Consider the following 72,089-nt stretch of genomic DNA (forward strand, 5'->3'; position numbering starts at 1 on the left):
ATTCTTAAGTACATTTTTCTAGTGAGCGAGACAATATGTTTTTAGCACGGCGATGGAGTTTTTGTTGTTTTTTAAATATGGTACCAAGAGTAAATGGTGCCGTTTCCAGTTTAGGTTAAATCTGCCTACACTTTTTAGCCACGTGATACATAAATCACTTTTACTAATATCACATGACATTTTCTCGTACACATAGCGCCTCAAACTCAATCTAAGCCATATCGCAACTGACGGAAGGGCTTGTTATGTTCAAGAAAGCGAAGAAAGAAAGGGTATGTAATGAACCCTTTCTTATTCTCACTCACACCTAAGCCTAGCTAGCATAAAACTACTGACTGAGCTGGAATAATAATAGAACTTAAATAGCTAGCTAGAGCTACTTGAATTGAAGAGCTAGCTAGCTAATAGCATAAAAAAGATCAAGCAATATCATAATGGCTAGTATAAAACTAGCTAGCTACAAAGAAATAGATTTTCTGGCTATAGCTAGCTATAGCTCTACATATACTACACAGTGAGTGAGATAATACACTCAATCATAGTGCCGTGTTTAATTTTTAATCTTTAACAGAAACTTTTTCCATTAAATATTGCGGGGTTTTTTTGCTTAGAGAAGGTAAAAACAGGTTATAAACTGTATTTTTATTTTTAAATGTTACAAAATTTTCCACAAAGTATATAAAATTGTTTTAGCTGCGTAGGATAGGAACAGGTTGTTAACTGTCTGTTTGTTTGAACTGAAGTTAGGATAGTTTTTTAGAAATGGGTATTGTGCCGAAACGTATGTGCGAAACAGTATAGCTACCTGTACAAATCACTCAGCCCTGTGTTAACAACAAGCTGTTACCTGTGTTTCTACTTAACAGAAGTTTAAGCTAATCTGGTTTAGTCACAAGTAACTATAACACCTGGGGCGATTTATACGTTTTGTAAACTGTGCCACATTGAATGTTGATTATGTCTGGTTTGAAATGGTATTAAACCTATATGGATGTGCAACATACCTGTTTTATTATTTAATTTTTCAACATCTGCATTTGTTATTACCCAGGCGTTTTAAATTCTAACTTTAACATCAACGTCTACGTTTTCTGTTAAGAGGCTTTTTAAATTCTGACAAGCTGTTCTCGTGCAATCATCAACATGTATTGAAACATGTATTTCTTATTAATTTATCAATAGTCTAATTAATTGCTATTATTTTAAAGTTCTGCTTAGTTGGAAATAAGAATTTTTTATTGTCATGCAGGGTAACCGAAGTTGCAGTAAGTTTTTTGGAAAAATGTATTACGGCTATCCGATTTCACGATTAATGTTTGATCTTGCACAAGAACTTTTCCCATAAACTATTGCAGGATTCTTTTTGCTTTAGGAGTGTAATAACAGGTTTTAAACTGTGTTTTTATTTTTAAATGTTACAAAAACTTTTCCGCAAAATAAAATTGCTGAATGACTGTTTTAGCTGTGTAGGATAACAACAGGGTGTTTACTGTCTGTTTATTTGAACCAAAGTTAGGATATTTTTCGGAAAGGGATATTATGTCGAAACGTATATGTGCGCCACAGTATATCTGTACTAATCACTCAGCCTAGTGTTACGACAAGCTATTACCTGTGTTTCTATTTAACAGAAGTTGTGCTAAAGTTTTCTTGAAAGGGTTTTTTTTACCTATATATACTAATGGCGCACCACAGATTAAAGTACATATATTTTAAGTTTTACTGGGAACATTTTGTGAAAAATAAAAAAGGTTTGCTGACTGTTTTAGCTATGACATGGCACAATATGTAAATTGTGTTTTTATTCAAGCTAAAGGATAAATATAATTACACCCGAAAAACCTTAAATGTTGTGTGTTTCACTCGATTTACGATATACTGCACATTTGTACTAAGGCGCTCCACCTGAATGTGTGGTACAGTTTTCAATTTGTATTAACTGTTCCACCAAGCGTTTTACGCCAGGTAACACAGTTACTTGTGGCTTAACCAGCATTTCTCAAAAGGTTAATTAACTAGGCTGTGTGCTGTAAATTCCTAAGTGTATATAATGTTCACCTGTAAAGTTTTGTATATATATATATATTTATGCCCTGCTGGTCTAATGGCTATGACACTCATGCAAATGAGAAATCCAGGTTCGAATCCTGGACAGGGCTAGGAAAAACATAATTATCTTGCACCTACAACAACCAGGCTTTCATATAATAGGTAATCTTTGAGTTGTAGAGGGGGGGGAGTTGCATACATTTATCACTTTCATTTATAGAGCCCAAAAGTGCTTTGTTTTTTGTAATAGATCTATCACTTTATGGTAAAAAGTTTTGTGTTGACATACCTGGTAGGCACAAGAAACTAAAAAAGGCGTTTTTTAAATTTTTTTTGCCTTTCTCGTGGACTTCTCTGATTATTTCCATATCTTGACTTTTTAATGTTGTTGTCATTGGAATCAAGTTAATCTCAGATTTATCAAAAAATCATATGGCGTTATGACCGATTGTTTAAATACTTGTAATGGCACATAATTCTGCTAACATGATTCACTGTATATTGACCTGAGATAAATTTGAGACTTTTTTTGAGATATTGAATTTGAAATATTTGCACCTCAATACTTTCTATACTCCTGGACTAATATGATACTTATCTTAGATATATTGAGTATACACAATCTTTGAGTTGTAAGGGGGATATTTTCTATTAAAGTCATGCACCCCTGCCTTGCCGTTCCATTTTCTTGCCAGCACTGACCGTGCCTTTCTTTGCCTACCCTTCCTATGCCTTTTCTGGTGCCTGCCTACTATGTCCTTGCCTGTGCCTCCCATGCCTGTGCCTACCATGCCTTACCCAACCCTGCCTTCCTGATTCCTCATCCTGTTTCCTTGCCTGCCTTTGCCCTTTCCTTGCCGTGCTTAATGCCTTTGCCTTGGCAACCTCTCCGCAACTCTTTCTATATTGATTGATGAGGCGCTGAATAAAAGAAGTTTAATCGCCCTCAAACGAAAATCCGCGATTTCCCGTAAACCCCGGACTCGGCCCGTATAGTCCAAAGTATACAAAGAAAGTACCCAGGGAGTAAACTCATTTCCCGAACGATTTTTTTAATTATTTTTTCACCATTAAAACGCATGAGACTTGTAGTTTTCAAAAATGTTTTCATTTTTGATGAGACGCTTAATGAAAGAAGTTTAATTGCCGGCAAACGAGAACCCCCGATTTCCCGTAAATCCCGGGCTTGGCCCGTATAGTCGAATGTATACAAAGAAAGTACCCTGTGAGTAAACTCATTTCCCGAACGATTTTTTAAATTATTTTTTCACCAATAAAAAGCATGAGACTTGTAGTTTTCAGAAATGTTTCTATTTTTGATGAGACGCTTAATGAAAGTGGTTTAATCGCCGGCAAACGAAAACCCGCGATTTCCCGTAAATCCCGGGCTTGGCCCGTATAGTCGAATGTATACAAAGAAAGTACCCTGTGAGTAAACTCATTTCCAAATCGATTTTTTAAATTATCTTTTCACCACTAAAACGCATGAGACTTGTAGTTTTCAAAAATGTTTTCATTTTTGATGAGACGCTGAATAAAAGAAGTTTAATTGCCGGCAAACGAAAACCCGCCATTTCCCGTAAACCCCGGACTTGGCCCGTATAGTCAAAAGTATACAAAGAAAGTACCCAGGGAGTAAACTCATTTTCCGAACGATTTTTTAAATTATTTTTTCACCACTACAACGCATGAGACTTGTAGTTTTCAAAAATGTTTTCATTTTTGATGAGGCGCTGAATAAAAGAAGTTTAATCGCCCTCAAACGAAAATCCGCGATTTCCCGTAAACCCCGGACTCGGCCCGTATAGTCCAAAGTATACAAAGAAAGTACCCAGGGAGTAAACTCATTTCCCGAACGATTTTTTAAATTATTTTTTCACCACTAAAACGCATGAGACTTGTCGTTATCAAAAATGGTTTCATTTTTGATGAGACGCTTAATGAAAGAAGTTTAATCGCCAGCAAACGAGAACCCCCGATTTCCCGTAAATCCCGGGCTTGGCCCGTATAGTTGAATGTATACAAAGAAAGTACCCTGTGAGTAAACTCATTTCCCGAACGATTTTTTAAATTATTTTTTCACCACTAAAACGCATGAGACTTGTAGTTTTCAGAAATGTTTTCATTTTTGTTGAGACGCTTAATGAAAGTGGTTTAATCGCCCGCAAGCGAAAACCCGGGATTTCCCGTAAATCCCGGGCTTGGCCCGTATAGTCGAATGTATACAAAGAAAGTACCCAGGGAGTAAACTCATTTCCCGAACGATTTTTTAATTTTTTTTTTCATCACTAAAACGCATGAGACTTGTAGTTTTCAAAAATGTTTTCATTTTTGATGAGACGCTTAATGAAAGTGGTTTAATCGCCGGCAAACGAAAACCCGCGATTTCCCGTAAATCCCGGGCTTGGCCCGTATAGTCGAATGTATAGAAAGAAAGTACCCTGTGAGTAAACTCATTTCCAAAACGATTTTTTAATTTATCTTTTCACCACTAAAACGCATGAGACTTGTAGTTTTCAAATATGTTTTCATTTTTGATGAGACGCTTAATGAAAGTGGTTTAATCGCCGGCAAACGAAAACCCGCAATTTCCCGTAAATCACGGGCTTGGCCCGTATAGTAGAATGTATACAAAGAAAGTACCCTGTGAGTAAACTCATTTCCCGAACGATTTTTTAAATTATTTTTTCACCAATAAAACGCATGAGACTTGTAGTTTTCAGAAATGTTTTCATTTTTGATGAGACGCTTAATGAGAGTGGTTTAATCGCCGGCAAACGAAAACCCGCGATTTCCCGTCAATCCCGGGCTTGGCCCGTATAGTCGAATGTATACAAAGAAAGTACCCTGTGAGTAATCTTATTTCCAAAACGATTTTTTAAATTACCTTTTCACCACTAAAACGCATGAGACTTGTAGTTTTCAAAAATGTTTTCATTTTTGATGAGACGCTGAATAAAAGAAGTTTAATCGCCGGCAAACGAAAACCCGCCATTTCCCGTATACCCGGACTCGGCCCGTATAGTCAAAAGTATACAAAAAAAGTACCCAGGGAGTAAACTCATTTTCCGAACGATTTTTTAAATTATTTTTTCACCACTACAACGCATGAGACTTGTAGTTTTCAAAAATGTTTTCGTTTTTGATGAGGCGCTGAATAAAAGAAGTTTAATCGCCCTCAAACGAAAATCCGCGATTTCCCGTAAACCCCGGACTCGGCCCGTATAGTCCAAAATATACAAAGAAAGTACCCAGGGAGTAAACTCATTTCCCGAACGATTTTTTAAATTATTTTTTCACCATTAAAACGCATGAGACTTGTAGTTTTCAAAAATGTTTTCATTTTTGATGAGACGCCTAATGAAAGTGGTTTAATCGCCGGCAAACGAAAACCCGCGATTTCCCGTAAATCCCGGGCTTGGCCCGTATAGTCGAATGTATACAAAGAAAGTACCCTGTGAGTAAACTCATTTTCCGAACGATTTTTTAAATTATTTTTTCACCACTAAAACGCATGAGACTTGTAGTTTTCAGAAATGTTTTCATTTTTGATGAGACGCTTAATGAAAGTGGTTTAATCGCCGGCAAGCGAAAACCCGGGATTTCCCGTAAATCCCGGGCTTGGCCCGTATAGTCGAATGTATACAAAGAAAGTACCCAGGGAGTAAACTCATTTCCCGAACGATTTTTTAATTTTTTTTTCATCACTAAAACGCATGAGACTTGTAGTTTTCAAAAATGTTTTCATTTTTGATAAGACGCTTAATGAAAGAAGTTTAATCGCCGGCAAACGAGAACCCCCGATTTCCCGTAAATCCCGGGCTTGGCCCGTATAGTTGAATGTATACAAAGAAAGTACCCCGTGTGTAAACTCATTTGCCGAACGATTTTTTAAATTATTTTTTCACCACTAAAACGCATGAGACTTGTAGTTTTCAAAAATGTTTTCATTTTTGATGAGACGCTTAATGAAAGAGGTTTAATCGCCGGCAAATGAAAACCCGCGATTTCCGGTAAATCCCGGGCTTAGCCCGTATAGTCGAATGTATACAAAGAAAGTACCCTGTGAGTAAACTCATTTCCCGAACGATTTTTTAAATTATTTTTTCACTACTAAAACGCATGAGACTTGTAGTTTTCAGAAATGTTTTCATTTTTGATGAGACGCTTAATGAAAGTGGTTTAATCGCCGGCAAACGAAAACCCGCGATTTCCCGTAAATACCGGGCTTGGCCCGTATTGTCGAATGTATACAAAGAAAGTACCCTGTGAGTAAACTCAGTTTCCGAACGATTTTTTAAATTATTTTTTCACCAATAAAACGCATGAGACTTGTAGTTTTCAAAAATGTTTTCATTTTTGATGAGGCGCTGAATAAAAGAAGTTTAATCGCCCTCAAACGAAAATCCGCGATTTCCCGTAAACCCCGGACTCGGCCCGCATAGTCCAAAGTATACAAAGAAAGTACCCAGGGAGTAAACTCATTTCCCGAACGATTTTTTAAATTATTTTTTCACCATTAAAACGCATGAGACTTGTAGTTTTCAAAAATGTTTTCATTTTTGATGAGACGCTTAATGAAAGAAGTTTAATCGCCGGCAAACGAGAACCCCCGATTTCCCGTAAATCCCGGGCTTGGCCCGTATAGTCGAATGTATACAAAGAAAGTACCCTGTGAGTAAACTCATTTCCCGAACGATTTTTTAAATTATTTTTTCACCACTACAACGCATGAGACTTGTAGTTTTTAGAAATGTTTTCATTTTTGATGAGACGCTTAATGAAAGTGGTTTAATCGCCGGCAAACGAAAACCCGCGATTTCCCGTAAATCCCGGGCTTGGCCCGTATAGTCGAATGTATACAAAGAAAGTACCCTGTGAGTAAACTCATTTCCAAAACGATTTTTTAAATTATCTTTTCACCACTAAAACGCATGAGACTTGTAGTTTTCAAAAATGTCTTCATTTTTGATGAGACGCTGAATAAAAGAAGTTTAATCGCCGGCAAACGAAAACCCGCCATTTCACGTAAACCTCGAACTCGGCCCGTATAGTCAAAAGTATACAAAGAAAGTACCCAGGGAGTAAACTCATTTCCCGAACGTTTTTTTATATTATTTTTTTACCACTAAACACATGAGACTTGTAGTTTTCAAAAATGTTTTCATTTTTTATGAGCCGCTGAATAAAAGAAGTTTAATCGCCCTCAAACGAAAATCCGCGATTTCCCGTAAATCCCGGACTCGGACCGTATAGTCCAAAGTATACAAAGCAAGTACCCAGGGAGTAAACTCATTTCCCGAACGATTTTTTAAATTACTTTTTCACCACTAAAACGCATGAGACTTGTAGTTTTCAAAAATGTTTTCATTTTTGATGAGACGCTTAATGAAAGAAGTTTAATCGCCGGCAAACAAAAACCCGCGATTTCCCGTAAAACCCGGGCTTGGCCCGTATAGTCGAATGTATACAAAGAAAGTACCGTGTGAGTAAACTCATTTCCCGAACGATTTTTTATATTATTTTTTTACCACTAAACGCATGAGACTTGTAGTTTTCAAAAATGTTTTCATTTTTGATGAGGCGCTGAATAAAAGAAGTTTAATCGCCCTCAAACGAAAACCCGCCATTTCACGTAAATCCCGGGCTTGGCCCGTATAGTCGAATGTATACAAAGAAAGTACCCAGGGAGTAAACTCATTTTCCGAACGATTTTTTAAATTATTTTTTCACCACTACAACGCATGAGACTTGTAGTTTTCAAAAATGTTTTCGTTTTTGATGAGGCGCTGAATAAAAGAAGTTTAATCGCCCTCAAACGAAAATCCGCGATTTCCCGTAAACCCCGGACTCGGCCCGTATAGTCCAAAATATACAAAGAAAGTACCCAGGGAGTAAACTCATTTCCCGAACGATTTTTTAAATTATTTTTTCACCACTAAAGCGCATGAGACTTGTAGTTTTCAAAAATGTTTTCATTTTTGATGAGACGCCTAATGAAAGTGGTTTAATCGCCGGCAAACGAAAACCCGCGATTTCCCGTAAATCCCGGGCTTGGCCCGTATAGTCGAATGTATACAAAGAAAGTACCCTGTGAGTAAACTCATTTCCCGAACGATTTTTTAAATTATTTTTTCACCACTAAAACGCATGAGACTTGTAGTTTTCAGAAATGTTTTCATTTTTGATGAGACGCTTAATGAAAGTGGTTTAATCGCCGGCAAGCGAAAACCCGGGATTTCCCGTAAATCCCGGGCTTGGCCCGTATAGTCGAATGTATACAAAGAAAGTACCCAGGGAGTAAACTCATTTCCCGAACGATTTTTTAATTTTTTTTTCATCACTAAAACGCATGAGACTTGTAGTTTTCAAAAATGTTTTCATTTTTGATAAGACGCTTAATGAAAGAAGTTTAATCGCCGGCAAACGAGAACCCCCGATTTCCCGTAAATCCCGGGCTTGGCCCGTATAGTTGAATGTATACAAAGAAAGTACCCTGTGTGTAAACTCATTTCCCGAACGATTTTTTAAATTATTTTTTCACCACTAAAACGCATGAGACTTGTAGTTTTCAAAAATGTTTTCATTTTTGATGAGACGCTTAATGAAAGAGGTTTAATCGCCGGCAAATGAAAACCCGCGATTTCCGGTAAATCCCGGGCTTAGCCCGTATAGTCGAATGTATACAAAGAAAGTACCCTGTGAGTAAACTCATTTCCCGAACGATTTTTTAAATTATTTTTTCACTACTAAAACGCATGAGACTTGTAGTTTTTAGAAATGTTTTCATTTTTGATGAGACGCTTAATGAAAGTGGTTTAATCGCCGGCAAACGAAAACCCGCGATTTCCCGTAAATCCCGGGCTTGGCCCGTATAGTCGAATGTATACAAAGAAAGTACCCTGTGAGTAAACTCATTTTCCGAACGATTTTTTAAATTATTTTTTCACCAATAAAACGCATGAGACTTGTAGTTTTCAAAAATGTTTTCATTTTTGCGGAGAGTAGCGGAGCCCATTTCCTCATTAAATAAGCCAAATATAAAAGAAAAAGTAAGTACGGGGGAGAGTATATAGGATTTCTATACGATTTCCGCGCCCCGTTCCCTATACATCAAAAATATCAAAAATCCGTCGTTTTGGGGCCCAGTCTCCCAGCGATTTCATATGGTCATTCTTAAGTACATTTTTCTAGTGAGCGAGACAATATGTTTTTAGCACGGCGATGGAGTTTTTGTTGTTTTTTAAATATGGTACCAAGAGTAAATGGTGCCGTTTCCAGTTTAGGTTAAATCTGCCTACACTTTTTAGCCACGTGATACATAAATCACTTTTACTAATATCACATGACATTTTCTCGGACACATAGCGCCTCAAACTCAATCTAAGCCATATCGCAACTGACGGAAGGGCTTGTTATGTTCAAGAAAGCGAAGAAAGAAAGGGTATGTAATGAACCCTTTCTTATTCTCACTCACACCTAAGCCTAGCTAGCATAAAACTACTGACTGAGCTGGAATAATAATAGAACTTAAATAGCTAGCTAGAGCTACTTGAATTGAAGAGCTAGCTAGCTAATAGCATAAAAAAGATCAAGCAATATCATAATGGCTAGTATAAAACTAGCTAGCTACAAAGAAATAGATTTTCTGGCTATAGCTAGCTATAGCTCTACATATACTACACAGTGAGTGAGATAATACACTCAATCATAGTGCCGTGTTTAATTTTTAATCTTTAACAGAAACTTTTTCCATTAAATATTGCGGGGTTTTTTTGCTTAGAGAAGGTAAAAACAGGTTATAAACTGTATTTTTATTTTTAAATGTTACAAAATTTTCCACAAAGTATATAAAATTGTTTTAGCTGCGTAGGATAGGAACAGGTTGTTAACTGTCTGTTTGTTTGAACTGAAGTTAGGATAGTTTTTTAGAAATGGGTATTGTGCCGAAACGTATGTGCGAAACAGTATAGCTACCTGTACAAATCACTCAGCCCTGTGTTAACAACAAGCTGTTACCTGTGTTTCTATTTAACAGAAGTTTAAGCTAATCTGGTTTAGTCACAAGTAACTATAACACCTGGGGCGATTTATACGTTTTGTAAACTGTGCCACATTGAATGTTGATTATGTCTGGTTTGAAATGGTATTAAACCTATATGGATGTGCAACATACCTGTTTTATTATTTAATTTTTCAACATCTGCATTTGTTATTACCCAGGCGTTTTGAATTCTAACTTTAACATCAACGTCTACGTTTTCTGTTAAGAGGCTTTTTAAATTCTGACAAGCTGTTCTCGTGCAATCATCAACATGTATTGAAACATGTATTTCTTATTAATTTATCAATAGTCTAATTAATTGCTATTATTTTAAAGTTCTGCTTAGTTGGAAATAAGAATTTTTTATTGTCATGCAGGGTAACCGAAGTTGCAGTAAGTTTTTTGGAAAAATGTATTACGGCTATCCGATTTCACGATTAATGTTTGATCTTGCACAAGAACTTTTCCCATAAACTATTGCAGGATTCTTTTTGCTTTAGGAGTGTAATAACAGGTTTTAAACTGTGTTTTTATTTTTAAATGTTACAAAAACTTTTCCGCAAAATAAAATTGCTGAATGACTGTTTTAGCTGTGTAGGATAACAACAGGGTGTTTACTGTCTGTTTATTTGAACCAAAGTTAGGATATTTTTCGGAAAGGGATATTATGTCGAAACGTATATGTGCGCCACAGTATATCTGTACTAATCACTCAGCCTAGTGTTACGACAAGCTATTACCTGTGTTTCTATTTAACAGAAGTTGTGCTAAAGTTTTCTTGAAAGGGTTTTTTTTACCTATATATACTAATGGCGCACCACAGATTAAAGTACATATATTTTAAGTTTTACTGGGAACATTTTGTGAAAAATAAAAAAGGTTTGCTGACTGTTTTAGCTATGACATGGCACAATATGTAAATTGTGTTTTTATTCAAGCTAAAGGATAAATATAATTACACCCGAAAAACCTTAAATGTTGTGTGTTTCACTCGATTTACGATATACTGCACATTTGTACTAAGGCGCTCCACCTGAATGTGTGGTACAGTTTTCAATTTGTATTAACTGTTCCACCAAGCGTTTTACGCCAGGTAACACAGTTACTTGTGGCTTAACCAGCATTTCTCAAAAGGTTAATTAACTAGGCTGTGTGCTGTAAATTCCTAAGTGTATATAATGTTCACCTGTAAAGTTTTGTATATATATATATTTATGCCCTGCTGGTCTAATGGCTATGACACTCATGCAAATGAGAAATCCAGGTTCGAATCCTGGACAGGGCTAGGAAAAACATAATTATCTTGCACCTACAACAACCAGGCTTTCATATAATAGGTAATCTTTGAGTTGTAGAGGGGGGGGAGTTGCATACATTTATCACTTTCATTTATAGAGCCCAAAAGTGCTTTGTTTTTTGTAATAGATCTATTACTTTATGGTAAAAAGTTTTGTGTTGACATACCTGGTAGGCACAAGAAACTAAAAAAGGCGTTTTTTAAATTTTTTTTGCCTTTCTCGTGGACTTCTCTGATTATTTCCATATCTTGACTTTTTAATGTTGTTGTCATTGGAATCAAGTTAATCTCAGATTTATCAAAAAATCATATGGCGTTATGACCGATTGTTTAAATACTTGTAATGGCACATAATTCTGCTAACATGATTCACTGTATATTGACCTGAGATAAATTTGAGACTTTTTTTGAGATATTGAATTTGAAATATTTGCACCTCAATACTTTCTATACTCCTGGACTAATATGATACTTATCTTAGATATATTGAGTATACACAATCTTTGAGTTGTAAGGGGGATATTTTCTATTAAAGTCATGCACCCCTGCCTTGCCGTTCCATTTTCTTGCCAGCACTGACCGTGCCTTTCTTTGCCTACCCTTCCTATGCCTTTTCTGGTGCCTGCCTACTATGTCCTTGCCTGTGCCTCCCATGCCTGTGCCTACCATGCCTTACCCAACCCTGCCTTCCTGATTCCTCATCCTGTTTCCTTGCCTGCCTTTGCCCTTTCCTTGCCGTGCTTAATGCCTTTGCCTTGGCAACCTCTCCGCAACTCTTTCTATATTGATTGATGAGGCGCTGAATAAAAGAAGTTTAATCGCCCTCAAACGAAAATCCGCGATTTCCCGTAAACCCCGGACTCGGCCCGTATAGTCCAAAGTATACAAAGAAAGTACCCAGGGAGTAAACTCATTTCCCGAACGATTTTTTAAATTATTTTTTCACCATTAAAACGCATGAGACTTGTAGTTTTCAAAAATGTTTTCATTTTTGATGAGACGCTTAATGAAAGAAGTTTAATCGCCGGCAAACAAAAACCCGCGATTTCCCGTAAAACCCGGGCTTGGCCCGTATAGTCGAATGTATACAAAGAAAGTACCCTGTGAGTAAACTCATTTCCCGAACGATTTTTTATATTATTTTTTTACCACTAAACGCATGAGACTTGTAGTTTTCAAAAATGTTTTCATTTTTGATGAGGCGCTGAATAAAAGAAGTTTAATCGCCCTCAAACGAAATCCCGCGATTTCCCGTAAATCCCGGGCTTGGCCCGTATAGTCGAATGTATACAAAGAAAGTACCCAGGGAGTAAACTCATTTCCCGAACGATTTTTTAAATTTTTTTTTCACCACTAAAACGCATTAGACTTGTAGTTTTCAAAAATGTTTTCATTTTTGATAAGACGCTTAATGAAAGAAGTTTAATCGCCGGCAAACGAAAACCCGCGATTTCCCGTAAATCCCGGGCTTGGCCCGTATAGTCGAATGTATACAAAGAAAGTACCCTGTGAGTAAACTCATTTCCAGAACGATTTTTTAAATTATTTTTTCACCACTAAAACGCATGAGACTTGTAGTTTTCGAAATGTTTTCATTTTTGATGAGACGCTGAATAAAAGAAGTTTAATCGCCGGCAAACGAAAATCCGCGATTTCCCGTAAATCCCGGACTCGGCCCGTATAGTCAAAAGTATACAAAGAAAGTACCCAGGGAGTAAACTCATTTCCCGAACGATTTTTTAAATTATATTTTTACCACTAAAACGCATGAGACTTGTAGTTTTCAAAAATGTTTTCATTTTTGATGAGACGCTTAATGAAAGAGGTTTAATCGTCGGCAAACGAAATACCGCGATTTCCCGTTAATCCGGGGCTTGGCCCGTATAGTCGAATGTATACAAAGAAAGTACCCAGGGAGTAAACTCATTTCCCGAACGATTTTTTAAAAAATTTTTCACCACTAAAACGCATGAGACTTGTAGTTTTCAAAAATGTTTTTATTTTTGATGAGCCGCTGAATAAAAGAAGTTTAATCGCCCTCAAACGAAAATCCGCGATTTCCCGTAAATCCCAGACTCGGCCCGTATAGTCCAAAGTATACAAAGCAAGTACCCAGGGAGTAAACTCTTCCCGAACGATTTTTTAAATTATTTTTTCACCACTAAAACGCATGAGACTTGTTGTTTTCAAAAATGTTTTCATTTTTGATGAGACGCTTAATGAAAGAAGTTTAATCGCCGGCAAACGAAAACCCGCGATTTCCCGTAAATCCCGGGCTTGGCCCGTATAGTCGAATGTATACAAAGAAAGTACCCTGTGAGTAAACTCATTTCCCGAACGATTTTTTATATTATTTTTTTACCACTAAACGCATGAGACTTGTAGTTTTCAAAAATGTTTTCATTTTTGATGAGGCGCTGAATAAAAGAAGTTTAATCGCCCTCAAACGAAATCCCGCGATTTCCCGTAAATCCCGGGCTTGGCCCGTATAGTCGAATGTATAAAAACAAATTACCCAGTGAGTAAACTCATTTCCCGAACGATTTTTTAAATTTTTTTTTCACCACTAAAACGCATGAGACTTTTAGTTTTCAAAAATGTTTTCATTTTTGATGAGACGCTTAATGAAAGAAGTTTAATCGCCGGCAAACGAAAACCCGCGATTTCCCGTAAATCCCGGGCTTGGCCCGTATAGTCGAATGTATACAAAGAAAGTACCCTGTGAGTAAACTCATTTCCAGAACGATTTTTTAAATTATTTTTTCACCACTAAAACGCATGAGACTTGTAGTTTTCAAAAATGTTTTCATTTTTGATGAGACGCTTAATGAAAGAGGTTTAATCGCCGGCAAACGAAAACCCGCCATTTCCCGTAAATCCCGGGCTTGGCCCGTATAGTCGAATGTATACAAAGAAAGTACCCAGGGAGTAAACTCATTTCCCGAACAATTTTTTATATTATTTTTTTACCACTAAACGCATGAGACTTGTAGTTTTCAAAAATGTTTTCATATTTGATGGGACCCTGAATAAAAAAAGTTTAATCGCCGGCAAACGAAAATCCGCGATTTCCCGTAAATCCCGGACTCGGCCCGTATAGTCAAAAGTATACAAAGAAAGTACCCAGGGAGTAAACTCATTTCCCGAACGATTTTTTAAATTATATTTTTACCACTAAAACGCATGAGACTTGTAGTTTTCAAAAATGTTTTTATTTTTGATGAGACGCTTAATGAAAGAGGTTTAATCGTCGGCAAACGAAAATCCGCGATTTCCCGTAAATCCCGGGCTTGGCCCGTATAGTCGAATGTATACAAAGAAAGTACCCTGTGAGTAAACTCATTTCCCGAACGATTTTTTATATTATTTTTTTACCACTAAACGCATGAGACTTGTAGTTTTCAAAAATGTTTTCATTTTTGATGAGGCGCTGAATAAAAGAAGTTTAATCGCCCTCAAACGAAATCCCGCGATTTCCCGTAAATCCCGGGCTTGGCCCGTATAGTCGAATGTATACAAACAAATTACCCAGGGAGTAAACTCATTTCCCGAACGATTTTTTATATTATTTTTTTACCACTAAACGCCTGAGACTTGTAGTTTTCAAAAATGTTTTCATATTTGATGGGACCCTGAATAAAAGAAGTTTAATCGCCGGCAAACGAAAACCCGCGATTTCCCGTAAATCCCGGGCTTGGCCCGTATAGTCGAATGTATACAAAGAAAGTACCCAGGGAGTAAACTCATTTCCCGAACAATTTTTTATATTATTTTTTTACCACTAAACGCATGAGACTTGTAGTTTTCAAAAATGTTTTCATATTTGATGGGACCCTGAATAAAAGAAGTTTAATCGCCGGCAAACGAAAATCCGCGATTTCCCGTAAATCCCGGACTCGGCCCGTATAGTCAAAAGTATACAAAGAAAGTACCCAGGGAGTAAACTCATTTCCCGAACGATTTTTTAAATTATATTTTTACCACTAAAACGCATGAGACTTGTAGTTTTCAAAAATGTTTTTATTTTTGATGAGACGCTTAATGAAAGAGGTTTAATCGTCGGCAAACGAAAATCCGCGATTTCCCGTAAATCCCGGGCTTGGCCCGTATAGTCGAATGTATACAAAGAAAGTACCCTGTGAGTAAACTCATTTCCCGAACGATTTTTTATATTATTTTTTTACCACTAAACGCATGAGACTTGTAGTTTTCAAAAATGTTTTCATTTTTGATGAGGCGCTGAATAAAAGAAGTTTAATCGCCCTCAAACGAAATCCCGCGATTTCCCGTAAATCCCGGGCTTGGCCCGTATAGTCGAATGTATACAAACAAATTACCCAGGGAGTAAACTCATTTTCCGAACGATTTTTTAAATTTTTTTTTCACCACCAAAACGCATGAGACTTGTAGTTTTCAAAAATGTTTTCATTTTTGATGAGACGCTTAATGAAAGAAGTTTAATCGCCGGCAAACGAAAACCCGCACTTTCCCGTAAATCCCGGGCTTGGCCCGTATAGTCGAATGTATACAAAGAAAGTACCCTGTGAGTAAACTCATTTCCAGAACGATTTCTTAAATTATTTTTTCACCACTAAAACGCATGAGACTTGTAGTTTTCAGAAATGTTTTCATTTTTGATGAGACGCTTAATGAAAGAGGTTTATTCGCCGGCAAACGAAAACCCGCGATTTCCCGTAAATCCCGGGCTTGGCCCGTATAGTCGAATGTATACAAAGAAAGTACCCAGGGAGTAAACTCATTTCCCGAACGATTTTTTATATTATTTTTTTACCACTAAACGCATGAGACTTGTAGTTTTTAAAAATGTTTTCATATTTGATGGGACCCTGAATAAAAGAAGTTTAATCGCCGGCAAACGAAAATCCGCGATTTCCCGTAAATCCCGGACTCGGCCCGTATAGTCAAAAGTATACAAAGAAAGTACCCAGGGAGTAAACTCATTTCTTGAACGATTTTTTAAATTATATTTTTACCACTAAAACGCATGAGACTTGTAGTTTTCAAAAATGTTTTCATTTTTGATGAGACGCCTAATGAAAGAGGTTTAATCGTCGGCAAACGAATTACCGCGATTTCCCGTTAATCCGGGGCTTGGCCCGTGTAGTCAAAAGTATACAAAGAAAGTACCCAGGGAGTAAACTCATTTCCCGAACGATTTTTTAAATTATTTTTTCACCACTAAAACGCATGAGACTTGTAGTTTTTAGAAATGTTTTCATTTTTGATGAAACGCTTAATGAAAGTGGTTTAATCGCCGGCAAACAAAAACCCGCGAATTCCCGTAAATCCCGGGCTTGGCCTGTATAGTCGAATGTATACAAAGAAAGTACCCTGTGAGTAAACTCATTTCCCGAACGATTTTTTAAATTATCTTTTCACCACTAAAACGCATGAGACTTGTAGTTTTCAAAAATGTTTTCATTTTTGATGAGACGCTGAATAAAAGAAGATTATTCGCCGGCAAACGAAAACCCGCCATTTCCTGTAAATCCTGGGGTCGGCCCGTATAGTCAAAAGTATACAAAGAAAGTACCCAGGGTGTAAACTCATTTCCACTATTCCATTTTTTCACCACTACAGCGCATGAGACTTGTAGTTTTCAAAAATGTTTTCATTTTTGATGAGACGCTGAATAAAAGAAGTTTAATCGCCCTCAAACGAAAACCCGCGACTTCCCGTAAATCCCGGACTCGGCCCGTATAGTCAAAAGTATACAAAGAAAGTACCCAGGGAGTAAACTCATTTCCCGAACGATTTTTTAAATTATTTTTGCACCACTAAAACGCATGAGACTTGTAGTTTTCAGAAATGTTTTCATTTTTGATGAGACGCTTAATGAAAGTGGTTTAATCGCCGGCAAACGAAAATCCGCGATTTCCCGTAAATCCCGGGCTTGGCCTGTATAGTCGAATGTATACAAAGAAAGTACCCTGTGTGTAAACTCATTTCCAAAACGATTTTTTGAATTATCTTTTCTCCACTAAAACGCATGAGACTTGTAGTTTTCAAAAATGTTTTCATTTTTGATGAGACGCTGAATAAAAGAAGTTTAATTGCCGGCAAACGAAAACCCGCCATTTTCCGTAAACCCCGGACTCGGCCCGTATAGTCAAAAGTATACAAAGAAAGTACCCAGGGAGTAAACTCATTTTCCGAACGATTTTTTAAATTATTTTTTCACCACTACAACGCATGAGACTTGTAGTTTTCAAAAATGTATTCATTTTTGATGAGACGCTGAATAACAGAAGTTTAATCGCCCTCAAACGAAAATCCGCGATTTGCCGTAAATCCCAGACTCGGCCCGTATAGTCAAAAGTATACAAAGAAAGTACCCTGTGAGTAAACTCATTTCCCGAACAATTTTTTAAATTATCTTTTCACCACTAAAACGCATGAGACTTGTAGTTTTCAAAAATGTTTTCATTTTTGATGAGACGCTGAATAAAAGAAGTTTATTCGCCGGCAAACGAAAACCCGCCATTTCCTGTAAATCCTGGGGTCGGCCCGTATAGTCAAAAGTATACAAAGAAGGTACCCAGGGAGTAAACTCATTTTCCGAACGATTTTTTAAATTATTTTTTCACCACTACAATGCATGAGACTTGTAGTTTTCAAAAATGTTTTCATTTTTGATGAGACGCTGAATAACAGAAGTTTAATCGCCCTCAAACGAAAATCCGCGTTTTCCCGTAAATCCCAGACTCGGCCCGTATAGTCAAAAGTATACAAAGAAAGTACCCAGGGAGTAAACTTATTTCCCGAACGATTTTTGAATTATTTTTTCACCACTAAAACGCATAAGACTTGTAATTTTCAAAAATGTTTTCATTTTTGATGAGACGCTTAATGAAAGAGGTTTAATCGCCGGCAAACGAAATACCGCGATTTCCAGTAAACCCCGGACTCGGCCCGTATAGTCAAAAGTATACAAAGAAAGTACCCAGGGAGTAAACTCATTTTCCGAACGATTTTTTAAGTAATTTTTTCACCACTACAACGCATGAGACTTGTAGTTCTCAAAAATGTTTTCATTTTTGATGAGACGCTGAATAAAAGAAGTTTAATCGCCGGCAAACGAAAACCCGAGATTTCCCGTAAATCCCGGGCTTGGCCCGTATAGTCGAATGTATGCAAAGAAAGTACCCAGGGAGTAAACTCATTTCCCGAACGATTTTTTAAATTATCTTTTCACCACTAAAACGCATGAGACTTGTAGTTTTCAAAAATGTTTTCATTTTTGATGAGACGCTGAATAAAAGAAGATTATTCGCCGGCAAACGAAAACCCGCCATTTCCTGTAAATCCTGGGGTCGGCCCGTATAGTCAAAAGTATACAAAGAAAGTACCCAGGGTGTAAACTCATTTCCACTATTCCATTTTTTCACCACTACAGCGCATGAGACTTGTAGTTTTCAAAAATGTTTTCATTTTTGATGAGACGCTGAATAAAAGAAGTTTAATCGCCCTCAAACGAAAACCCGCGACTTCCCGTAAATCCCGGACTCGGCCCGTATAGTCAAAAGTATACAAAGAAAGTACCCAGGGAGTAAACTCATTTCCCGAACGATTTTTTAAATTATTTTTGCACCACTAAAACGCATGAGACTTGTAGTTTTCAGAAATGTTTTCATTTTTGATGAGACGCTTAATGAAAGTGGTTTAATCGCCGGCAAACGAAAATCCGCGATTTCCCGTAAATCCCGGGCTTGGCCTGTATAGTCGAATGTATACAAAGAAAGTACCCTGTGTGTAAACTCATTTCCAAAACGATTTTTTAAATTATCTTTTCTCCACTAAAACGCATGAGACTTGTAGTTTTCAAAAATGTTTTCATTTTTGATGAGACGCTGAATAAAAGAAGTTTAATTGCCGGCAAACGAAAACCCGCCATTTTCCGTAAACCCCGGACTCGGCCCGTATAGTCAAAAGTATACAAAGAAAGTACCCAGGGAGTAAACTCATTTTCCGAACGATTTTTTAAATTATTTTTTCACCACTACAACGCATGAGACTTGTAGTTTTCAAAAATGTATTCATTTTTGATGAGACGCTGAATAACAGAAGTTTAATCGCCCTCAAACGAAAATCCGCGATTTGCCGTAAATCCCAGACTCGGCCCGTATAGTCAAAAGTATACAAAGAAAGTACCCTGTGAGTAAACTCATTTCCCGAACAATTTTTTAAATTATCTTTTCACCACTAAAACGCATGAGACTTGTAGTTTTCAAAAATGTTTTCATTTTTGATGAGACGCTGAATAAAAGAAGTTTATTCGCCGGCAAACGAAAACCCGCCATTTCCTGTAAATCCTGGGGTCGGCCCGTATAGTCAAAAGTATACAAAGAAGGTACCCAGGGAGTAAACTCATTTTCCGAACGATTTTTTAAATTATTTTTTCACCACTACAATGCATGAGACTTGTAGTTTTCAAAAATGTTTTCATTTTTGATGAGACGCTGAATAACAGAAGTTTAATCGCCCTCAAACGAAAATCCGCGTTTTCCCGTAAATCCCAGACTCGGCCCGTATAGTCAAAAGTATACAAAGAAAGTACCCAGGGAGTAAACTTATTTCCCGAACGATTTTTGAATTATTTTTTCACCACTAAAACGCATAAGACTTGTAATTTTCAAAAATGTTTTCATTTTTGATGAGACGCTTAATGAAAGAGGTTTAATCGCCGGCAAACGAAATACCGCGATTTCCAGTAAACCCCGGACTCGGCCCGTATAGTCAAAAGTATACAAAGAAAGTACCCAGGGAGTAAACTCATTTTCCGAACGATTTTTTAAGTAATTTTTTCACCACTACAACGCATGAGACTTGTAGTTCTCAAAAATGTTTTCATTTTTGATGAGACGCTGAATAAAAGAAGTTTAATCGCCGGCAAACGAAAACCCGAGATTTCCCGTAAATCCCGGGCTTGGCCCGTATAGTCGAATGTATGCAAAGAAAGTACCCAGGGAGTAAACTCATTTCCCGAACGATTTTTGAAAATATTTTTTCACCACTAAAACGCATGAGACTTGTAGTTTTCAAAAATGTTTTCATTTTTGATGAGACGCTTAATGAAAGTGGTTTAATCCCGGGCAAACGAAAATCCGCGATTTCCCGTAAATCCCGGGCTTGGCCCGTATAGTCAAAAGTATACAAAGAAAGTACCCAGGGAGTAAACTTATTTCCAAAACGATTTTTTAAATTATCTTTTCACCACTAAAACGCATGAGACTTGTAGTTTTCAAAAATGTTTTCATTTTTGATGAGACGCTGAATAACAGAAGTTTAATCGCCCTCAAACGAAAATCCGCGATTTCCCGTAAATCCCGGACTCGGCCCGTATAGTCAAAAGTATACAAAGAAAGTACCCAGGGAGTAAACTTATTATCCGAACGATTTTTGAATTATTTTTTCACCACTAAAACGCATAAGACTTGTAGTTTTCAAAAATGTTTTCATTTTTGATGAGACGCTTAATGAAAGAGGTTTAATCGCCGGCAAACGAAATACCGCGATTTCCAGTAAACCCCGGACTCGGCCCGTATAGTCAAAAGTATACAAAGAAAGTACCCAGGGAGTAAACTCATTTTCCGAACGATTTTTTAAGTAATTTTTTCACCACTACAACGCATGAGACTTGTAGTTCTCAAAAATGTTTTCATTTTTGATGAGACGCTGTATAAAAGAAGTTTAATCGCCGGCAAACGAAAACCCGCGATTTCCCGTAAATCCCGGGCTTGGCCTGTATAGTCGAATGTATACAAAGAAAGTACCCTGTGTGTAAACTCATTTCCAAAACGATTTTTTAAATTATTTTTTCACCACTAAAACGCATGAGACTTGTAGTTTTCAGAAATGTTTTCATTTTTGATGAGACGCTTAATGAAAGTGGTTTAATCGCCGGCAAACGAAAACCCGCGATTTCCCGTAAATCCCGGGCTTGGCCCGTATAGTCGAATGTATGCAAAGAAAGTACCCAGGGAGTAAACTCATTTCCCGAACGATTTTTTAAAATATTTTTTCACCACTAAAACGCATGAGACTTGTAGTTTTCAAAAATGTTTTCATTTTTGATGAGACGCTTAATGAAAGTGGTTTAATCGCCGGCAAACGAAAATCCGCGATTTCCCGTAAATCCCGGGCTTGGCCTGTATAGTCGAATGTATACAAAGAAAGTACCCTGTGTGTAAACTCATTTCCAAAACGATTTTTTAAATTATCTTTTCACCACTAAAACGCATGAGACTTGTAGTTTTCAAAAATGTTTTCATTTTTGATGAGACGCTTAATGAAAGAGGTTTAATCGCCGGCAAACAAAATACCGCGATTTCCAGTAAACCCCGGACTCGGCCCGTATAGTCAAAAGTATACAAAGAAAGTACCCAGTCAAAAGTATACGAAGAAAGTACCCAGGGAGTAAACTCATTTCCCGAACGATTTTTTAAATTATTTTTTCACCAATAAGACGCATGAGACTTGTAGTTTTCAGAAATGTTTTCATTTTTGATGAGACGCTTAATGAAAGTGGTTTCATCGCCGGCAAACGAAAACCCGCGATTTCCTGTAAATCCCGGGCTTGGCCCGTATAGTCGAATGTATACAAAGAAAGTACCCTGTGAGTAAACTCATTTCCAAAACGATTTTTTAAATTACCTGTTCACCACTAAAACGCATGGGACTTGTAGTTTTCAAAAATGATTTCATTTTTGATGAGACGCTTAATGAAAGAAGTTTAATCGCCGGCAAACGAGAACCCCCGATTTCCCGTAAATCCCGGGCTTGGCCCGTATAGTCGAATGTATACAAAGAAAGTACCCTGTGAGTAAACTCATTTCCAAAACGATTTTTTAAATTATCTTTTTACCACTAAAACGCATGAGACTTGTAGTTCTCAAAAATGTTTTCATTTTTGATGAGACGTGGTATAAAAGAAGTTTAATCGCCGGCAAACGAAAACCCGCGATTTCCCGTAAATCCCGGGCTTGGCCTGTATAGTCGAATGTATACAAAGAAAGTACCCTGTGTGTAAACTCATTTCCAAAACGATTTTTTAAATTATTTTTTCACCACTAAAACGCATGAGACTTGTAGTTTTCAGAAATGTTTTCATTTTTGATGAGACGCTTAATGAAAGTGGTTTAATCGCCGGCAAACGAAAACCCGCGATTTCCCGTAAATCCCGGGCTTGGCCCGTATAGTCGAATGTATGCAAAGAAAGTACCCAGGGAGTAAACTCATTTCCCGAACGATTTTTTAAAATATTTTTTCACCACTAAAACGCATGAGACTTGTAGTTTTCAAAAATGTTTTCATTTTTGATGAGACGCTTAATGAAAGTGGTTTAATCGCCGGCAAACGAAAATCCGCGATTTCCCGTAAATCCCGGGCTTGGCCTGTATAGTCGAATGTATACAAAGAAAGTACCCTGTGTGTAAACTCATTTCCAAAACGATTTTTTAAATTATCTTTTCACCACTAAAACGCATGAGACTTGTAGTTTTCAAAAATGTTTTCATTTTTGATGAGACGCTTAATGAAAGAGGTTTAATCGCCGGCAAACAAAATACCGCGATTTCCAGTAAACCCCGGACTCGGCCCGTATAGTCAAAAGTATACAAAGAAAGTACCCAGTCAAAAGTATACGAAGAAAGTACCCAGGGAGTAAACTCATTTCCCGAACGATTTTTTAAATTATTTTTTCACCAATAAGACGCATGAGACTTGTAGTTTTCAGAAATGTTTTCACTTTTGATGAGACGCTTAATGAAAGTGGTTTCATCGCCGGCAAACGAAAACCCGCGATTTCCTGTAAATCCCGGGCTTGGCCCGTATAGTCGAATGTATACAAAGAACGTACCCTGTGAGTAAACTCATTTCCAAAACGATTTTTTAAATTACCTGTTCACCACTAAAACGCATGGGACTTGTAGTTTTCAAAAATGATTTCATTTTTGATGAGACGCTTAATGAAAGAAGTTTAATCGCCGGCAAACGAGAACCCCCGATTTCCCGTAAATCCCGGGCTTGGCCCGTATAGTCGAATGTATACAAAGAAAGTACCCTGTGAGTAAACTCATTTCCAAAACGATTTTTTAAATTATCTTTTTACCACTAAAACGCATGAGACTTGTAGTTTTCAAAAATGTTTTCATTTTTGATGAGACGCTGAATAAAAGAAGTTTAATCGCCGGCAAACGAAAACCCGCCATTTCCCGTAAACCCCGGACTCGGCCCGTATAGTCAAAAGTATACAAAGAAAGTACCCAGGGAGTAAACTCATTTTCCGAACGATTTTTTTAATTATTTTTTCACCACTACAACGCATGAGACTTGTAGTTTTCAAAAAGGTTTTCATTTTTGATGAGACGCTTAATGAAAGTGGTTTCATCGCCGGCAAACGAAAACCCGCGATTTCCTGTAAATCCCGGGCTTGGCCCGTATAGTCGAATGTATACAAAGAAAGTACCCTGTGAGTAAACTCATTTCCAAAACGATTTTTTAAATTACCTGTTCACCACTAAAACGCATGGGACTTGTAGTTTTCAAAAATGATTTCATTTTTGATGAGACGCTTAATGAAAGAAGTTTAATCGCCGGCAAACGAGAACCCCCGATTTCCCGTAAATCCCGGGCTTGGCCCGTATAGTCGAATGTATACAAAGAAAGTACCCTGTGAGTAAACTCATTTCCAAAACGATTTTTTAAATTATCTTTTTACCACTAAAACGCATGAGACTTGTAGTTCTCAAAAATGTTTTCATTTTTGATGAGACGTGGTATAAAAGAAGTTTAATCGCCGGCAAACGAAAACCCGCGATTTCCCGTAAATCCCGGGCTTGGCCTGTATAGTCGAATGTATACAAAGAAAGTACCCTGTGTGTAAACTCATTTCCAAAACGATTTTTTAAATTATTTTTTCACCACTAAAACGCATGAGACTTGTAGTTTTCAGAAATGTTTTCATTTTTGATGAGACGCTTAATGAAAGTGGTTTAATCGCCGGCAAACGAAAACCCGCGATTTCCCGTAAATCCCGGGCTTGGCCCGTATAGTCGAATGTATGCAAAGAAAGTACCCAGGGAGTAAACTCATTTCCCGAACGATTTTTTAAAATATTTTTTCACCACTAAAACGCATGAGACTTGTAGTTTTCAAAAATGTTTTCATTTTTGATGAGACGCTTAATGAAAGTGGTTTAATCGCCGGCAAACGAAAATCCGCGATTTCCCGTAAATCCCGGGCTTGGCCTGTATAGTCGAATGTATACAAAGAAAGTACCCTGTGTGTAAACTCATTTCCAAAACGATTTTTTAAATTATCTTTTCACCACTAAAACGCATGAGACTTGTAGTTTTCAAAAATGTTTTCATTTTTGATGAGACGCTTAATGAAAGAGGTTTAATCGCCGGCAAACAAAATACCGCGATTTCCAGTAAACCCCGGACTCGGCCCGTATAGTCAAAAGTATACAAAGAAAGTACCCAGTCAAAAGTATACGAAGAAAGTACCCAGGGAGTAAACTCATTTCCCGAACGATTTTTTAAATTATTTTTTCACCAATAAGACGCATGAGACTTGTAGTTTTCAGAAATGTTTTCACTTTTGATGAGACGCTTAATGAAAGTGGTTTCATCGCCGGCAAACGAAAACCCGCGATTTCCTGTAAATCCCGGGCTTGGCCCGTATAGTCGAATGTATACAAAGAACGTACCCTGTGAGTAAACTCATTTCCAAAACGATTTTTTAAATTACCTGTTCACCACTAAAACGCATGGGACTTGTAGTTTTCAAAAATGATTTCATTTTTGATGAGACGCTTAATGAAAGAAGTTTAATCGCCGGCAAACGAGAACCCCCGATTTCCCGTAAATCCCGGGCTTGGCCCGTATAGTCGAATGTATACAAAGAAAGTACCCTGTGAGTAAACTCATTTCCAAAACGATTTTTTAAATTATCTTTTTACCACTAAAACGCATGAGACTTGTAGTTTTCAAAAATGTTTTCATTTTTGATGAGACGCTGAATAAAAGAAGTTTAATCGCCGGCAAACGAAAACCCGCCATTTCCCGTAAACCCCGGACTCGGCCCGTATAGTCAAAAGTATACAAAGAAAGTACCCAGGGAGTAAACTCATTTTCCGAACGATTTTTTTAATTATTTTTTCACCACTACAACGCATGAGACTTGTAGTTTTCAAAAAGGTTTTCATTTTTGATGAGGCGCTGAATAAAAGAAGTTTAATCACCCTCAAACGAAAATCCACGATTTCCCGTAAACCCCGGACTCGGCCCGTATAGTCCAAAGTATACAAAGAAAGTACCCAGGGAGTAAACTCATTTCCCGAACGATTTTTTAAATTATTTTTTCACCACTAAAACGCATGAGACTTGTAGTTATCAAAAATGGTTTCATATTTGATGAGACGCCTAATGAAAGAAGTTTAATCGCCAGCAAACGAGAACCCCCGATTTCCCGTAAATCCCGGGCTTGGCCCGTATAGTTGAATGTATACAAAGAAAGTACCCTGTGAGTAAACTCATTTCCCGAACGATTTTTTAAATTATTTTTTCACCACTAAAACGCATGAGACTTGTAGTTTTCAGAAATGTTTTCATTTTTGATGAGACGCTTAATGAAAGTGGTTTAATCGCCCGCAAGCGAAAACCCGGGATTTCCCGTAAATCCCGGGCTTGGCCCGTATAGTCGAATGTATACAAAGAAAGTACCCAGGGAGTAAACTCATTTCCCGAAAGATTTTTTAATTTTTTTTTTTTCATCACTAAAACGCATGAGACTTGTAGTTTTCAAATATGTTTTCATTTTTGATGAGACGCTGAATAAAACAAGTTTAATCGCCGCAAACGAAAACCCGCCATTTCCCGTAAACCCCGGACTAGGCCCGTATAGTCAAAAGTATACAAAGAAAGTACCCAGGGAGTAAACTCATTTCCCGAACGATTTTTTAAATTACTTTTTCACCACTAAAACGCATGAGACTTGTAGTTTTCAAAAATGTTTTCATTTTTGATGAGACGCTTAATGAAAGAGGTTTAATCGCCGGCAAATGAAAACCCGCGATTTCCCATAAATCCCGGGCTTGGCCCGTATAGTCGAATGTATACAAAGAAAGTACCCAGGGAGTAACTCATTTCCCGAACGATTTTTTAAATTTTTTTTTCACCACTAAAACGCATGAGACTTGTAGTTTTCAGAAATGTTTTCATTTTTGATGAGACGCTTAATGAAAGTGGTTTAATCGCCGGCAAACGAAAACCCGCAATTTCCCGTAAATCACGGGCTTGGCCCGTATAGTCGAATGTATACAAAGAAAGTACCCTGTGAGTAAACTCATTTTCCGAACGATTTTTTAAATTATTTTTTCACCAATAAAACGCATGAGACTTGTAGTTTTCAGAAATGTTTTCATTTTTGATGAGACGCTTAATGAAAGTGGTTTAATCGCCGGCAAACGAAAACCCGCGATTTCCCGTCAATACCGGGCTTGGCCCGTATAGTCGAATGTATACAAAGAAAGTATACTGTGAGTAAACTTATTTCCAGAACGATTTTTTAAATTATTTTTTCACCACTACAACGCATGAGACTTGTAGTTTTCAAAAATGTTTTCGTTTTTGATGAGGCGCTGAATAAAAGAAGTATAATCAACCTCAAACGAAAATCCGCGATTTCCCGTAAACCCCGGACTCGGCCCGTATAGTCCAAAATATACAAAGAAAGTACCCAGGGAGTAAACTCATTTCCCGAACGATTTTTTAAATTATTTTTTCACCACTAAAACGCATGAGACTTGTAGTTTTCAGAAATGTTTTCATTTTTGATGAGACGCTTAATGAAAGTGGTTTAATCGCCGGCAAACGAAAACCCGCCATTTCCCGTAAACCCCGGACTCGGCCCGTATAGTCAAAAGTATACAAAGAAAGTACCCAGGGAGTAAACTCATTTCCCGAACGATTTTTTAAATTATTTTTTCACCACTAAAACGCATGAGACTTGTAGTTTTCAAAAATGTTTTCAGTTTTGATGAGACGCTTAATGAAAGAGGTTTAATCGCCGGCAAATGAAAACCCGCGATTTCCCGTAAATCCCGGGCTTAGCCCGTATAGTCGAATGTATACAAAGAAAGTACCCTGTGAGTAAACTCATTTCCCGAACGATTTTTTAAATTATTTTTTCACCACTAAAACGCATGAGACTTGTAGTTTTCAGAAATGTTTTCATTTTTGATGAGACGCTTAATGAAAGTGGTTTAATCGCCGGCAAACGAAAACCCGCGATTTCCCGTAAATCCTGGGCTTGGCCCGTATAGTCGAATGTATACAAAGAAAGTACCCTGTGAGTAAACTCATTTTCCGAACGATTTTTTAAATTATTTTTTCACCAATAAAACGCATGAGACTTGTAGTTTTCAAAAATGTTTTCATTTTTGATGAGGCGCTGAATAAAAGAAGTTTAATCGCCCTCAAACGAAAATCCGCGATTTCCCGTAAACCCCGGACTCGGCCCGTATAGTCCAAAGTATACAAAAAAAGTACCCAGGGAGTAAACTCATTTCCCGAACGATTTTTTAAATTATTTTTTCACCATTAAAACGCATGAGACTTGTACTTTTCAAAAATGTTTTCATTTTTGATGAGACGCTTAATGAAAGAAGTTTAATCGCCGGCAAACGAGAACCCCCGATTTCCCGTAAATCCCGGGCTTAGCCCGTATAGTCGAATGTATACAAAGAAAGTACCCTGTGAGTAAACTCATTTCCCGAACGATTTTTTAAATTATTTTTTCACCACTAAAACGCATGAGACTTGTAGTTTTCAGAAATGTTTTCATTTTTGATGAGACGCTTAATGAAAGTGGTTTAATCGCCGGCAAACGAAAACCCGCGATTTCCCGTAAATCCCGGGCTTGGCCCGTATAGTCGAATGTATACTAAGAAAGTACCCTGTGAGTAAACTCATTTTCCGAACGATTTTTTAAATTATTTTTTCACCAACAAAACGCATGAGACTTGTAGTTTTCAGAAATGTTTTCATTTTTGATGAGACGCTTAATGAAAGTGGTTTAATCGCCGGCAAACGAAAACCCGCGATTTCCCGTAAATCCCGGGCTTGGCCCGTATAGTCGAATGTATACAAAGAAAGTACCCTGTGAGTAAACTCATTTCCAAAACGATTTTTTAAATTATCTTTTCACCACTAAAACGCATGAGACTTGTAGTTTTCAGAAATGTTTTCATTTTTGATGAGACGCTTAATGAAAGAAGTTTAATCGCCGGCAAACGAGAACCCCCGATTTCCCGTAAATCCCGGGCTTGGCCCGTATAGTTGAATGTATACAAAGAAAGTACCCTGTGTGTAAACTCCTTTCCCGAACGATTTTTTAAATTATTTTTTCACCACTAAAACGCATGAGACTTGTAGTTTTCAGAAATGTTTTCATTTTTGATGAGACGCTTATTGAAAGTGGTTTAATCGCCGGCAAACGAAAACCCGCGATTTCCCGTAAATCCCGGGCTTGGCCCGTATAGTCGAATGTATACAAAGAAAGTACCCTGTGAGTAAACTCATTTCCAAAACGATTTTTTAAATTATCTTTTCACCACTAAAACGCATGAGACTTGTAGTTTTCAAATATGTTTTCATTTTTGATGAGACGCTGAATAAAAGAAGTTTAATCGCCGGCAAACGAAAACCCGCCATTTCCCGTAAACCCCGGACTCGGCCCGTATAGTCAAAAGTATACAAAGAAAGTACCCAGGGAGTAAACTCATTTCCCGAACGATTTTTTAAATTATTTTTTCACCACTAAAACGCATGAGACTTGTAGTTTTCAAAAATGTTTTCATTTTTGATGAGACGCTTAATGAAAGAGGTTTAATCGCCGGCAAATGAAAACCCGCGATTTCCCATAAATCCCGGGCTTAGCCCGTATAGTCGAATGTATACAAAGAAAGTACCCTGTGAGTAAACTCATTTCCCGAACGATTTTTTAAATTATTTTTTCACCACTAAAACGCATGAGACTTGTAGTTTTCAGAAATGTTTTCATTTTTGATGAGACACTTAATGAAAGTGGTTTAATCGCCGGCAAACGAAAACCCGCGATTTCCCGTAAATCCCGGGCTTTGCCCGTATAGTCGAATGTATACAAAAAAAGTACCCTGTGAGTAAACTCATTTTCCGAACGATTTTTTAAATTAATTTTTCACCAATAAAACGCATGAGACTTGTAGTTTTCAGAAATGTTTTCATTTTTGATGAGACGCTTAATGAAAGTGGTTTAATCGCCGGCAAACGAAAACCCCCGATTTCCCCTAAATCCCGGGCTTGGCCCGTATAGTCGAATGTATACAAAGTAAGTACCCTGTGAGTAAACTCATTTCCAAAACAAGTTTTTAAATAATCTTTTCACCACTAAAACGCATGAGACTTGTAGTTTTCAAAAATGTTTTCATTTTTGATGAGGCGCTGAATAAAAGAAGTTTAATCGCCCTCAAACAAAAATCCGCGATTTCCCGTAAACCCCGGACTCGGCCCGTATAGTCCAAAGTATACAAAGAAAGTACCCAGGGAGTAAACTCATTTCCCGAACGATTTTTTAAATTATATTTTCACCATTAAAACGCATGAGACTTGTAGTTTTCAAAAATGTTTTCATTTTTGATGAGACGCTTAATGAAAGTGGTTTAATCGCCGGCAAACGAAAACCCGCGATTTCCCGTAAATCCCGGGCTTGGCCCGTATAGTCGAATGTATACAAAGAAAGTACCCTGTGAGTAAACTCATTTTCCGAACGATTTTTTAAATTATTTTTTCACCAACAAAACGCATGAGACTTGTAGTTTTCAAAAATGTTTTCATTTTTGATGAGACGCTTAATGAAAGAAGTTTAATCGCCGGCAAACGAGAACCCCCGATTTCCCGTAAATCCCGGGCTTGGCCCGTATAGTTGAATGTATACAAAGAAAGTACCCTGTGTGTAAACTCATTTCCCGAACGATTTTTTAAATTATTTTTTCACCACTAAAACGCATGAGACTTGTAGTTTTCAGAAATGTTTTCATTTTTGATGAGACGCTTAATGAAAGTGGTTTAATCCCCGGCAAACGAAAACCCGCGATTTCCCGTAAATCCCGGGCTTGGCCCGTATAGTCGAATGTATACAAAGAAAGTACCCTGTGAGTAAACTCATTTCCAAAACGATTTTTTAAATTATTTTTTCACCACTAAAACGCATGAGACTTGTAGTTTTCAAATATGTTTTCATTTTTGATGAGACGCTGAATAAAAGAAGTTTAATCGCCGGCAAACGAAAACCCGCCATTTCCCGTAAACCCCGGACTCGGCCCGTATAGTCAAAAGTATACAAAGAAAGTACCCAGGGAGTAAACTCATTTCCCGAACGATTTTTTAATATATTTTTTCACCACTAAAACGCATGAGACTTGTAGTTTTCAAAAATGTTTTCATTTTTGATGAGACGCTTAATGAAAGAGGTTTAATCGCCGGCAAATGAAAACCCGCGATTTCCCGTAAATCCCGGGCTTGGCCCGTATAGTCGAATGTATACAAAGAAAGTACCCTGTGAGTAAACTCATTTCCAAAACGATTTTTTAAATTATCTTTTCACCACTAAAACGCATGAGACTTGTAGTTTTCAAATATGTTTTCATTTTTGATGAGACGCTGAATAAAAGAAGTTTAATCGCCGGCAAACGAAAACCCGCCATTTCCCGTAAACCCCGGACTCGGCCCGTATAGTCAAAAGTATACAAAGAAAGTACCCAGGGAGTAAACTCATTTCCCGAACGATTTTTTAATATATTTTTTCACCACTAAAACGCATGAGACTTGTAGTTTTCAAAAATGTTTTCATTTTTGATGAGACGCTTAATGAAAGAGGTTTAATCGCCGGCAAACGAAAACACGCGATTTCCCGTAAATCCCGGGCTTGGCCCGTATAGTCGAATGTATACAAAAAAAGTACCCTGTGAGTAAACTCATTTTCCGAACGATTTTTTAAATTAATTTTTCACCAATAAAACGCATGAGACTTGTAGTTTTCAGAAATGTTTTCATTTTTGATGAGACGCTTAATGAAAGTGGTTTAATCGCCGGCAAACGAAAACCCCCGATTTCCCGTAAATCCCGGGCTTGGCCCGTATAGTCGAATGTATACAAAGTAAGTACCCTGTGAGTAAACTCATTTCCAAAACGATTTTTTAAATTATCTTTTCACCACTAAAACGCATGAGACTTGTAGTTTTCAAAAATGTTTTCATTTTTGATGAGGCGCTGAATAAAAGAAGTTTAATCGCCCTCAAACAAAAATCCGCGATTTCCCGTAAACCCTGGACTCGGCCCGTATAGTCCAAAGTATACAAAGAAAGTACCCAGGGAGTAAACTCATTTCCCGAACGATTTTTTAAATTATTTTTTCACCATTAAAACGCATGAGACTTGTAGTTTTTAAAAATGTTTTCATTTTTGATGAGACGTTTAATGAAAGTGGTTTAATCGCCGGCAAACGAAAACCCGCAATTTCAAAAAAAATTTAATTTAAAAATAATTTAAAAAATCGTTCGGAAATGAGTTTACTCCCTGGGTACTTTCTTTGTATACTTTTGACTATACGGGCCGAGTCCGGGGTTTACGGGAAATGGCGGGTTTTCGTTTGCCGGCGATTAAACTTCTTTTATTCAGCGTCTCATCAAAAATGAAAACATATTTGAAAACTACAAGTCTCATGCGTTTTAGTGGTGAAAAGATAATTTAAAAAATCGTTTTGGAAATGAGTTTACTCACAGGGTACTTTCTTTGTATACATTCGACTATACGGGCCAAGCCCGGGATTTACGGGAAATCGCGGGTTTTCGTTTGCCGGCGATTAAACCACCTTCATTAAGCGTCTCATCAAAAATGAAAACATTTCTGAAAACTACAAGTCTCATGCGTTTTAGTGGTGAAAAAATAATTTAAAAAATCGTTCGGGAAATGAGTTTACACACAGGGTACTTTCTTTGTATACATTCAACTATACGGACCAAGCCCGGGATTTACGGGAAATCGGAGGTTCTCGTTTGCCGGCGATTAAACTTCTTTCATTAAGCGTCTCATCAAAAATGAAAACATTTTTGAAAACTACAAGTCTCATGCATTTTAGTGGTGAAAAGATAATTTAAAAAATCGTTTTGGAAATGAGTTTACTCACAGGGTACTTTCTTTGTATACATTCGACTATACGGGCCAAGCCCGGGATTTACGGGAAATCGCGGGTTTTCGTTTGCCGGCGATTAAACCACTTTCATTAAGCGTCTCATCAAAAATGAAAACATTTCTGAAAACTACAAGTCTCATGCGTTTTGTTGGTGAAAAAATAATTTAAAAAATCGTTCGGAAAATGAGTTTACTCACAGGGTACTTTCTTTGTATACATTCGACTATACGGGCCAAGCCCGGGATTTACGGGAAATCGCGGGTTTTCGTTTGCCGGCGATTAAACCACTTTCATTAAGCGTCTCATCAAAAATGAAAACATTTCTGAAAACTACAAGTCTCATGCGTTTTAGTGGTGAAAAAATAATTTAAAAAATCGTTCGGGAAATGAGTTTACTCACAGGGTACTTTCTTTGTATACATTCGACTATACGGGCTAAGCCCGGGATTTACGGGAAATCGCGGGTTCTCGTTTGCCGGCGATTAAACTTCTTTCATTAAGCGTCTCATCAAAAATGAAAACATTTTTGAAAACTACAAGTCTCATGCGTTTTATTGGTGAAAAAATAATTTAAAAAATCGTTCGGAAAATGAGTTTACTCACAGGGTACTTTCTTTGTATACATTCGACTATACGGGCCAAGCCCGGGATTTACGGGAAATCGCGGGTTTTCGTTTGCCGGCGATTAAACCACTTTCATTAAGCGTCTCATCAAAAATGAAAACATTTTTGAAAACTACAAGTCTCATGCGTTTTAGTGGTGAAAAAATAATTAAAAAAATCGTTCGGGAAATGAGTTTACTCACAGGGTACTTTCTTTGTATACATTCGACTATACGGGCTAAGCCCGGGATTTACGGGAAATCGCGGGCTTGGCCCGTATAGTCGAATGTATACAAAGAAAGTACCCTGTGAGTAAACTCATTTTCCGAACGATTTTTTAAATTATTTTTTCACCAATAAAACGCATGAGACTTGTAGTTTTCAAATATGTTTTCATTTTTGATGAGACGCTGAATAAAAGAAGTTTAATCGCCGGCAAACGAAAACCCGCTATTTCCCGTAAACCCCGGACTAGGCCCGTATAGTCAAAAGTATACAAAGAAAGTACCCAGGGAGTAAACTCATTTCCCGAACGATTTTTTAAATTACTTTTTCACCACTAAAACGCATGAGACTTGTAGTTTTCAAAAATGTTTTCATTTTTGATGAGACGCTTAATGAAAGAGGTTTAATCGCCGGCAAATGAAAACCCGCGATTTCCCATAAATCCCGGGCTTGGCCCGTATAGTCGAATGTATACAAAGAAAGTACCCAGGGAGTAACTCATTTCCCGAACGATTTTTTAAATTTTTTTTTCACCACTAAAACGCATGAGACTTGTAGTTTTCAGAAATGTTTTCATTTTTGATGAGACGCTTAATGAAAGTGGTTTAATCGCCGGCAAACGAAAACCCGCAATTTCCCGTAAATCACGGGCTTGGCCCGTATAGTCGAATGTATACAAAGAAAGTACCCTGTGAGTAAACTCATTTTCCGAACGATTTTTTAAATTATTTTTTCACCAATAAAACGCATGAGACTTGTAGTTTTCAGAAATGTTTTCATTTTTGATGAGACGCTTAATGAAAGTGGTTTAATCGCCGGCAAACGAAAACCCGCGATTTCCCGTCAATCCCGGGCTTGGCCCGTATAGTCGAATGTATACAAAGAAAGTATACTGTGAGTAAACTTATTTCCAGAACGATTTTTTAAATTATTTTTTCACCACTACAACGCATGAGACTTGTAGTTTTCAAAAATGTTTTCGTTTTTGATGAGGCACTGAATAAAAGAAGTTTAATCGCCCTCAAACGAAAATCCGCGATTTCCCGTAAACCCCGGACTCGGCCCGTATAGTCCAAAATATACAAAGAAAGTACCCAGGGAGTAAACTCATTTCCCGAACGATTTTTTAAATTATTTTTTCACCACTAAAACGCATGAGACTTGTAGTTTTCAGAAATGTTTTCATTTTTGATGAGACGCTTAATGAAAGTGGTTTAATCGCCGGCAAACGAAAACCCGCAATTTCCCGTAAATCCCGGGCTTGGCCCGTATAGTCGAATGTATACAAAGAAAGTACCCTGTGAGTAAACTCATTTCCAAAACGATTTTTTAAATTATCTTTTCACCACTAAAACGCATGAGACTTGTAGTTTTCAAATATGTTTTCATTTTTGATGAGACGCTGAATAAAAGAAGTTTAATCGCCGGCAAACGAAAACCCGCCATTTCCCGTAAACCCCGGACTCGGCCCGTATAGTCAAAAGTATACAAAGAAAGTACCCAGGGAGTAAACTCATTTCCCGAACGATTTTTTAAATTATTTTTTCACCACTAAAACGCATGAGACTTGTAGTTTTCAAAAATGTTTTCAGTTTTGATGAGACGCTTAATGAAAGAGGTTTAATCGGCGGCAAATGAAAACCCGCGATTTCCCGTAAATCCCGGGCTTAGCCCGTATAGTCGAATGTATACAAAGAAAGTACCCTGTGAGTAAACTCATTTCCCGAACGATTTTTTAAATTATTTTTTCACCACTAAAACGCATGAGACTTGTAGTTTTCAGAAATGTTTTCATTTTTGATGAGACGCTTAATGAAAGTGGTTTAATCACCGGCAAACGAAAACCCGCGATTTCCCGTAAATCCCGGGCTTGGCCCGTATAGTCGAATGTATACAAAGAAAGTACCCTGTGAGTAAACTCATTTTCCGAACGATTTTTTAAATTATTTTTTCACCAATAAAACGCATGAGACTTGTAGTTTTCAAAAATGTTTTCATTTTTGATGAGGCGCTGAATAAAAGAAGTTTAATCGCCCTCAAACGAAAATCCGCGATTTCCCGTAAACCCCGGACTCGGCCCGTATAGTCCAAAGTATACAAAAAAAGTACCCAGGGAGTAAACTCATTTCCCGAACGATTTTTTAAATTATTTTTTCACCATTAAAACGCATGAGACTTGTAGTTTTCAAAAATATTTTCATTTTTGATGAGACGCTTAATGAAAGAAGTTTAATCGCCGGCAAACGAGAACCCCCGATTTCCCGTAAATCCCGGGCTTAGCCCGTATAGTCGAATGTATACAAAGAAAGTACCCTGTGAGTAAACTCATTTCCCGAACGATTTTTTAAATTATTTTTTCACCACTAAAACGCATGAGACTTGTAGTTTTCAGAAATGTTTTCATTTTTGATGAGACGCTTAATGAAAGTGGTTTAATCGCCGGCAAACGAAAACCCGCGATTTCCCGTAAATCCCGGGCTTGGCCCGTATAGTCGAATGTATACAAAGAAAGTACCCTGTGAGTAAACTCATTTTCCGAACGATTTTTTAAATTATTTTTTCACCAACAAAACGCATGAGACTTGTAGTTTTCAGAAATGTTTTCATTTTTGATGAGACGCTTAATGAAAGTGGTTTAATCGCCGGCAAACAAAAACCCGCGATTTCCCGTAAATCCCGGGCTTGGCCTGTATAGTCGAATGTATACAAAGAAAGTACCCTGTGAGTAAACTCATTTCCAAAACGATTTTTTAAATTATCTTTTCACCACTAAAACGCATGAGACTTGTAGTTTTCAAAAATGTTTTCATTTTTGATGAGACGCTTAATGAAAGAAGTTTAATCGCCGGCAAACGAGAACCCCCGATTTCCCGTAAATCCCGGGCTTGGCCCGTATAGTTGAATGTATACAAAGAAAGTACCCTGTGTGTAAACTCATTTCCCGAACGATTTTTTAAATTATTTTTTCACCACTAAAACGCATGAGACTTGTAGTTTTCAGAAATGTTTTCATTTTTGATGAGACGCTTAATGAAAGTGGTTTAATCGCCGGCAAACGAAAACCCGCGATTTCCCGTAAATCCCGGGCTTGGCCAGTATAGTCGAATGTATACAAAGAAAGTACCCTGTGAGTAAACTCATTTCCAAAACGATTTTTTAAATTATCTTTTCACCACTAAAACGCATGAGACTTGTAGTTTTCAAAAATGTTTTCATTTTTGATGAGGCGCTGAATAAAAGAAGTTTAATCGCCCTCAAACGAAAATCCGCGATTTCCCGTAAACCCCGGACTCGGCCCGTATAGTCCAAAGTATACAAAAAAAGTACCCAGGGAGTAAACTCATTTCCCGAACGATTTTTTAAATTATTTTTTCACCATTAAAACGCATGAGACTTGTAGTTTTCAAAAATATTTTCATTTTTGATGAGACGCTTAATGAAAGAAGTTTAATCGCCGGCAAACGAGAACCCCCGATTTCCCGTAAATCCCGGGCTTAGCCCGTATAGTCGAATGTATACAAAGAAAGTACCCTGTGAGTAAACTCATTTAACGAACGATTTTTTAAATTATTTTTTCACCACTAAAACGCATGAGACTTGTAGTTTTCAGAAATGTTTTCATTTTTGATGAGACGCTTAATGAAAGTGGTTTAATCGCCGGCAAACGAAAACCCGCGATTTCCCGTAAATCCCGGGCTTGGCCCGTATAGTCGAATGTATACAAAGAAAGTACCCTGTGAGTAAACTCATTTTCCGAACGATTTTTTAAATTATTTCTTCACCAACAAAACGCATGAGACTTGTAGTTTTCAGAAATGTTTTCATTTTTGATGAGACGCTTAATGAAAGTGGTTTAATCGCCGGCAAACAAAAACCCGCGATTTCCCGTAAATCCCGGGCTTGGCCTGTATAGTCGAATGTATACAAAGAAAGTACCCTGTGAGTAAACTCATTTCCAAAACGATTTTTTAAATTATCTTTTCACCACTAAAACGCATGAGACTTGTAGTTTTCAAAAATGTTTTCATTTTTGATGAGACGCTTAATGAAAGAAGTTTAATCGCCGGCAAACGAGAACCCCCGATTTCCCGTAAATCCCGGGCTTGGCCCGTATAGTTGAATGTATACAAAGAAAGTACCCTGTGTGTAAACTCATTTCCCGAACGATTTTTTAAATTATTTTTTCACCACTAAAACGCATGAGACTTGTAGTTTTCAGAAATGTTTTCATTTTTGATGAGACGCTTAATGAAAGTGGTTTAATCGCCGGCAAACGAAAACCCGCGATTTCCCGTAAATCCCGGGCTTGGCCAGTATAGTCGAATGTATACAAAGAAAGTACCCTGTGAGTAAACTCATTTCCAAAACGATTTTTTAAATTATCTTTTCACCACTAAAACGCATGAGACTTGTAGTTTTCAAATATGTTTTCATTTTTGATGAGACGCTGAATAAAAGAAGTTTAATCGCCGGCAAACCGAAACCCGCCATTTCCCGTAAACCCCGGACTCGGCCCGTATAGTCAAAAGTATACAAAGAAAGTACCCAGGGAGTAAACTCATTTCCCGAACGATTTTTTAAATTATTTTTAAATTAAATTTTTTTTGAAATTGCGGGTTTTCGTTTGCCGGCGATTAAACCACTTTCATTAAGCGTGTCATCAAAAATGAAAACATTTTTGAAAACTACAAGTCTCATGCGTTTTAATGGTGAAAAAATAATTTAAAAAATCGTTCGGGAAATGAGTTTACTCCCTGGGTACTTTCTTTGTATACTTTGGACTATACGGGCCGAGTCCGGGGTTTACGGGAAATCGCGGATTTTTGTTTGAGGGCGATTAAACTTCTTTTATTCAGCGCCTCATCAAAAATGAAAACATTTTTGAAAACTACAAGTCTCATGCGTTTTAGTGGTGAAAAGATAATTTAAAAAATCGTTTTGGAAGTGAGTTTACTCACAGGGTACTTACTTTGTATACATTCGACTATACGGGCCAAGCCCGGGATTTACGGGAAATCGGGGGTTTTCGTTTGCCGGCGATTAAACCACTTTCATTAAGCGTCTCATCAAAAATGAAAACATTTCTGAAAACTACAAGTCTCATGCGTTTTATTGGTGAAAAATTAATTTAAAAAATCGTTCGGAAAATGAGTTTACTCACAGGGTACTTTTTTTGTATACATTCGACTATACGGGCCAAGCCCGGGATTTACGGGAAATCGCGGGTTTTCGTTTGCCGGCGATTAAACCACTTTCATTAAGTGTCTCATCAAAAATGAAAACATTTCTGAAAACTACAAGTCTCATGCGTTTTAGTGGTGAAAAAATAATTTAAAAAATCGTTCGGGAAATGAGTTTACTCACAGGGTACTTTCTTTGTATACATTCGACTATACGGGCTAAGCCCGGGATTTACGGGAAATCGCGGGTTTTCATTTGCCGGCGATTAAACCTCTTTCATTAAGCGTCTCATCAAAAATGAAAACATTTTTGAAAACTACAAGTCTCATGCGTTTTAGTGGTGAAAAAATAATTTAAAAAATCGTTCGGGAAATGAGTTTACTCCCTGGGTACTTTCTTTGTATACATTTGACTATACGGGCCGAGTCCGGGGTTTACGGGAAATGGCGGGTTTTCGTTTGCCGGCGATTAAACTTCTTTTATTCAGCGTCTCATCAAAAATGAAAACATATTTGAAAACTACAAGTCTCATGCGTTTTAGTGGTGAAAAGATAATTTAAAAAATCGTTTTGGAAATGAGTTTACTCACAGGGTACTTTCTTTGTATACATTCGACTATACGGGCCAAGCCCGGGATTTACGGGAAATCGCGGGTTTTCGTTTGCCGGCGATTAAACCACTTTCATTAAGCGTCTCATCAAAAATGAAAACATTTCTAAAAACTACAAGTCTCATGCGTTTTAGTGGTGAAAAAATAATTTAAAAAATCGTTCGGGAAATGAGTTTACACACAGGGTACTTTCTTTGTATACATTCAACTATACGGGCCAAGCCCGGGATTTACGGGAAATCGGGGGTTCTCGTTTGCCGGCGATTAAACTTCTTTCATTAAGCGTCTCATCAAAAATGAAAACATTTTTGAAAACTACAAGTCTCATGCGTTTTAGTGGTGAAAAGATAATTTAAAAAATAGTTTTGGAAATGAGTTTACTCACAGGGTACTTTCTTTGTATACATTCGACTATACGGGCCAAGCCCGGGATTTACGGGAAATCGCGGGTTTTCGTTTGCCGGCGATTAAACCACTTTCATTAAGCGTCTCATCAAAAATGAAAACATTTCTGAAAACTACAAGTCTCATGCGTTTTGTTGGTGAAAAAATAATTTAAAAAATCGTTCGGAAAATGAGTTTACTCACAGGGTACTTTCTTTGTATACATTCGACTATACGGGCCAAGCCCGGGATTTACGGGAAATTGCGGGTTTTCGTTTGCCGGCGATTAAACCACTTTCATTAAGCGTCTCATCAAAAATGAAAACATTTCTGAAAACTACAAGTCTCATGCGTTTTAGTGGTGAAAAAATAATTTAAAAAATCGTTCGGGAAATGAGTTTACTCACAGGGTACTTTCTTTGTACACATTCGACTATACGGGCTAAGCCCGGGATTTACGGGAAATCGGGGGTTCTCGTTTGCCGGCGATTAAACTTCTTTCATTAAGCGTCTCATCAAAAATGAAAACATTTTTGAAAACTACAAGTCTCATGCGTTTTAATGGTAAAAAAATAATTTAAAAAATCGTTCGGGAAATGAGTTTACTCCCTGGGTACTTTTTTTGTATACTTTGGACTATACGGGCCGAGTCCGGGGTTTACGGGAAATCGCGGATTTTCGTTTGAGGGCGATTAAACTTCTTTTATTCAGCGCCTCATCAAAAATGAAAACATTTTTGAAAACTACAAGTCTCATGCGTTTTATTGGTGAAAAAATAATTTAAAAAATCGTTCGGAAAATGAGTTTACTCACAGGGTACTTTCTTTGTATACATTCGACTATACGGGCCAAGCCCGGGATTTACGGGAAATCGCGGGTTTTCGTTCGCCGGCGATTAAACCACTTTCATTAAGCGTCTCATCAAAAATGAAAACATTTTTGAAAACTACAAGTCTCATGCGTTTTAGTGGTGAAAAAATAATTTAAAAAATCGTTCGGGAAATGAGTTTACTCACAGGGTACTTTCTTTGTATACATTCGACTATACGGGCTAAGCCCGGGATTTACGGGAAATCGGGGGTTCTCGTTTGCCGGCGATTAAACTTCTTTCATTAAGCGTCTCATCAAAAATGAAAACATTTTTGAAAACTACAAGTCTCATGCGTTTTAATGGTAAAAAAATAATTTAAAAAATCGTTCGGGAAATGAGTTTACTCCCTGGGTACTTTTTTTGTATACTTTGGACTATACGGGCCGAGTCCGGGGTTTACGGGAAATCGCGGATTTTCGTTTGAGGGCGATTAAACTTCTTTTATTCAGCGCCTTATCAAAAATGAAAACATTTTTGAAAACTACAAGTCTCATGCGTTTTATTGGTGAAAAAATAATTTAAAAAATCGTTCGGAAAATGAGTTTACTCACAGGGTACTTTCTTTGTATACATTCGACTATACGGGCCAAGCCCGGGATTTACGGGAAATCGCGGGTTTTCGTTTGCCGGCGATTAAACCACTTTCATTAAGCGTCTCATCAAAAATGAAAACATTTCTGAAAACTACAAGTCTCATGCGTTTTAGTGGTGAAAAAATAATTTAAAAAATCGTTCGGGAAATGAGTTTACTCACAGGGTACTTTCTTTGTATACATTCGACTATACGGGCTAAGCCCGGGATTTACGGGAAATCGCGGGTTTTCATTTGCCGGCGATTAAACCTCTTTCATTAAGCGTCTCATCAAAACTGAAAACATTTTTGAAAACTACAAGTCTCATGCGTTTTAGTGGTGAAAAAATAATTTAAAAAATCGTTCGGGAAATGAGTTTACTCCCTGGGTACTTTCTTTGTATACTTTTGACTATACGGGCCGAGTCCGGGGTTTACGGGAAATGGCGGGTTTTCGTTTGCCGGCGATTAAACTTCTTTTATTCAGCGTCTCATCAAAAATGAAAACATATTTGAAAACTACAAGTCTCATGCGTTTTAGTGGTGAAAAGATAATTTCAAAAAATCGTTTTGAAAATGAGTTTACTCACAGGGTACTTTCTTTGTATACATTCGACTATACGGGCCAAGCCCGGGATTTACGGGAAATTGCGGGTTTTCGTTTGCAGGTGATTAAACCACTTTCATTAAGCGTCTCATCAAAAATGAAAACATTTCTGAAAACTACAAGTCTCATGCGTTTTAGTGGTGAAAAAATAATTTAAAAAATCGTTCGGAAAATGAGTTTACTCCCTGGGTACTTTCTTTGTATATTTTGGACTATACGGGCCGAGTCCGGGGTTTACGGGAAATCGCGGATTTTCGTTTGAGGGCGATTAAACTTCTTTTATTCAGCGCCTCATCAAAAACGAAAACATTTTTGAAAACTACAAGTCTCATGCGTTGTAGTGGTGAAAAAATAATTTAAAAAATCGTTCTGGAAATAAGTTTACTCACAGTATACTTTCTTTGTATACATTCGACTATACAGGCCAAGCCCGGGATTGACGGGAAATCGCGGGTTTTCGTTTGCCGGCGATTAAACCACTTTCATTAAGCGTCTCATCAAAAATGAAAACATTTCTGAAAACTACAAGTCTCATGCGTTTTATTGGTGAAAAAATAATTTAAAAAATCGTTCGGAAAATGAGTTTACTCACAGGGTACTTTCTTTGTATACATTCGACTATACGGGCCAAGCCCGTGATTTACGGGAAATTGCGGGTTTTCGTTTGCCGGCGATTAAACCACTTTCATTAAGCGTCTCATCAAAAATGAAAACATTTCTGAAAACTACAAGTCTCATGCGTTTTAGTGGTGAAAAAAAAATTTAAAAAATCGTTCGGGAAATGAGTTTCTCCCTGGGTACTTTCTTTGTATACATTCGACTATACGGGCCAAGCCCGGGATTTATGGGAAATCGCGGGTTTTCATTTGCCGGCGATTAAACCTCTTTCATTAAGCGTCTCATCAAAAATGAAAACATTTTTGAAAACTAAAAGTCTCATGCGTTTTAGTGGTGAAAAAGTAATTTAAAAAATCGTTCGGGAAATGAGTTTACTCCCTGGGTACTTTCTTTGTATACTTTTGACTATACGGGCCTAGTCCGGGGTTTACGGGAAATGGCGGGTTTTCGTTTGCCGGCGATTAAACTTCTTTTCTTCAGCGTCTCATCAAAAATGAAAACATATTTGAAAACTACAAGTCTCATGCGTTTTAGTGATGAAAAAAAAATAATTGAAAAATCGTTCGGGAAATGAGTTTACTCCCTGGGTACTTTCTTTGTATACAATCGACTATACGGGCCAAGCCCGGGATTTACGGGAAATCCCGGTTTTTCGCTTGCGGGCGATTAAACCACTTTCATTAAGCGTCTCATCAAAAATGAAAACATTTCTGAAAACTACAAGTCTCATGCGTTTTAGTGGTGAAAAAATAATTTAAAAAATCGTTCGGGAAATGAGTTTACTCACAGGGTACTTTCTTTGTATACATTCAACTATACGGGCCAAGCCCGGGATTTACGGGAAATCGGGGGTTCTCGTTTGCTGGCGATTAAACTTCTTTCATTAGGCGTCTCATCAAATATGAAACCATTTTTGATAACTACAAGTCTCACGCGTTTTAGTGGTGAAAAAATAATTTAAAAAATCGTTCGGGAAATGAGTTTACTCCCTGGGTACTTTCTTTGTACACTTTGGACTATACGGGCCGAGTCCGAGGTTTACGGGAAATCGTGGATTTTCGTTTGAGGGTGATTAAACTTCTTTTAAACAGCGCCTCATCAAAAATGAAAACCTTTTTGAAAACTACAAGTCTCATGCGTTGTAGTGGTGAAAAAATAATTTAAAAAATCGTTCGGAAAATGAGTTTACTCCCTGGGTACTTTCTTTGTATACTTTTGACTATACGGGCCGAGTCCGGGGTTTACGGGAAATGGCGGGTTTTCGTTTGCTGGCGATTAAACTTCTTTTATTCAGCGTCTCATCAAAAATGAAAACATTTTTGAAAACTACAAGTCTCATGCGTTTTAGTGGTGAAAAGATAATTTAAAAAATCGTTTTGGAAATGAGTTTACTCACAGGGTACTTTCTTTGTATACATTCGACTATACGGGCCAAGCCCGGGATTTAGGGAAATCGCGGGTTTTCGTTTGCCGGCGATTAAACCACTTTCATTAAGCGTCTCATCAAAAATGAAAACATTTCTGAAAACTACAAGTCTCATGCGTCTTATTGGTGAAAAAATAATTTAAAAAATCGTTCGGGAAATGAGTTTACTTACAGGGTACTTTCTTTGTATACATTCGACTATAAGGGCCAAGCCCGGGATTTACGGGAAATCGGGGGTTCTCGTTTGCCGGCGATTAAACTTCTTTCATTAAGCGTCTCATCAAAAATGAAATCATTTTTGAAAACTACAAGTCCCATGCGTTTTAGTGGTGAACAGATAATTTAAAAAATCGTTTTGGAAATGAGTTTACTCACAGGGTACTTTCTTTGTATACATTCGACTATACGGGCCAAGCCCGGGATTTACAGGAAATCGCGGGTTTTCGTTTGCCGGCGATGAAACCACTTTCATTAAGCGTCTCATCAAAAATGAAAACATTTCTGAAAACTACAAGTCTCATGCGTCTTACTGGTGAAAAAATAATTTCAAAAATCGTTCGGGAAATGAGTTTACTCCCTGGGTACTTTCTTCGTATACTTTTGACTATACGGGCCGAGTCCGGGGTTTACTGGAAATCGCGGTATTTCGTTTGCCGGCGATTAAACCTCTTTCATTAAGCGTCTCATCAAAAATGAAAACATTTTTGAAAACTACAAGTCTTATGCGTTTTAGTGGTGAAAAAATAATTCAAAAATCGTTCGGATAATAAGTTTACTTCCTGGGTACTTTCTTTGTATACTTTTGACTATACGGGCCGAGTCCGGGATTTACGGGAAATCGCGGGTTTTCGTTTGAGGGCGATTAAACTTCTGTTATTCAGCGTCTCATCAAAAATGAAAACATTTTTGAAAACTACAAGTCTCATGCGTTTTAGTGGTGAAAAGATAATTTAAAAAATCGTTTTGGAAATGAGTTTACACACAGGGTACTTTCTTTGTATACATTCGACTATACAGGCCAAGCCCGGGATTTACGGGAAATCGCGGATTTTCGTTTGCCGGCGATTAAACCACTTTCATTAAGCGTCTCATCAAAAATGAAAACATTTTTGAAAACTACAAGTCTCATGCGTTTTAATGGTAAAAAAATAATTTAAAAAATCGTTCGGGAAATGAGTTTACTCCCTGGGTACTTTTTTTGTATACTTTGGACTATACGGGCCGAGTCCGGGGTTTACGGGAAATCGCGGATTTTCGTTTCAGGGCGATTAAACTTCTTTTATTCAGCGCCTCATCAAAAATGAAAACATTTTTGAAAACTACAAGTCTCATGCGTTTTATTGGTGAAAAAATAATTTAAAAAATCGTTCGGAAAATGAGTTTACTCACAGGGTACTTTCTTTGTATACATTCGACTATACGGGCCAAGCCCGGGATTTACGGGAAATCGCGGGTTTTCGTTCGCCGGCGATTAAACCACTTTCATTAAGCGTCTCATCAAAAATGAAAACATTTTTGAAAACTACAAGTCTCATGCGTTTTAGTGGTGAAAAAATAATTTAAAAAATCGTTCGGGAAATGAGTTTACTCACAGGGTACTTTCTTTGTATACATTCGACTATACGGGCTAAGCCCGGGATTTACGGGAAATCGGGGGTTCTCGTTTGCCGGCGATTAAACTTCTTTCATTAAGCGTCTCATCAAAAATGAAAACATTTTTGAAAACTACAAGTCTCATGCGTTTTAATGGTAAAAAAATAATTTAAAAAATCGTTCGGGAAATGAGTTTACTCCCTGGGTACTTTTTTTGTATACTTTGGACTATACGGGCCGAGTCCGGGGTTTACGGGAAATCGCGGATTTTCGTTTGAGGGCGATTAAACTTCTTTTATTCAGCGCCTTATCAAAAATGAAAACATTTTTGAAAACTACAAGTCTCATGCGTTTTATTGGTGAAAAAATAATTTAAAAAATCGTTCGGAAAATGAGTTTACTCACAGGGTACTTTCTTTGTATACATTCGACTATACGGGCCAAGCCCGGGATTTACGGGAAATCGCGGGTTTTCGTTTGCCGGCGATTAAACCACTTTCATTAAGCGTCTCATCAAAAATGAAAACATTTCTGAAAACTACAAGTCTCATGCGTTTTAGTGGTGAAAAAATAATTTAAAAAATCGTTCGGGAAATGAGTTTACTCACAGGGTACTTTCTTTGTATACATTCGACTATACGGGCTAAGCCCGGGATTTACGGGAAATCGCGGGTTTTCATTTGCCGGCGATTAAACCTCTTTCATTAAGCGTCTCATCAAAACTGAAAACATTTTTGAAAACTACAAGTCTCATGCGTTTTAGTGGTGAAAAAATAATTTAAAAAATCGTTCGGGAAATGAGTTTACTCCCTGGGTACTTTCTTTGTATACTTTTGACTATACGGGCCGAGTCCGGGGTTTACGGGAAATGGCGGGTTTTCGTTTGCCGGCGATTAAACTTCTTTTATTCAGCGTCTCATCAAAAATGAAAACATATTTGAAAACTACAAGTCTCATGCGTTTTAGTGGTGAAAAGATAATTTCAAAAAATCGTTTTGAAAATGAGTTTACTCACAGGGTACTTTCTTTGTATACATTCGACTATACGGGCCAAGCCCGGGATTTACGGGAAATTGCGGGTTTTCGTTTGCAGGTGATTAAACCACTTTCATTAAGCGTCTCATCAAAAATGAAAACATTTCTGAAAACTACAAGTCTCATGCGTTTTAGTGGTGAAAAAATAATTTAAAAAATCGTTCGGAAAATGAGTTTACTCCCTGGGTACTTTCTTTGTATATTTTGGACTATACGGGCCGAGTCCGGGGTTTACGGGAAATCGCGGATTTTCGTTTGAGGGCGATTAAACTTCTTTTATTCAGCGCCTCATCAAAAACGAAAACATTTTTGAAAACTGCAAGTCTCATGCGTTGTAGTGGTGAAAAAATAATTTAAAAAATCGTTCTGGAAATAAGTTTACTCACAGTATACTTTCTTTGTATACATTCGACTATACAGGCCAAGCCCGGGATTGACGGGAAATCGCGGGTTTTCGTTTGCCGGCGATTAAACCACTTTCATTAAGCGTCTCATCAAAAATGAAAACATTTCTGAAAACTACAAGTCTCATGCGTTTTATTGGTGAAAAAATAATTTAAAAAATCGTTCGGAAAATGAGTTTACTCACAGGGTACTTTCTTTGTATACATTCGACTATACGGGCCAAGCCCGTGATTTACGGGAAATTGCGGGTTTTCGTTTGCCGGCGATTAAACCACTTTCATTAAGCGTCTCATCAAAAATGAAAACATTTCTGAAAACTACAAGTCTCATGCGTTTTAGTGGTGAAAAAAAAATTTAAAAAATCGTTCGGGAAATGAGTTTCTCCCTGGGTACTTTCTTTGTATACATTCGACTATACGGGCCAAGCCCGGGATTTATGGGAAATCGCGGGTTTTCATTTGCCGGCGATTAAACCTCTTTCATTAAGCGTCTCATCAAAAATGAAAACATTTTTGAAAACTAAAAGTCTCATGCGTTTTAGTGGTGAAAAAGTAATTTAAAAAATCGTTCGGGAAATGAGTTTACTCCCTGGGTACTTTCTTTGTATACTTTTGACTATACGGGCCTAGTCCGGGGTTTACGGGAAATGGCGGGTTTTCGTTTGCCGGCGATTAAACTTCTTTTCTTCAGCGTCTCATCAAAAATGAAAACATATTTGAAAACTACAAGTCTCATGCGTTTTAGTGATGAAAAAAAAAAAATTGAAAAATCGTTCGGGAAATGAGTTTACTCCCTGGGTACTTTCTTTGTATACAATCGACTATACGGGCCAAGCCCGGGATTTACGGGAAATCCCGGTTTTTCGCTTGCGGGCGATTAAACCACTTTCATTAAGCGTCTCATCAAAAATGAAAACATTTCTGAAAACTACAAGTCTCATGCGTTTTAGTGGTGAAAAAATAATTTAAAAAATCGTTCGGGAAATGAGTTTACTCACAGGGTACTTTCTTTGTATACATTCAACTATACGGGCCAAGCCCGGGATTTACGGGAAATCGGGGGTTCTCGTTTGCTGGCGATTAAACTTCTTTCATTAGGCGTCTCATCAAATATGAAACCATTTTTGATAACTACAAGTCTCACGCGTTTTAGTGGTGAAAAAATAATTTAAAAAATCGTTCGGGAAATGAGTTTACTCCCTGGGTACTTTCTTTGTACACTTTGGACTATACGGGCCGAGTCCGAGGTTTACGGGAAATCGTGGATTTTCGTTTGAGGGTGATTAAACTTCTTTTAAACAGCGCCTCATCAAAAATGAAAACCTTTTTGAAAACTACAAGTCTCATGCGTTGTAGTGGTGAAAAAATAATTTAAAAAATCGTTCGGAAAATGAGTTTACTCCCTGGGTACTTTCTTTGTATACTTTTGACTATACGGGCCGAGTCCGGGGTTTACGGGAAATGGCGGGTTTTCGTTTGCTGGCGATTAAACTTCTTTTATTCAGCGTCTCATCAAAAATGAAAACATTTTTGAAAACTACAAGTCTCATGCGTTTTAGTGGTGAAAAGATAATTTAAAAAATCGTTTTGGAAATGAGTTTACTCACAGGGTACTTTCTTTGTATACATTCGACTATACGGGCCAAGCCCGGGATTTAGGGAAATCGCGGGTTTTCGTTTGCCGGCGATTAAACCACTTTCATTAAGCGTCTCATCAAAAATGAAAACATTTCTGAAAACTACAAGTCTCATGCGTCTTATTGGTGAAAAAATAATTTAAAAAATCGTTCGGGAAATGAGTTTACTTACAGGGTACTTTCTTTGTATACATTCGACTATAAGGGCCAAGCCCGGGATTTACGGGAAATCGGGGGTTCTCGTTTGCCGGCGATTAAACTTCTTTCATTAGGCGTCTCATCAAAAATGAAATCATTTTTGAAAACTACAAGTCCCATGCGTTTTAGTGGTGAACAGATAATTTAAAAAATCGTTTTGGAAATGAGTTTACTCACAGGGTACTTTCTTTGTATACATTCGACTATACGGGCCAAGCCCGGGATTTACAGGAAATCGCGGGTTTTCGTTTGCCGGCGATGAAACCACTTTCATTAAGCGTCTCATCAAAAATGAAAACATTTCTGAAAACTACAAGTCTCATGCGTCTTACTGGTGAAAAAATAATTTCAAAAATCGTTCGGGAAATGAGTTTACTCCCTGGGTACTTTCTTCGTATACTTTTGACTATACGGGCCGAGTCCGGGGTTTACTGGAAATCGCGGTATTTCGTTTGCCGGCGATTAAACCTCTTTCATTAAGCGTCTCATCAAAAATGAAAACATTTTTGAAAACTACAAGTCTTATGCGTTTTAGTGGTGAAAAAATAATTCAAAAATCGTTCGGATAATAAGTTTACTTCCTGGGTACTTTCTTTGTATACTTTTGACTATACGGGCCGAGTCCGGGATTTACGGGAAATCGCGGGTTTTCGTTTGAGGGCGATTAAACTTCTGTTATTCAGCGTCTCATCAAAAATGAAAACATTTTTGAAAACTACAAGTCTCATGCGTTTTAGTGGTGAAAAGATAATTTAAAAAATCGTTTTGGAAATGAGTTTACACACAGAGTACTTTCTTTGTATACATTCGACTATACAGGCCAAGCCCGGGATTTACGGGAAATCGCGGATTTTCGTTTGCCGGCGATTAAACCACTTTCATTAAGCGTCTCATCAAAAATGAAAACATTTTTGAAAACTACAAGTCTCATGCGTTTTAGTGGTGAAAAAATATTTTAAAAAATCGTTCGGGAAATGAGTTTACTCCCTGGGTACTTTCTTTGCATACATTCGACTATACGGGCCAAGCCCGGGATTTACGGGAAATCGCGGGTTTTCGTTTGCCGGCGATTAAACCACTTTCATTAAGCGTCTCATCAAAAATGAAAACATTTCTGAAAACTACAAGTCTCATGCGTTTTAGTGGTGAAAAAATAATTTAAAAAATCGTTTTGGAAATGAGTTTACACACAGGGTACTTTCTTTGTATACATTCGACTATACAGGCCAAGCCCGGGATTTACGGGAAATCGCGGGTTTTCGTTTGCCGGCGATTAAACTTCTTTTATACAGCGTCTCATCAAAAATGAAAACATTTTTGAGAACTACAAGTCTCATGCGTTGTAGTGGTGAAAAAATTACTTAAAAAATCGTTCGGAAAATGAGTTTACTCCCTGGGTACTTTCTTTGTATACTTTTGACTATACGGGCCGAGTCCGGGGTTTACTGGAAATCGCGGTATTTCGTTTGCCGGCGATTAAACCTCTTTCATTAAGCGTCTCATCAAAAATGAAAACATTTTTGAAAACTACAAGTCTTATGCGTTTTAGTGGTGAAAAAATAATTCAAAAATCGTTCGGGAAATAAGTTTACTCCCTGGGTACTTTCTTTGTATACTTTTGACTATACGGGCCGAGTCTGGGATTTACGGGAAAACGCGGATTTTCGTTTGAGGGCGATTAAACTTCTGTTATTCAGCATCTCATCAAAAATGAAAACATTTTTGAAAACTACAAGTCTCATGCGTTGTAGTGGTGAAAAAATAATTTAAAAAATCGTTCGGAAAATGAGTTTACTCCCTGGGTACCTTCTTTGTATACTTTTGACTATACGGGCCGAGTCCGGGGTTTACGGAAAATGGCGGGTTTTCGTTTGCCGGCAATTAAACTTCTTTTATTCAGCGTCTCATCAAAAATGAAAACATTTTTGAAAACTACAAGTCTTATGCGTTTTAGTGGTGAAAAAATAATTCAAAAATCGTTCGGATAATAAGTTTACTCCCTGGGTACGTTCTTTGTATACTTTTGACTATACGGGCCGAGTCTGGGATTTACGGGAAAACGCGGATTTTCGTTTGAGGGCGATTAAACTTCTGTTATTCAGCATCTCATCAAAAATGAAAACACTTTTGAAAACTACAAGTCTCATGCGTTGTAGTGGTGAAAAAATAATTTAAAAAATCGTTCGGAAAATGAGTTTACTCCCTGGGTACCTTCTTTGTATACTTTTGACTATACGGGCCGAGTCCGGGGTTTACGGAAAATGGCGGGTTTTCGTTTGCCGGCAATTAAACTTCTTTTATTCAGCGTCTCATCAAAAATGAAAACATTTTTGAAAACTACAAGTCTTATGCGTTTTAGTGGTGAAAAAATAATTCAAAAATCGTTCGGATAATAAGTTTACTCCCTGGGTACTTTCTTTGTATACTTTTGACTATACGGGCCGAGTCCGGGATTTACGGGAAATCGCGGATTTTCGTTTGAGGGCGATTAAACTTCTGTTATTCAGCGTCTCATCAAAAATGAAAACATTTTTGAAAACTACAAGTCTCATGCGTTTTAGTGGTGAAAAGATAATTTAAAAAATCGTTTTGGAAATGAGTTTACACACAGGGTACTTTCTTTGTATACATTCGACTATACAGGCCAAGCCCGGGATTTACGGGAAATCGCGGATTTTCGTTTGCCGGCGATTAAACCACTTTCATTAAGCGTCTCATCAAAAATGAAAACATTTTTAAAAACTACAAGTCTCATGCGTTTTAGTGGTGAAAAAATATTTTAAAAAATCGTTCGGGAAATGAGTTTACTCCCTGGGTACTTTCTTTGCATACATTCGACTATACGGGCCAAGCCCGGGATTTACGGGAAATCTCGGGTTTTCGTTTGCCGGCGATTAAACCACTTTCATTAAGCGTCTCATCAAAAATGAAAACATTTCTGAAAACTACAAGTCTCATGCGTTTTAGTGGTGAAAAAATAATTTAAAAAATCGTTTTGGAAATGAGTTTACACACAGGGTACTTTCTTTGTATACATTCGACTATACAGGCCAAGCCCGGGATTTACGGGAAATCGCGGGTTTTCGTTTGCCGGCGATTAAACTTCTTTTATACAGCGTCTCATCAAAAATGAAAACATTTTTGAGAACTACAAGTCTCATGCGTTGTAGTGGTGAAAAAATTACTTAAAAAATCGTTCGGAAAATGAGTTTACTCCCTGGGTACTTTCTTTGTATACTTTTGACTATACGGGCCGAGTCCGGGGTTTACTGGAAATCGCGGTATTTCGTTTGCCGGCGATTAAACCTCTTTCATTAAGCGTCTCATCAAAAATGAAAACATTTTTGAAAATTACAAGTCTTATGCGTTTTAGTGGTGAAAAAATAATTCAAAAATCGTTCGGGAAATAAGTTTACTCCCTGGGTACTTTCTTTGTATACTTTTGACTATACGGGCCGAGTCTGGGATTTACGGGAAAACGCGGATTTTCGTTTGAGGGCGCTTAAACTTCTGTTATTCAGCGTCTCATCAAAAATGAAAACATTTTTGAAAACTACAAGTCTCATGCGTTGTAGTGGTGAAAAAATAATTTAAAAAATCGTTCGGAAAATGAGTTTACTCCCTGGGTACCTTCTTTGTATACTTTTGACTATACGGGCCGACCCCAGGATTTACAGGAAATGGCGGGTTTTCGTTTGCCGGCGAATAAACTTCTTTTATTCAGCGTCTCATCAAAAATGAAAACATTTTTGAAAACTACAAGTCTCATGCGTTTTAGTGGTGAAAAGATAATTTAAAAAATTGTTCGGGAAATGAGTTTACTCACAGGGTACTTTCTTTGTATACTTTTGACTATACGGGCCGAGTCTGGGATTTACGGCAAATCGCGGATTTTCGTTTGAGGGCGATTAAACTTCTGTTATTCAGCGTCTCATCAAAAATGAAAACATTTTTGAAAACTACAAGTCTCATGCGTTGTAGTGGTGAAAAAATAATTTAAAAAATCGTTCGGAAAATGAGTTTACTCCCTGGGTACTTTCTTTGTATACTTTTGACTATACGGGCCGAGTCCGGGGTTTACGGAAAATGGCGGGTTTTCGTTTGCCGGCAATTAAACTTCTTTTATTCAGCGTCTCATCAAAAATGAAAACATTTTTAAAAACTACAAGTCTCATGCGTTTTAGTGGAGAAAAGATAATTTAAAAAATCGTTTTGGAAATGAGTTTACACACAGGGTACTTTCTTTGTATACATTCGACTATACAGGCCAAGCCCGGGATTTACGGGAAATCGCGGATTTTCGTTTGCCGGCCATTAAACCACTTTCATTAAGCGTCTCATCAAAAATGAAAACATTTTTGAAAACTACAAGTCTTATGCGTTTTAGTGGTGAAAAAATAATTCAAAAATCGTTCGGGAAATGAGTTTACTCCCTGGGTACTTTCTTTGTATACTTTTGACTATACGGGCCGTGTCTGGGATTTACGGGAAGTCCCGGGTTTTCGTTTGAGGGCGATTAAACTTCTTTTATTCAGCGTCTCATCAAAAATGAAAACATTTTTGAAAACTACAAGTCTCATGCGTTGTAGTGAGGAAAAAATGGAATAGTGGAAATGAGTTTACACCCTGGGTACTTTCTTTGTATACTTTTGACTATACGGGCCGAGTCCGGGGTTTACGGAAAATGGCGGGTTTTCGTTTGCCGGCAATTAAACTTCTTTTATTCAGCGTCTCATCAAAAATGAAAACATTTTTGAAAACTACAAGTCTTATGCGTTTTAGTGGTGAAAAAATAATTCAAAAATCGTTCGGATAATAAGTTTACTCCCTGGGTACTTTCTTTGTATACTTTTGACTATACGGGCCGAGTCCGGGATTTACGGGAAATCGCGGATTTTCGTTTGAGGGCGATTAAACTTCTGTTATTCAGCGTCTCATCAAAAATGAAAACATTTTTGAAAACTACAAGTCTCATGCGTTTTAGTGGTGAAAAGATAATTTAAAAAATCGTTTTGGAAATGAGTTTACACACAGGGTACTTTCTTTGTATACATTCGACTATACAGGCCAAGCCCGGGATTTACGGGAAATCGCGGATTTTCGTTTGCCGGCGATTAAACCACTTTCATTAAGCGTCTCATCAAAAATGAAAACATTTTTAAAAACTACAAGTCTCATGCGTTTTAGTGGTGAAAAAATATTTTAAAAAATCGTTCGGGAAATGAGTTTACTCCCTGGGTACTTTCTTTGCATACATTCGACTATACGGGCCAAGCCCGGGATTTACGGGAAATCTCGGGTTTTCGTTTGCCGGCGATTAAACCACTTTCATTAAGCGTCTCATCAAAAATGAAAACATTTCTGAAAACTACAAGTCTCATGCGTTTTAGTGGTGAAAAAATAATTTAAAAAATCGTTTTGGAAATGAGTTTACACACAGGGTACTTTCTTTGTATACATTCGACTATACAGGCCAAGCCCGGGATTTACGGGAAATCGCGGGTTTTCGTTTGCCGGCGATTAAACTTCTTTTATACAGCGTCTCATCAAAAATGAAAACATTTTTGAGAACTACAAGTCTCATGCGTTGTAGTGGTGAAAAAATTACTTAAAAAATCGTTCGGAAAATGAGTTTACTCCCTGGGTACTTTCTTTGTATACTTTTGACTATACGGGCCGAGTCCGGGGTTTACTGGAAATGAAAACATTTTTGAAAACTACAAGTCTCATGCGTTTTAGTGGAGAAAAGATAATTTAAAAAATCGTTTTGGAAATGAGTTTACACACAGGGTACTTTCTTTGTATACATTCGACTATACAGGCCAAGCCCGGGATTTACGGGAAATCGCGGATTTTCGTTTGCCGGCGATTAAACCACTTTCATTAAGCGTCTCATCAAAAATGAAAACATTTTTGAAAACTACAAGTCTTATGCGTTTTAGTGGTGAAAAAATAATTCAAAAATCGTTCGGGAAATAAGTTTACTCCCTGGGTACTTTCTTTGTATACTTTTGACTATACGGGCCGAGTCTGGGATTTACGGGAAAACGCGGATTTTCGTTTGAGGGCGATTAAACTTCTGTTATTCAGCGTCTCATCAAAAATGAAAACATTTTTGAAAACTACAAGTCTCATGCGTTGTAGTGGTGAAAAAATAATTTAAAAAATCGTTCGGAAAATGAGTTTACTCCCTGGGTACCTTCTTTGTATACTTTTGACTATACGGGCCGACCCCAGGATTTACAGGAAATGGCGGGTTTTCGTTTGCCGGCGAATAAACTTCTTTTATTCAGCGTCTCATCAAAAATGAAAACATTTTTGAAAACTACAAGTCTCATGCGTTTTAGTGGTGAAAAGATAATTTAAAAAATTGTTCGGGAAATGAGTTTACTCACAGGGTACTTTCTTTGTATACTTTTGACTATACGGGCCGAGTCTGGGATTTACGGCAAATCGCGGATTTTCGTTTGAGGGCGATTAAACTTCTGTTATTCAGCGTCTCATCAAAAATGAAAACATTTTTGAAAACTACAAGTCTCATGCGTTGTAGTGGTGAAAAAATAATTTAAAAAATCGTTCGGAAAATGAGTTTACTCCCTGGGTACTTTCTTTGTATACTTTTGACTATACGGGCCGAGTCCGGGGTTTACGGAAAATGGCGGGTTTTCGTTTGCCGGCAATTAAACTTCTTTTATTCAGCGTCTCATCAAAAATGAAAACATTTTTGAAAACTACAAGTCTCATGCGTTTTAGTGGAGAAAAGATAATTTAAAAAATCGTTTTGGAAATGAGTTTACTCACAGGGTACTTTCTTTGTATACTTTTGACTATACGGGCCGAGTCTGGGATTTACGGCAAATCGCGGATTTTCGTTTGAGGGCGATTAAACTTCTGTTATTCAGCGTCTCATCAAAAATGAAAACATTTTTGAAAACTACAAGTCTCATGCGTTGTAGTGGTGAAAAAATAATTTAAAAAATCGTTCGGAAAATGAGTTTACTCCCTGGGTACTTTCTTTGTATACTTTTGACTATACGGGCCGAGTCCGGGGTTTACGGAAAATGGCGGGTTTTCGTTTGCCGGCAATTAAACTTCTTTTATTCAGCGTCTCATCAAAAATGAAAACATTTTTGAAAACTACAAGTCTCATGCGTTTTAGTGGAGAAAAGATAATTTAAAAAATCGTTTTGGAAATGAGTTTACACACAGGGTACTTTCTTTGTATACATTCGACTATACAGGCCAAGCCCGGGATTTACGGGAAATCGCGGTATTTCGTTTGCCGGCGATTAAACCTCTTTCATTAAGCGTCTCATCAAAAATGAAAACATTTTTGAAAATTACAAGTCTTATGCGTTTTAGTGGTGAAAAAATAATTCAAAAATCGTTCGGGAAATAAGTTTACTCCCTGGGTACTTTCTTTGTATACTTTTGACTATACGGGCCGAGTCTGGGATTTACGGGAAAACGCGGATTTTCGTTTGAGGGCGATTAAACTTCTGTTATTCAGCATCTCATCAAAAATGAAAACATTTTTGAAAACTACAAGTCTCATGCGTTGTAGTGGTGAAAAAATAATTTAAAAAATCGTTCGGAAAATGAGTTTACTCCCTGGGTACCTTCTTTGTATACTTTTGACTATACGGGCCGAGTCCGGGGTTTACGGAAAATGGCGGGTTTTCGTTTGCCGGCAATTAAACTTCTTTTATTCAGCGTCTCATCAAAAATGAAAACATTTTTGAAAACTACAAGTCTTATGCGTTTTAGTGGTGAAAAAATAATTCAAAAATTGTTCGGGAAATGAGTTTACTCACAGGGTACTTTCTTTGTATACTTTTGACTATACGGGCCGAGTCTGGGATTTACGGGAAATCGCGGATTTTCGTTTGAGGGCGATTAAACTTCTGTTATTCAGCGTCTCATCAAAAATGAAAACATTTTTGAAAACTACAAGTCTCATGCGTTGTAGTGGTGAAAAAATAATTTAAAAAATCGTTCGGAAAATGAGTTTACTCCCTGGGTACTTTCTTTGTATACTTTTGACTATACGGGCCGAGTCCGGGGTTTACGGAAAATGGCGGGTTTTCGTTTGCCGGCAATTAAACTTCTTTTATTCAGCGTCTCATCAAAAATGAAAACATTTTTGAAAACTACAAGTCTCATGCGTTTTAGTGGAGAAAAGATAATTTAAAAAATCGTTTTGGAAATGAGTTTACACACAGGGTACTTTCTTTGTATACATTCGACTATACAGGCCAAGCCCGGGATTTACGGGAAATCGCGGATTTTCGTTTGCCGGCGATTAAACCACTTTCATTAAGCGTCTCATCAAAAATGAAAACATTTTTGAAAACTACAAGTCTTATGCAATTTAGTGGTGAAAAAATAATTCAAAAATCGTTCGGGAAATAAGTTTACTCCCTGGGTACTTTCTTTGTATACTTTTGACTATACGGGCCGAGTCTGGGATTTACGGGAAAACGCGGATTTTCGTTTGAGGGCGATTAAACTTCTGTTATTCAGCATCTCATCAAAAATGAAAACATTTTTGAAAACTACAAGTCTCATGCGTTGTAGTGGTGAAAAAATAATTTAAAAAATCGTTCGGAAAATGAGTTTACTCCCTGGGTACCTTCTTTGTATACTTTTGACTATACGGGCCGAGTCCGGGGTTTACGGAAAATGGCGGGTTTTCGTTTGCCGGCAATTAAACTTCTTTTATTCAGCGTCTCATCAAAAATGAAAACATTTTTGAAAACTACAAGTCTTATGCGTTTTAGTGGTGAAAAAATAATTCAAAAATCGTTCGGATAATAAGTTTACTCCCTGGGTACTTTCTTTGTATACTTTTGACTATACGGGCCGAGTCCGGGATTTACGGGAAATCGCGGATTTTCGTTTGAGGGCGATTAAACTTCTGTTATTCAGCGTCTCATCAAAAATGAAAACATTTTTGAAAACTACAAGTCTCATGCGTTTTAGTGGTGAAAAGATAATTTAAAAAATCGTTCGGAAAATGAGTTTACTCCCTGGGTACCTTCTTTGTATACTTTTGACTATACGGGCCGAGTCCGGGGTTTACGGAAAATGGCGGGTTTTCGTTTGCCGGCAATTAAACTTCTTTTATTCAGCGTCTCATCAAAAATGAAAACATTTTTGAAAACTACAAGTCTTATGCGTTTTAGTGGTGAAAAAATAATTCAAAAATTGTTCGGGAAATGAGTTTACTCACAGGGTACTTTCTTTGTATACTTTTGACTATACGGGCCGAGTCTGGGATTTACGGGAAATCGCGGATTTTCGTTTGAGGGCGATTAAACTTCTGTTATTCAGCGTCTCATCAAAAATGAAAACATTTTTGAAAACTACAAGTCTCATGCGTTGTAGTGGTGAAAAAATAATTTAAAAAATCGTTCGGAAAATGAGTTTACTCCCTGGGTACTTTCTTTGTATACTTTTGACTATACGGGCCGAGTCCGGGGTTTACGGAAAATGGCGGGTTTTCGTTTGCCGGCAATTAAACTTCTTTTATTCAGCGTCTCATCAAAAATGAAAACATTTTTGAAAACTACAAGTCTCATGCGTTTTAGTGGAGAAAAGATAATTTAAAAAATCGTTTTGGAAATGAGTTTACACACAGGGTACTTTCTTTGTATACATTCGACTATACAGGCCAAGCCCGGGATTTACGGGAAATCGCGGATTTTCGTTTGCCGGCGATTAAACCACTTTCATTAAGCGTCTCATCAAAAATGAAAACATTTTTGAAAACTACAAGTCTTATGCAATTTAGTGGTGAAAAAATAATTCAAAAATCGTTCGGGAAATAAGTTTACTCCCTGGGTACTTTCTTTGTATACTTTTGACTATACGGGCCGAGTCTGGGATTTACGGGAAAACGCGGATTTTCGTTTGAGGGCGATTAAACTTCTGTTATTCAGCATCTCATCAAAAATGAAAACATTTTTGAAAACTACAAGTCTCATGCGTTGTAGTGGTGAAAAAATAATTTAAAAAATCGTTCGGAAAATGAGTTTACTCCCTGGGTACCTTCTTTGTATACTTTTGACTATACGGGCCGAGTCCGGGGTTTACGGAAAATGGCGGGTTTTCGTTTGCCGGCAATTAAACTTCTTTTATTCAGCGTCTCATCAAAAATGAAAACATTTTTGAAAACTACAAGTCTTATGCGTTTTAGTGGTGAAAAAATAATTCAAAAATCGTTCGGATAATAAGTTTACTCCCTGGGTACTTTCTTTGTATACTTTTGACTATACGGGCCGAGTCCGGGATTTACGGGAAATCGCGGATTTTCGTTTGAGGGCGATTAAACTTCTGTTATTCAGCGTCTCATCAAAAATGAAAACATTTTTGAAAACTACAAGTCTCATGCGTTTTAGTGGTGAAAAGATAATTTAAAAAATCGTTTTGGAAATGAGTTTACACACAGGGTACTTTCTTTGTATACATTCGACTATACAGGCCAAGCCCGGGATTTACGGGAAATCGCGGATTTTCGTTTGCCGGCGATTAAACCACTTTCATTAAGCGTCTCATCAAAAATGAAAACATTTTTAAAAACTACAAGTCTCATGCGTCTTAGTGGTGAAAAAATATTTTAAAAAATCGTTCGGGAAATGAGTTTACTCCCTGGGTACTTTCTTTGCATACATTCGACTATACGGGCCAAACCCGGGATTTACGGGAAATCTCGGGTTTTCGTTTGCCGGCGATTAAACCACTTTCATTAAGCGTCTCATCAAAAATGAAAACATTTCTGAAAACTACAAGTCTCATGCGTTTTAGTGGTGAAAAAATAATTTAAAAAATCGTTTTGGAAATGAGTTTACACACAGGGTACTTTCTTTGTATACATTCGACTATACAGGCCAAGCCCGGGATTTACGGGAAATCGCGGGTTTTCGTTTGCCGGCGATTAAACTTCTTTTATACAGCGTCTCATCAAAAATGAAAACATTTTTGAGAACTACAAGTCTCATGCGTTGTAGTGGTGAAAAAATTACTTAAAAAATCGTTCGGAAAATGAGTTTACTCCCTGGGTACTTTCTTTGTATACTTTTGACTATACGGGCCGAGTCCGGGGTTTACTGGAAATCGCGGTATTTCGTTTGCCGGCGATTAAACCTCTTTCATTAAGCGTCTCATCAAAAATGAAAACATTTTTGAAAATTACAAGTCTTATGCGTTTTAGTGGTGAAAAAATAATTCAAAAATCGTTCGGGAAATAAGTTTACTCCCTGGGTACTTTCTTTGTATACTTTTGACTATACGGGCCGAGTCTGGGATTTACGGGAAAACGCGGATTTTCGTTTGAGGGCGATTAAACTTCTGTTATTCAGCGTCTCATCAAAAATGAAAACATTTTTGAAAACTACAAGTCTCATGCGTTGTAGTGGTGAAAAAATAATTTAAAAAATCGTTCGGAAAATGAGTTTACTCCCTGGGTACCTTCTTTGTATACTTTTGACTATACGGGCCGACCCCAGGATTTACAGGAAATGGCGGGTTTTCGTTTGCCGGCGAATAAACTTCTTTTATTCAGCGTCTCATCAAAAATGAAAACATTTTTGAAAACTACAAGTCTCATGCGTTTTAGTGGTGAAAAGATAATTTAAAAAATTGTTCGGGAAATGAGTTTACTCACAGGGTACTTTCTTTGTATACTTTTGACTATACGGGCCGAGTCTGGGATTTACGGCAAATCGCGGATTTTCGTTTGAGGGCGATTAAACTTCTGTTATTCAGCGTCTCATCAAAAATGAAAACATTTTTGAAAACTACAAGTCTCATGCGTTGTAGTGGTGAAAAAATAATTTAAAAAATCGTTCGGAAAATGAGTTTACTCCCTGGGTACCTTCTTTGTATACTTTTGACTATACGGGCCGACCCCAGGATTTACAGGAAATGGCGGGTTTTCGTTTGCCGGCGAATAAACTTCTTTTATTCAGCGTCTCATCAAAAATGAAAACATTTTTGAAAACTACAAGTCTCATGCGTTTTAGTGGTGAAAAGATAATTTAAAAAATTGTTCGGGAAATGAGTTTACTCACAGGGTACTTTCTTTGTATACTTTTGACTATACGGGCCGAGTCTGGGATTTACGGCAAATCGCGGATTTTCGTTTGAGGGCGATTAAACTTCTGTTATTCAGCGTCTCATCAAAAATGAAAACATTTTTGAAAACTACAAGTCTCATGCGTTGTAGTGGTGAAAAAATAATTTAAAAAATTGTTCGGAAAATGAGTTTACTCCCTGGGTACTTTCTTTGTATACTTTTGACTATACGGGCCGAGTCCGGGGTTTACGGAAAATGGCGGGTTTTCGTTTGCCGGCAATTAAACTTCTTTTATTCAGCGTCTCATCAAAAATGAAAACATTTTTGAAAACTACAAGTCTCATGCGTTTTAGTGGAGAAAAGATAATTTAAAAAATCGTTTTGGAAATGAGTTTACACACAGGGTACTTTCTTTGTATACATTCGACTATACAGGCCAAGCCCGGGATTTACGGGAAATCGCGGATTTTCGTTTGCCGGCCATTAAACCACTTTCATTAAGCGTCTCATCAAAAATGAAAACATTTCTGAAAACTACAAGTCTCATGCGTTTTAGTGGTGAAAAAATAATTTAAAAAATCGTTCGGGAAATGAGTTTACTCCCTGGGTACTTTCTTTGTATACTTTTGACTATACGGGCCGAGTCCGGGATTTACGGGAAGTCCCGGGTTTTCGTTTGAGGGCGATTAAACTTCTTTTATTCAGCGTCTCATCAAAAATGAAAACATTTTTGAAAACTACAAGTCTCATGCGTTGTAGTGAGGAAAAAATGGAATAGTGGAAATGAGTTTACACCCTGGGTACTTTCTTTGTATACTTTTGACTATACGGGCCGACCCCAGGATTTACAGAAAATGGCGGGTTTTCGTTTGCCGGCGAATAATCTTCTTTTATTCAGCGTCTCATCAAAAATGAAAACATTTTTGAAAACTACAAGTCTCATGCGTTTTAGTGGTGAAAAGATAATTTAAAAAATCGTTCGGGAAATGAGTTTACTCACAGGGTACTTTCTTTGTATACATTCGACTATACAGGCCAAGCCCGGGATTTACGGGAATTCGCGGGTTTTTGTTTGCCGGCGATTAAACCACTTTCATTAAGCGTTTCATCAAAAATGAAAACATTTCTGAAAACTACAAGTCTCATGCGTTTAGTAGTAAAAAAATAATATAAAAAATCGTTCGGGAAATGAGTTTACTCCCTGGGTACTTTCTTTGTATACATTCGACTATACGGGCCAAGCCCGGGATTTACGGGAAATCGCGGGTTTTCGTTTGCCGGCGATTAAACCTCTTTCATTAAGCGTCTCATCAAAAATGAAAACATTTCTGAAAACTACAAGTCTCATGCGTTTTAGTGGTGAAAAAATAATTTAAGAAATCGTTCTGGAAATGAGTTTACTCACAGGGTACTTTCTTTGTATACATTCGACTATACGGGCCAAGCCCGGGATTTACGGGAAATTGCGGGTTTTCGTTTGCCGGCGATTAAACTTCTTTCATTAAGCGTCTCATCAAAAATGAAAACATTTTTGAAAACTACAAGTCTCATGCGTTTTAGTGGTGAAAAAAAAATTTAAAAAATCGTTCGGGAAATGAGTTTACTCCCTGGGTAATTTGTTTGTATACATTTGACTATACGGGCCAAGCCCGGGATTTACGGGAAATCGCGGGATTTCGTTTGAGGGCGATTAAACTTCTTTTATTCAGCGCCTCATCAAAAATGAAAACATTTTTGAAAACTACAAGTCTCATGCGTTTAGTGGAAAAAAAATAATATAAAAAATCGTTCGGGAAATGAGTTTACTCACAGGGTACTTTCTTTGTATACATTCGACTATACGGGCCAAGCCCGGGATTTACGGGAAATCGCGGGTTTTCGTTTGCCGACGATTAAACCTCTTTCATTAAGCGTCTCATCAAAAATAAATTCATTTTTGAAAACTACAAGTCTCATGCGTTTTAGTGGTGAAAAGATAATTTAAAAAATTGTTCGGGAAATGAGTTTACTCACAGGGTACTTTCTTTGTATACTTTTGACTATACGGGCCGAGTCTGGGATTTACGGCAAATCGCGGATTTTCGTTTGAGGGCGATTAAACTTCTGTTATTCAGCGTCTCATCAAAAATGAAAACATTTTTGAAAACTACAAGTCTCATGCGTTGTAGTGGTGAAAAAATAATTTAAAAAATCGTTCGGAAAATGAGTTTACTCCCTGGGTACTTTCTTTGTATACTTTTGACTATACGGGCCGAGTCCGGGGTTTACGGAAAATGGCGGGTTTTCGTTTGCCGGCAATTAAACTTCTTTTATTCAGCGTCTCATCAAAAATGAAAACATTTTTGAAAACTACAAGTCTCATGCGTTTTAGTGGAGAAAAGATAATTTAAAAAATCGTTTTGGAAATGAGTTTACACACAGGGTACTTTCTTTGTATACATTCGACTATACAGGCCAAGCCCGGGATTTACGGGAAATCGCGGATTTTCGTTTGCCGGCGATTAAACCACTTTCATTAAGCGTCTCATCAAAAATGAAAACATTTTTGAAAACTACAAGTCTCATGCGTTTTAGTGGTAAAAATATAATTTAAAAAATCGTTCGGGAAATGAGTTTACTCCCTGGGTACTTTCTTTGTATACTTTTGACTATACGGGCCGAGTCCGGGATTTACGGGAAATCGCGGATTTTCGTTTGCCGGCGATTAAACTTCTTTTATTCAGGGTCCCATCAAATATGAAAACATTTTTGAAAACTACAAGTCTCATGCGTTTAGTGGTAAAAAAATAATATAAAAAATTGTTCGGGAAATGAGTTTACTCCCTGGGTACTTTCTTTGTATACATTCGACTATACGGGCCAAGCTCGGGATTTACGGGAAATCGCGGGTTTTCGTTTGCCGGCGATTAAACCTCTTTCATTAAGCGTCTCATCAAAAATAAAAACATTTTTGAAAACTACAAGTCTCATGCGTTTTAGTGGTGAAAAAATAATTTAAAAAATCGTTCTGGAAATGAGTTTACTCACAGGGTACTTTCTTTGTATACATTCGACTATACGGGCCAAGCCCGGGATTTACGGGAAATCGCGGGTTTTCGTTTGCCGGCGATTAAACTTCTTTCATTAAGCGTCTCATCAAAAATGAAAACATTTTTGAAAACTACAAGTCTCATGCGTTTTAGTGGTGAAAAAAAAATTTAAAAAATCGTTCGGGAAATGAGTTTACTCCCTGGGTAATTTGTTTGTATACATTCGACTATACGGGCCAAGCCCGGGATTTACGGGAAATCGCGGGATTTCGTTTGAGGGCGATTAAACTTCTTTTATTCAGCGCCTCATCAAAAATGAAAACATTTTTGAAAACTACAAGTCTCATGCGTTTAGTGGTAAAAAAATAATATAAAAAATCGTTCGGGAAATGAGTTTACTCACAGGGTACTTTCTTTGTATACATTCGACTATACGGGCCAAGCCCGGGATTTACGGGAAATCGCGGGTTTTCGTTTGCCGGCGATTAAACTTCTTTCATTAAGCGTCTCATCAAAAATGAAAACATTTTTGAAAACTACAAGTCTCATGCGTTTTAGTGGTGAAAAAATAATTTAAAAAATCGTTCGGGAAGAGTTTACTCCCTGGGTACTTCCTTTGTATACTTTGGACTATACGGGCCGAGTCCGGGATTTACGGGAAATCGCGGATTTTCGTTTGAGGGCGATTAAACTTCTTTTATTCAGCGGCTCATCAAAAATGAAAACATTTTTGAAAACTACAAGTCTCATGCGTTTTAGTGGTGAAAAAATTTTTAAAAAATCGTTCGGGAAATGAGTTTACTCCCTGGGTACTTTCTTTGTATACATTCGACTATACGGGCCAAGCCCCGGATTAACGGGAAATCGCGGTATTTCGTTTGCCGACGATTAAACCTCTTTCATTAAGCGTCTCATCAAAAATGAAAACATTTTTGAAAACTACAAGTCTCATGCGTTTTAGTGGTAAAAATATAATTTAAAAAATCGTTCGGGAAATGAGTTTACTCCCTGGGTACTTTCTTTGTATACTTTTGACTATACGGGCCGAGTCCGGGATTTACGGGAAATCGCGGATTTTCGTTTGCCGGCGATTAAACTTCTTTTATTCAGGGTCCCATAAAATATGAAAACATTTTTGAAAACTACAAGTCTCATGCAATTAGTGGTAAAAAAATAATATAAAAAATCGTTCGGGAAATGAGTTTACTCCCTGGGTACTTTCTTTGTATACTTTTGACTATACGGGCCGAGTCCGAGGTTTACGGAAAATGGCGGGTTTTCGTTTGCCGGCGATTAAACTTCTTTTATTCAGCGTCTCATCAAAAATGAAAACTTTTCGAAAACTACAAGTCTCATGCGTTTTAGTGGTGAAAAAATAATTTAAAAAATCGTTCGGGAAATGAGTTTACTCACAGGGTACTTTCTTTGTATACATTCGACTATACGGGCCAAGCCCGGGATTTACGGGAAATCGCGGGTTTTCGTTTGCCGGCGATTAAACTTCTTTCATTAAGCGTCTCATCAAAAATGAAAACATTTTTGAAAACTACAAGTCTCATGCGTTTTAGTGGTGAAAAAAAAATTTAAAAAATCGTTCGGGAAATGAGTTTACTCCCTGGGTAATTTGTTTGTATACATTCGACTATACGGGCCAAGCCCGGGATTTACGGGAAATCGCGGGATTTCGTTTGAGGGCGATTAAACTTCTTTTATTCAGCGCCTCATCAAAAATGAAAACATTTTTGAAAACTACAAGTCTCATGCGTTTAGTGGTAAAAAAATAATATAAAAAATCGTTCGGGAAATGAGTTTACTCACAGGGTACTTTCTTTGTATACATTCGACTATACGGGCCAAGCCCGGGATTTACGGGAAATCGCGGGTTTTCGTTTGCCGGCGATTAAACTTCTTTCATTAAGCGTCTCATCAAAAATGAAAACATTTTTGAAAACTACAAGTCTCATGCGTTTTAGTGGTGAAAAAATAATTTAAAAAATCGTTCGGGAAGAGTTTACTCCCTGGGTACTTCCTTTGTATACTTTGGACTATACGGGCCGAGTCCGGGATTTACGGGAAATCGCGGATTTTCGTTTGAGGGCGATTAAACTTCTTTTATTCAGCGGCTCATCAAAAATGAAAACATTTTTGAAAACTACAAGTCTCATGCGTTTTAGTGGTGAAAAAATTTTTAAAAAATCGTTCGGGAAATGAGTTTACTCCCTGGGTACTTTCTTTGTATACATTCGACTATACGGGCCAAGCCCCGGATTAACGGGAAATCGCGGTATTTCGTTTGCCGACGATTAAACCTCTTTCATTAAGCGTCTCATCAAAAATGAAAACATTTTTGAAAACTACAAGTCTCATGCGTTTTAGTGGTAAAAATATAATTTAAAAAATCGTTCGGGAAATGAGTTTACTCCCTGGGTACTTTCTTTGTATACTTTTGACTATACGGGCCGAGTCCGGGATTTACGGGAAATCGCGGATTTTCGTTTGCCGGCGATTAAACTTCTTTTATTCAGGGTCCCATAAAATATGAAAACATTTTTGAAAACTACAAGTCTCATGCAATTAGTGGTAAAAAAATAATATAAAAAATCGTTCGGGAAATGAGTTTACTCCCTGGGTACTTTCTTTGTATACTTTTGACTATACGGGCCGAGTCCGAGGTTTACGGAAAATGGCGGGTTTTCGTTTGCCGGCGATTAAACTTCTTTTATTCAGCGTCTCATCAAAAATGAAAACTTTTCGAAAACTACAAGTCTCATGCGTTTTAGTGGTGAAAAAATAATTTAAAAAATCGTTCGGGAAATGAGTTTACTCACAGGGTACTTTATTTGTATACATTCGACTATACGGGCCAAGCCCGGGATTTACGGGAAATCGGGGGTTCTCGTTTGCCGGCAATTAAACTTCTTTCATTAAGCGTCTCATCAAAAATGAAAACATTTTTGAAAACTACAAGTCTCATGCGTTTTAATGGTGAAAAAATAATTAAAAAAATCGTTCGGGAAATGAGTTTACTCCCTGGGTACTTTCTTTGTATACTTTGGACTATACGGGCCGAGTCCGGGGTTTACGGGAAATCGCGGATTTTCGTTTGAGGGCGATTAAACTTCTTTTATTCAGCGCCTCATCAATCAATATAGAAAGAGTTGCGGAGAGGTTGCCAAGGCAAAGGCATTAAGCACGGCAAGGAAAGGGCAAAGGCAGGCAAGGAAACAGGATGAGGAATCAGGAAGGCAGGGTTGGGTAAGGCATGGTAGGCACAGGCATGGGAGGCACAGGGAAGGACATAGTAGGCAGGCACCAGAAAAGGCATAGGAAGGGTAGGCAAAGAAAGGCACGGTCAGTGCTGGCAAGAAAATGGAACGGCAAGGCAGGGGTGCATGACTTTAATAGAAAATATCCCCCTTACAACTCAAAGATTGTGTATACTCAATATATCTAAGATAAGTATCATATTAGTCCAGGAGTATAGAAAGTATTGAGGTGCAAATATTTCAAATTCAATATCTCAAAAAAAGTCTCAAATTTATCTCAGGTCAATATACAGTGAATCATGTTAGCAGAATTATGTGCCATTACAAGTATTTAAACAATCGGTCATAACGCCATATGATTTTTTGATAAATCTAAGATTAACTTGATTCCAATGACAACAACATTAAAAAGTCAAGATATGGAAATAATCAGAGAAGTCCACGAGAAAGGCAAAAAAAATTTAAAAAACGCCTTTTTTAGTTTCTTGTGCCTACCAGGTATGTCAACACAAAACTTTTTACCATAAAGTGATAGATCTATTACAAAAAACAAAGCACTTTTGGGCTCTATAAATGAAAGTGATAAATGTATGCAACTCCCCCCCCTCTACAACTCAAAGATTACCTATTATATGAAAGCCTGGTTGTTGTAGGTGCAAGATAATTATGTTTCTCCTAGCCCTGTCCAGGATTCGAACCTGGATTTCTCATTTGCATGAGTGTCATAGCCATTAGACCAGCAGGGCATAAATATATATATATACAAAACTTTACAGGTGAACATTATATACACTTAGGAATTTACAGCACACAGCCTAGTTAATTAACCTTTTGAGAAATGCTGGTTAAGCCACAAGTAACTGTGTTACCTGGCGTAAAACGCTTGGTGGAACAGTTAATACAAATTGAAAACTGTACCACACATTCAGGTGGAGCGCCTTAGTACAAATGTGCAGTATATCGTAAATCGAGTGAAACACACAACATTTAAGGTTTTTCGGGTGTAATTATATTTATCCTTTAGCTTGAATAAAAACACAATTTACATATTGTGCCATGTCATAGCTAAAACAGTCAGCAAACCTTTTTTATTTTTCACAAAATGTTCCCAGTAAAACTTAAAATATATGTACTTTAATCTGTGGTGCGCCATTAGTATATATAGGTAAAAACCCTTTCAAGAAAACTTTAGCACAACTTCTGTTAAATAGAAACACAGGTAATAGCTTGTCGTAACACTAGGCTGAGTGATTAGTACAGATATACTGTGGCGCACATATACGTTTCGACATAATATCCCTTTCCGAAAAATATCCTAACTTTGGTTCAAATAAACAGACAGTAAACACCCTGTTGTTATCCTACACAGCTAAAACAGTCATTCAGCAATTTTATTTTGCGGAAAAGTTTTTGTAACATTTAAAAATAAAAACACAGTTTAAAACCTGTTATTACACTCCTAAAGCAAAAAGAATCCTGCAATAGTTTATGGGAAAAGTTCTTGTGCAAGATCAAACATTAATCGTGAAATCGGATAGCCGTAATACATTTTTCCAAAAAACTTACTGCAACTTCGGTTACCCTGCATGACAATAAAAAATTCTTATTTCCAACTAAGCAGAACTTTAAAATAATAGCAATTAATTAGACTATTGATAAATTAATAAGAAATACATGTTTCAATACATGTTGATGATTGCACGAGAACAGCTTGTCAGAATTTAAAAAGCCTCTTAACAGAAAACGTAGACGTTGATGTTAAAGTTAGAATTTAAAACGCCTGGGTAATAACAAATGCAGATGTTGAAAAATTAAATAATAAAACAGGTATGTTGCACATCCATATAGGTTTAATACCATTTCAAACCAGACATAATCAACATTCAATGTGGCACAGTTTACAAAACGTATAAATCGCCCCAGGTGTTATAGTTACTTGTGACTAAACCAGATTAGCTTAAACTTCTGTTAAATAGAAACACAGGTAACAGCTTGTTGTTAACACAGGGCTGAGTGATTTGTACAGGTAGCTATACTGTTTCGCACATACGTTTCGGCACAATACCCATTTCTAAAAAACTATCCTAACTTCAGTTCAAACAAACAGACAGTTAACAACCTGTTCCTATCCTACGCAGCTAAAACAATTTTATATACTTTGTGGAAAATTTTGTAACATTTAAAAATAAAAATACAGTTTATAACCTGTTTTTACCTTCTCTAAGCAAAAAAACCCCGCAATATTTAATGGAAAAAGTTTCTGTTAAAGATTAAAAATTAAACACGGCACTATGATTGAGTGTATTATCTCACTCACTGTGTAGTATATGTAGAGCTATAGCTAGCTATAGCCAGAAAATCTATTTCTTTGTAGCTAGCTAGTTTTATACTAGCCATTATGATATTGCTTGATCTTTTTTATGCTATTAGCTAGCTAGCTCTTCAATTCAAGTAGCTCTAGCTAGCTATTTAAGTTCTATTATTATTCCAGCTCAGTCAGTAGTTTTATGCTAGCTAGGCTTAGGTGTGAGTGAGAATAAGAAAGGGTTCATTACATACCCTTTCTTTCTTCGCTTTCTTGAACATAACAAGCCCTTCCGTCAGTTGCGATATGGCTTAGATTGAGTTTGAGGCGCTATGTGTCCGAGAAAATGTCATGTGATATTAGTAAAAGTGATTTATGTATCACGTGGCTAAAAAGTGTAGGCAGATTTAACCTAAACTGGAAACGGCACCATTTACTCTTGGTACCATATTTAAAAAACAACAAAAACTCCATCGCCGTGCTAAAAACATATTGTCTCGCTCACTAGAAAAATGTACTTAAGAATGACCATATGAAATCGCTGGGAGACTGGGCCCCAAAACGACGGATTTTTGATATTTTTGATGTATAGGGAACGGGGCGCGGAAATCGTATAGAAATCCTATATACTCTCCCCCGTACTTACTTTTTCTTTTATATTTGGCTTATTTAATGAGGAAATGGGCTCCGCTACTCTCCGCAAAAATGAAAACATTTTTGAAAACTACAAGTCTCATGCGTTTTATTGGTGAAAAAATAATTTAAAAAATCGTTCGGAAAATGAGTTTACTCACAGGGTACTTTCTTTGTATACATTCGACTATACGGGCCAAGCCCGGGATTTACGGGAAATCGCGGGTTTTCGTTTGCCGGCGATTAAACCACTTTCATTAAGCGTCTCATCAAAAATGAAAACATTTCTAAAAACTACAAGTCTCATGCGTTTTAGTAGTGAAAAAATAATTTAAAAAATCGTTCGGGAAATGAGTTTACTTACAGGGTACTTTCTTTGTATACATTCGACTATACGGGCTAAGCCCGGGATTTACCGGAAATCGCGGGTTTTCATTTGCCGGCGATTAAACCTCTTTCATTAAGCGTCTCATCAAAAATGAAAACATTTTTGAAAACTACAAGTCTCATGCGTTTTAGTGGTGAAAAAATAATTTAAAAAATCGTTCGGGAAATGAGTTTACACACAGGGTACTTTCTTTGTATACATTCAACTATACGGGCCAAGCCCGGGATTTACGGGAAATCGGGGGTTCTCCTTTGCCGGCGATTAAACTTCTTTCATTAAGCGTCTTATCAAAAATGAAAACATTTTTGAAAACTACAAGTCTCATGCGTTTTAGTGATGAAAAAAAAATTAAAAAATCGTTCGGGAAATGAGTTTACTCCCTGGGTACTTTCTTTGTATACATTCGACTATACGGGCCAAGCCCGGGATTTACGGGAAATCGCGGATTTTCGTTTGAGGGCGATTAAACTTCTTTCATTAAGCGTCTTATCAAAAATGAAAACATTTTTGAAAACTACAAGTCTCATGCGTTTTAGTGATGAAAAAAAAATTAAAAAATCGTTCGGGAAATGAGTTTACTCCCTGGATACTTTCTTTGTATACATTCGACTATACGGGCCAAGCCCGGGATTTACGGGAAATCCCGGGTTTTCGCTTGCCGGCGATTAAACCACTTTCATTAAGCGTCTCATCAAAAATGAAAACATTTCTGAAAACTACAAGTCTCATGCGTTTTAGTGGTGAAAAAATAATTTAAAAAATCGTTCGGGAAATGAGTTTACTCACAGGGTACTTTCTTTGTATATTTTGGACTATACGGGCCGAGTCCGAGGTTTACGGGAAATCGCGGATTTTCGTTTTTAGGGCGATTAAACTTCTTTTATTCAGCGCCTCATCAAAAACGAAAACATTTTTGAAAACTACAAGTCTCATGCGTTGTAGTGGTGAAAAAATAATTTAAAAAATCGTTCGGAAAATGAGTTTACTCCCTGGGTACTTTCTTTGTATACATTCGACTATACGGGCCAAGCCCGGGATTTACGGGAAATCGCGGGATTTCGTTTGAGGGCGATTAAACTTCTTTTATTCAGCGCCTCATCAAAAATGAAAACATTTTTGAAAACTACAAGTCTCATGCGTTTAGTGGTAAAAAAATGATATAAAAAATCGTTCGGGAGATGAGTTTACTCACAGGGTACTTTCTTTGTATACATTCGACTATACGGGCCAAGCCCGGGTTTTACGGGAAATCGCGGGTTTTTGTTTGCCGGCGATTAAACTTCTTTCATTAAGCGTCTCATCAAAAATGAAAACATTTTTGAAAACTACAAGTCTCATGCGATTTAGTGGTGAAAAAGTAATTTAAAAAATCGTTCGGGAAATGAGTTTACTCCCTGGGTACTTGCTTTGTATACTTTGGACTATACGGGCCGAGTCCGGGATTTACGGGAAATCGCGGATTTTCGTTTGAGGGCGATTAAACTTCTTTTATTCAGCGGCTCATAAAAAATGAAAACATTTTTGAAAACTACAAGTCTCATGCGTTTAGTGGTAAAAAAATAATATAAAAAATCGTTCGGGAAATGAGTTTACTCCCTGGGTACTTTCTTTGTATACTTTTGACTATACGGGCCGAGTTCGAGGTTTACGTGAAATGGCGGGTTTTCGTTTGCCGGCGATTAAACTTCTTTTATTCAGCGTCTCATCAAAAATGAAGACATTTTTGAAAACTACAAGTCTCATGCGTTTTAGTGGTGAAAAGATAATTTAAAAAATCGTTTTGG

The sequence above is a fragment of the Hydractinia symbiolongicarpus genome, chromosome 11 (genome assembly GCF_029227915.1).
Source record: "Hydractinia symbiolongicarpus strain clone_291-10 chromosome 11, HSymV2.1, whole genome shotgun sequence".
Lineage (NCBI taxonomy): Eukaryota > Metazoa > Cnidaria > Hydrozoa > Anthoathecata > Hydractiniidae > Hydractinia > Hydractinia symbiolongicarpus.